At 45.8% G+C, this 72,089-nt stretch overlaps 2 protein-coding genes across 2 annotated transcripts in view; both read left to right on the forward strand.

The window, feature by feature from the left end:
* The first annotated feature begins 619 nt into the window (after positions 1 to 619).
* Positions 620 to 30,581, forward strand: cyp20a1 (cytochrome P450, family 20, subfamily A, polypeptide 1). Its single transcript, XM_078551433.1, has 12 exons — positions 620 to 664; positions 1,776 to 1,942; positions 2,416 to 2,561; positions 11,208 to 11,375; positions 14,321 to 14,399; positions 18,844 to 18,959; positions 19,894 to 19,948; positions 22,620 to 22,740; positions 24,138 to 24,249; positions 24,536 to 24,600; positions 27,774 to 27,863; positions 29,420 to 30,581. Exons 1-12 carry the CDS (start codon positions 645 to 647, stop codon positions 29,568 to 29,570), a joined length of 1,290 nt encoding a protein of 429 aa, XP_078407559.1. The 5' UTR covers positions 620 to 644; the 3' UTR covers positions 29,571 to 30,581.
* A 25,286-nt stretch (positions 30,582 to 55,867) lies between these two features.
* abi2b (abl-interactor 2b) overlaps positions 55,868 to 72,089 on the forward strand; it is a 131,492-nt gene continuing 115,270 nt past the window's right edge. Inside the window, exon 1 of the mRNA XM_078552777.1 lies at positions 55,868 to 56,009. Coding sequence (XP_078408903.1) covers positions 55,893 to 56,009 — 117 coding nt within the window. The 5' untranslated portion in view covers positions 55,868 to 55,892. The remainder of the gene's footprint in view (positions 56,010 to 72,089) is intronic.

Raw genomic sequence — 72,089 nt, forward strand, 5'->3', positions numbered from 1 at the left:
GGTACAGTACTGGTTGGTGCAGGTCTGTCACTATAACACTGGGGTACAGTACTGGTGGAGACAGGTCTGTCACTATTACACTGGGTTACAGTACTGGTGGATACAGATTTGTTCCTGTATTACACTGGGGTACAGGATTACTGGGTACCTGTCACACCCAGATTATTAAAAATTGCTGTACAAATATAAGTACTACCAAATCATAATTGCACCCCGCACTGTTGTCCATTTGTTTCCATTAGCTCCCGAATATGAGTGATGATTTGATGCTTTAGCAGGAACTTTCCCAGAATGGCAACAAAGAACCTGTTGTAAACCTCACCTATTGTCCAGGAAATAGAACCCTGAGCCTGATCGCTACTCAGGGATCGCTGCTGGATCATATGTGGTTGCTGAGTGATGACCAGTTCCAACTGGCCTATGATTCTACTTGGAATCAGATAACCTGGCTGCGGTCAATATACCCTACCTCAGGAAGAACGATGTGGGAATAAATCCTTTCTCTATCCATATCAGGTTTGACATGTGATGGGGGAGTATGAGCATTTGTTGTGTGTAGTTTCTCTTCAGTTGCTTTCTCTTGGATACTCATTCTGTGTTTTTATTTTCCCTAGGCATCCAGGCAAGCATCTGGAATCCCAGGGATGGCGCCCACGGAGGAGAAGTAAGTCAGCCTTTACTCTGTCAGCCTGAAGATTTGCTAATAAGAATAAAGGAAAGACATTTATATAGCATCTTTCATGACCTCAGAGTGCCCCAAAGCTCTTTACAGCCAGTGAAAGTATGTTACAGTGTAGGAAATAGGGCAGCTAATTTGTGCACAGCAAGATTCCACAAACTGCAATGAGATAATGACCAGATAGTCTGTATTGATGTTCATTGAGGGATAAATATTGACTAGACCACCAGGGAGAACTCACTCTCTTTCTGAGAATTGGTACCATGGGATCTTTTACATCTGACTTTTTTTTCCATTCAGGGTGTGGGCTTCACTGTCTGGGCCAGCATTTATTGCTCATCCCTAAAAGCCACCTTGAACTGCTGCATACTGGTGTAGATACACACACAGTGTAGGAAGGGAGTTCTAGGATTTGGACCCAACGACTGCAAAGGAACAAGTGATATAGTTCTACGTCGGGATGGTAGGCGGCTGGGAGGGGAACTTGCAGGCTGTGGTGTTCCCATGTATCTGCTGCCCTTGTCCGTCCAGATGATGGAGGCCATGGGTTTGCGAGATGCTGTCAGAAGCCTTGTCAAGTTGCTGCAGTGCATCTTGTAGCTGGTACGCATTGCAGCCACTCTGTGCCAATGGTGGAGGGACTGAATGTTGAAGGTGGTCAATGGGACGCCAATCAAGCGGGGCTGCTTTGTCCTGGATGGTGTCAAGCTTCTTGAGTGTTGTTGGAGCTGCACTCATCCAGGCAAGTGGGGAGTATTCCATCACACTCCTGACTTGTGAATTGTAGATGATGGACAGGCTTTGGGGAGTCCGAAGGTGGCTCACTTGCTGCATATTTCCCAGCCTCTGACCTGCTTATATAGTCACTATATACGGTTGGTCCAGTTATGTTTCTGGTGAATGGTGCCCACCCCACCTCCACCGCCCCCCCACCGCCCTGGGCCTGTCGCCCCCGAGCCTGTCCCACCCCCCAACCCGGTCCGGTCACACCCCCACCCCCACCACTTCCCCTGCCCCGTCGGCCCTCACTCCCTGCTCTGTCTCCTCATTTTTCCTGCTGCGACTTTAACGGCAACTATCTATCTTTATTCCGCAGGGATGGAAATCTCCCCGATATTGTGAGCACAGGGAGCCTTCATCAGTTCCTAGCCAATCTCCATGAAAAATATGGATCACTTGCATCCTTCTGGTTCGGGCAACGCCTGGTGGTCAGTTTGGGCTCCGTAGACCTCCTGAAGGAGCACATCAATCCAAACCGTACCTGTAAGTGCTGCGAATGTTTTATACACCGTCGGGACAGACCATCAGGAGATAGCCACCTCCTGACTGGATATCAGGGAACCTGTCAACACTTTGAAACCGTTTAGCAATTGAGTGATGGATACCCAGGACCCGGTTACAGGGCGAATCTAATGGAGAGGGTTGGCGGGTTTATATTTTGAATAACAGATATCCAGCAGTGAGTTGTAGGGTTTGAGAGATTGATATAAACATACACGGCCCCCTTACATTTTCCATTAAGAGTCACTGCAGAGCGTATGGGATCATTACCTAACCCAGGGTCACTGAAGTAAATTACAATGGCCCGACTGCTCTCCTGGGAGTTAGCTCTCGTTACAGATCAGGGCTCAAACCAAGTTTTAATCCTATACCGGTCTCTGAACAACCAATGGAAAAGTCAGGTTAACCCAGCTAATATTTTTTTATTTTACAAATTTCTCATCCCTCCTGTCTAGCTGATCCGTTTGAGACAATGCTGAAATCCTTACTGGGATATCAGTCTGGCTTTGGAGGCAATGCTGCTGAGAGTCATGTGAGGAAGAAAGTTTATGAGACCGGAGTGAACAAAGCCATCCGAAGCAACTTCGCTGTCATACAGAAGGTAACCAGATTCGTGCTGTGTTCAAACTGTCCTCCTCACCTTTTTCATGTTCTGCCAATCTCTCTTATCTTGTTTAAATGTCTTTCCAATTTTCTCCTTCCTTGAAGAGGTTGGCCGTCACTGGTTAATGTTCTGTTACAAGAAACTGCATCTCCTCGCCCTTCTTGCTCTGTCTGCAGCCTTTGACACCGTTGACCACACCATGCTTATCCAATGCCTCTCCACTGTCGTCCATCTGGGTGGGACTGCCCTTGCTTGGCTCCATTCTTATATATCGAACTGTAGCCAGAGTATCACTTGCAGTGGCTTCTCTCCCTGCTCCTGCACATAAATCCAGTGTCCCCCAAGGATCCATCATTGGTCCCTCCCTATTTCTCATCCACACGGCCTCTCATCCGCTGCCCCTCAATGACATCATCTGAAAACACGGCTTTAGTTTTCACATGGACACTGACGACATCCAGCTCTACCTCACCACCACCTCTCTTGACATCTCCACTGTTGCTAACTTAGCAGATTGCTTACCCGACGCCCAGTACTAGATGGGCTGAAATTTCTTCCAACTAAACATTGGAAGGACTGAAGCTATTGCCTTCGATCCCTGCTACAAGCTCTGTTCTCTAGCCACTGACTCCATCCCTCTCCCTGGAAACTATCTGAAGCTGAACCAATCTGTTCACAATCTTGGTGCCATATTTGACTCCAGGATGAGTTCCTGACCACATATTTGTGTCATCAGTAAGATCGTCTATTTCCACTTCCATAATGTTTCCCAACTCCATCCCTGCCTCAGCTCATCTGCTGAAACCCTTGCCCATGTCTTGTTACCTCAAGACTTGACTATTCAAATACACTCCTGGCTGGCCCCCCACATTCTAACCTCTGTAAACTTGAGCTGCAGCCACCGTTCTATCTCTTGTACCAAGTCCCCTTCACCCAGCGACCCTGTGCTCGCTGACGTACATCAGCTTCTATTCAAGCAACACCATCATTTTAAAATCCTCATTCTTGTTTTCAAATCTGTCCATGGCTTCCCTATCACTGTAATATCCTGCAACCCAACAATCCTCCAAGATGTCTGCACTTCTCTAATTCCGGCCTTTCATGTATTCCCTATTATAATCGCTCCACCATGGGTAGCCGTGGCTTCAGTTTCCTGGACCCTAAGCTCTGGAATTCCCTCCCTACACCTCTCCGTCTCTCTACCTCACTTTCCTCCTTTGAGGCACTCCTTAAAACCTACCTCTTTGACCAAGCCTTTGGCCATCTTCCCTTATATCACCTTAAGTGGCTCAGTGTCAAATTTTGCTTGAGAACGCTCCTCTGATTGGCTAACCAACAGAAAGCAGAGAGTCGGGATAAATGGGTTTTTTTACTGGATGGCAAGCTGTAACTAGAGTGGGGTGCCACAGAGTTCAGTCCTTGGGCCCCAACTATTTACAATCTTTATTAATGACTTGGATTCAGGGATAGAAGGTACTACAGCTAAATTTGCAGATGACACCAAAAAAGGTGGGAAAGTAAGTTGCAATGAGGAAATAAGAAATTTACAAATGGATATGGACAGGTTAGGTGAATAGGCCAAAATTTGGCAGATGGAGTTTAACGTGGATAAGAGTGAGGTTATCCATTTTGGTCGGAAGAATAAAAAGGCGACATATTATTTAAATGGAGAGAAACTTCAGAATGCTTCAGTGCAGAGGGATCTGGGTGTCCTCATGCATGAATCGCTGAAAGCTAGTATGCAGGTACAGCAGCTAATAAGGAAGGCAGGTGGAATTTTGGCACTTATTGCTAAAGGAATAGAGTACAAAAATAGGGAAGTGTTGTTGCAACTGTATAAGGCATTGGTGAGACCGCACCTGGAGTACTGTGCACAGTTTTGGTCCCCTTACTTGAGGAAGGATGTAGTTGCATTGGAGGCGGTTCAGAGGAGGTTCACTAGATTGATTCCAGAGATGCGGGGCTTGTCTTATGAGGAGAGATTGAGCAGTTTGGGCCTATACTCGCTAGAGTTCAGAAGGATGAGAGGAGATCTAATTGAGGTATATAAGATGCTAAAGGGGATAGACAAAGTAGACGTGGAGTGGATGTTTCCCCTTGTGGGGCATTCTAGAACGAGGGGCCATGGTTTTAGGCTAAGGGGTGGTAGATTTAAATCAGAGATGAGGAGGAATTACTTTTCTCAAAGGGTCGTGAACCTGTGGAATTCACTACCTCAGAGTGCAGTGGATGCTGGGACGCTGTATAGATTTAAGGAGCAGATAGACAGATTTTTAATTAGTAACAGGTTGAAAGGTTATAGGGAGAGGGCGGGAAATTGGAGTTGAGGCCGAAATGAGATCAGCCATGATCGTATTGAATGATGGGACAGGCCCGAGGGGCTGAATTGCCTACTCCTGCTTCTAGTTCTTATGTACTAATGTTCTCTGAAGCACCCTGGGACATTTTATTACGTTAAAGGCACCAAATAAATACAAGTTTTGTTCTTGTATAGCACCTTTAACATAGAAAACATTGTAGGGCTGGAGGACGTTACAGTGATAGGGAAAGGCAAAGCTAAAAAGGGTTTTGACCAAGAGAATTTTTAACCTGAGATGTTGTTGAAACAGGAGACATCAGCAAACATGGGGTGAGGGTGAACAGAACTCTGTGTGAGTTGCAATATGGGCAGCAGAGTGTTGGATGAGCTGAATTTTAGGAAGAGTGAAAGATGGGAGAATGGCCAGGAAGGCATTGGAATACAAAAGCATGGATGAGATTTTCAGCAGTAGATTGGTGAAGCAGGAGTGGAGATTGGCAGTATTACAAAGGTGGGAGTAAGCAGTCTTGGTAATGGAGACGATGTGTGCTCAGAAGCTCACCTCAGGCTCGAGCATGGCACTAAGGATGCAAACAGTCTGGTTCAGCCTCAGACAGTGCTTCGGAAGATGGATGTAGTTGCTCATCGGGGAATAGAATCTGTGACAGGAGCCAATGACAGTGGCTTCAACCTTCCCAATATTTAATTGATGGACATTTCTGCTCATCTGAAACTAGCCCCAGAGTCTCTGAAAGACCCACCCCAAACATCTGAAAACACCTGACCCTCAGAAACCCCTCTGGACCCACCCCAACCTTCAGAAACCTCTCTTGTCCCCCCACCCCGACCCTCTGGAGCTCCCCACCATTTGAAAGTTTGGAAGCTGACCTTTATTTCCTCCTCTATTGAGCGCCAGCTTGGGGGGCCTCATCTGCACCAGAAGGACCTGGGCTTAAATCCCACCATAAGCCATGAGGCCATTATCTAGACTGACTCTTCAATACAGATCTTGAGTGAGTGCTGCACTGTCAGAGATGCCTTTCTTCAGATGAGAAGTTAAACGTTTTTTCTGTGATTGTTGTAATATTTGATCTTTGCCACTCTGGGGCTGTAAGTAGCTGTAGCACTGTGCAGTGTCTAGCAGCAATAATTTCACAGCATGGCTTCTGTTCATACTTTGGTAGAATAAATGATTTCACACTGGACTCTGGAAAGGCACTGCACTGTACTGCCCCTGGTGTACAGCTTAGGGACTGCAGTTAGAGCATGTGGTCGGAAGCCCATCAAACACAACACCAGTGCTATGAACTATCTGGTTCAGCTTTAGACAGCTCCCAAAGAGAGGGATGGAAACAGTGGTTGCGGAATGAAGTTCGTGGTGGGATCCAAAGAAAATGGCAGTCTGGGGTTCCACACGATAGGAAGGGAAGGATGTTGAAGCAATAGAGGGTACAGCATAGATGGACTATGATGTTGGCTGATATAAGGGAAAGATCTGAAAAAAAAAACAGGGATTCTACTGTGAGAACAGGGGGTGATTGCAGAGTAATTTTATAGAGGCCTTCAAAATTATGAAGGGGTGGGACAGCTTAAACCTCCACTTTGCCCAGCACCGATGCATTATGACTAGAATGTGCACTGTCTGCAGGAAGCACTGCAGCAGCTCACCAAGGCCTCTTTGACAGCACCTCTAGCACTTAGATGGACAAGGGCAGCAGGTGCATGGGTTCACCGTCACCTCCAAGTTCCCCGCCAATTGACAGAGTGTGACAGCGTACATCTCCGTCCCTTCATTGTCACTTCATTGAGTAAAGACCCTGAAATTATCAAAGCAACAGCATTCTGCGAGCACCTTCACGAGCAGCAGTTCAAGGAGGTGGCTCACCATCAACACCTTCTCCAGGCAGCAGGGTAATAACAATGCTGGCCTTGCCAGTGACGCCCACATCCCAGGAATCAATTTCTAAAAGCTGAAACATGTATACCGCTTCCGATCACTAAATGATCCAGAACAAGGAGAAATAGATGCAAGATTAAACCTAGGAGATTTAGGACAGAGAGTAGGAAGAAACCCTTTTACACAAAGGGTTATGAGGCTGTGGAATTCACCACTAGAGTAAACAATTAAGAATAACCTGCCCTTGCCTGGAACTGTAATCGGAGAAGCACCCAAAATGGAATAAAACCAGAAAGTGCTGGACAAACTCAGCAGGCCTGGCAGCATCTGTGCAGAAAGAGTTAACGTTTCGAATCCAATATGACTTCTTCAGAACCGAAGAGAGGTAGAAATGTGATGGGTTTTATTACAGAATCGCTGTTGAAAAAGGTGGGGAGGCAGGTGAAGCAATAAGAGGTCAGGGATAGGTTAGAGGGTGGGGGAGATTGAATGTCAAAGATGTCGTAGAACACAAAGCAAAGAGAGTGGTAATAGTAGTATTGAAGACACAAAGGACTGTTCCAGAGTAGGAGAATAAAGGTCAGTAATGTCCGAAAGCAAAATAGCAGAATGTGTTCATAGCAGAATATAGGTCAGCGCTGCTCGAAAGCAAAATATGAAAACAAGATACAGGCTGGCACTTGGCAGAAAAAATTCAAAATGGAGGAGAGAGTTCATGATCTGAAGTTGTTGAGCTCAATGTTGAATGCAGAAGGCTGTAAAATGCCTAATCGGAAGATGAGTTGCTGTTCCTCCAGGTAGCGTTGGGCTTCACTGGAACATTGTAGCAGGTGAAATGCGAGCATGAGAGCAAGATGGTGAATTTAACTGGCAAGCGACAGGAAGGTCGGGGTCATGCTTGCGGACTGAGCGAAGGTGTTTGCAAAGTGGTCATCCAGTGTGTGTTTGGTCTCCATTATGTAGAGGAGATTGCACCTGTAATGGTTCTTTTTCCCACTCCTGTAGCGTTACCTCTAGTGTCCAGGATCTATCCTTGATCCCATTCTGTTTCTCGTTTACATGCTGCCCCTCAGCAACATCATCTAAAAGCCCAACATCAGGTTCCACATGTATGCTGATGACCCTCAGCTCTACTTCATCGTCTGTTCTCTTAAACAGTGCACTGTTTCTGATCTGTTGCCCTGCTTGGCTGACATCCTGTAGTGGCTGAGCAGAAATTTCTTCCAGCGGAATGTTTGGAAGACTGAAGTCATTTTCTTTGGATCCCACCACTGTTCCTATCCCTCCCTTTGGGAGCTGTCTGAAGCTGAACCAGACAGTTCATAGCATTGGTGTTGTGTTTGATGAGCTTCCGACCGCATACCCACTCCATCATCAGGACCGCCTGCTTCCCCTCCCATGACATCACCTGTCTTCATCCCTGCCTCAGCTGTTCTGCCACTCAATCCCTCATCTATGCCTGTGTTGCCTCTAGACATGACTCTTGCAAAGCTCTCCTGGTCGGCCTCCCACCTTCCAACCTATGCTCGTCCAAAATTCTGCTGTCTGTACCTTAACTTGCACCTAGTCTCATTCACCCATCACCCCTGTGTATGCTGACCTATGTTGGCTCCTGGTCTGACAGCACTTCCATTTTTAAATACTCATCTTTGTTTTCAAATCCCTATTGTTCTCACCCACCTCGTAACCTCTTTTGGTATTTATTTTGCAGGTCTCTGGGGGGGCGTCAACAGGCAAATTGACAGTCTTGTAACCTCCAGGCCTTCAAAATCTCTGCACTCCTCCAATTCTGGCATCTTGTGCATCGCTGATTTGAAACGCTCCACTGTTGGCATCTGTGCCTTCAGCCTGTTTATACCCACTCCCCACCAGGTGAATTCCTGCTCTGGAATTCCCTCCCTAAATCCCTACACCTCTCTCTCTCTCTCTCTCTCCCTCTCTGCCCCCCCTAAGATTCTCCTTGAAACCTACCTCTTTAACCAAGCTTTTGAGAACCTGTCTCCTTGTGTGGCTTGGTGTCAATGTTTTCTTTTCATGCTTCAAATTAAGCAGCTTGGGACATTTTGCTACGTTAGAAATACGATATAAATGAGAGTTGTTGTTGTCGGTTAGATAGGTGGCTTAAGGAAAATCAAATATTGGGATATGGGAGCAGGGTGGGCAATGAGACTGTTTGGTTCCAACAGCCATTTTGTAAAAGAGAAGTGTTACTCAAAAAGTTGGCAAAGCTATACACACTCCCCCCCCCACCCCCACCCCCACCAGGTGAAGTACTGGTAGAACCTAATACAGTTCAGACTGTCCATTTTCCTGTGGATCCTCAGAGACCACCTCCTGACTGCATTTTTAGGAGGTGGAATAAATACCAAAAGAGCATCACAGAAACATGTGAACAAAGACCCCCCCCCTTGCGGCAATTCAGCAGTTCTGCACCCTGTACTGGAACTGAAACAGTACCTTCAGCCCCACAGCTTCCGATTAACCAGTTGAAGCACGAAACCAGGAGGAAACCAACTTTCCATCGATGTATTTCCTCTTACACCCCATGCCTGACTTCTTGTAACAAGCCTCCTGTGAGGCGTTTTGTTGAATGCCTTTTGAAAATCCATACACATCCAAAACGACTTCATCCCCTTAATCTATCCAGTTGGTCACTCTTCCAAGAAATGTTTATTAAACCTGTCAAGCACACTTTGCCTTTATTTGATCCGATTTTGCTGCTCTTGTTTAACCCTGCATTTTCTAAATGGGCACCAATTTTATCTTGAGCCAAGGATTGTAAGGATTTGTCCGCAACTGATGTTAGACTCTCTGGTTATCCAGCCTGTAGTTACTAGGTTTATCCTGGTCTCCCTCCTTAATCAAGAGTCTTGCACCAACTACTCCCCAGCCCCACGGCACAATTTGTATATTGAAAGCGAACTGAAAAACTTGTGGCCAAACACTTTTGTTTCCACTTTTGTTTGCTTCAGCAGAACACCACTTAATGGCTCCCCACACTGCACCTGACAGCTGTGCAGTAACCTGCACCGGACTGTTCCTTTTGAAAATAGCAGCATATCCTGTGGGTGTTGGAAGACTGACACCATCGAGGAGCGCTAGTTACACACACAATGCACCCCCACCTGACCTCGTCTCTACAGGCGATTGAAAATCAAGCCCTGTAATCCTAAAGCTTTTGTTGAATGTTACTCATCCAAACTTTATCACACGACCCCCTTTCACGGTTCAATTTGGTATTGATCTTTCATAGAATTCCTTAGACGCATCCCATTCTATACTTAGGTTGTAATTTACCTGGTTCCCCGGTGCTGTTCTCTTGTTCTGCCTGCCAGCAGAGCTGGTATCTGAGAGTAGGACAGGCTGTGTGTGGGTGACGGAGGAGCTGGTGTTGAAGAGTAACCGAGGAACTGTGACTTGTTGGCGTTTGCTGTCTCACCGTGGGGAAATCTGAAACCTCCCCACAACACGTTGAATCAGAAGACAACTGAGAACTTGAGCATGCGACCCTGCACTTTGACAAGTGACAACTTTTCCCCTGCAGGATTGGAATGAATACACTGATGAGCATAATGAATGGAGAGGTTCACTGCTTACGCTGTTCACAATCTGACAGAATTCTATTCTGTGCTGAATAAGGACAGGCTTCATTTGTAATTCCCTGCAGCTTATGGCAGATTTGACACTGAAATTTGGTCGTTCCCCCTGCCATCTCTCCTGAAGCTCCTAGAGAGTCACTCTAAAGCCAGTGTTACCTCTTCCAAGCAGCAGTTGCTGATGATTTAGCCAAGACAGTGAGTGCTGGCTGAGGATTGATTCCAGTGCAGCTACTGTAGATTTCAGTCCCTATAGTTTCCAACCCTTTGCTGTGTTAATTCCAATGAAGCATTGCTAACTGTACAGCCCTGATTGAAGCGTGCCAAGTGAATAGCCAACACGGGAGCCAAATGCATCTCCTCCTAAACTGTGAGAATCAATTACAATACTGTATACATCAACTGTTTTAGTCAAGTTAGTGCTTATTTAACAATATTGTTTCTGGCTTTCAATGTAAGCGTCAACTATGCAAGAGGGTAGATACAGAGTAAAGCTCCCTTTGCACTTGCCCTTCAAACAATCTGACAGCAGCTACAGTGCAGGTTAGATACAAGATACAGCTCCTTCTACATTGACCCATCATACACTCCCAGATCAGGCACAGCACAGGTTTGATAAAGAGTAAGGCTTCCCGGTGCACTATCCCATCAAACACTCCCAGAGCAGTTACAGCACGGGCAGCATAAAATGACCTTTGCACTGCCCTATCAGTGTACCTGCTGAAAATCTGACGTTTTTCCACATTGAGTTAGGTCTTACGAGCCACGATCTCTAAGAGCAGAGTTGTGCTTCCAGTGGTTAAACCACCAATTTGATTCTTCTTGATCTTTTCCTTTCTCCTTTTCCTCAGCTAGCGGATGAGCTGGTCACTAAGTGGCTGTCGTATCCTGAAGCTCAGCACGTCCCCCTGTGCCAGCACATGCTGGGCTTTGCCATGAAGTCTGTCACTCAGGTGGCCATGGGCCAACGCTTTGAAAATGACCAAGAAGTAATCCACTTCCGAAAGAACCATGAATCGGTGAGTGGGTTCAAGTGGAGTACAGGGTTGAGCGATCGCACCCGGTTTTAGGGAGAAAGTAATTTTCAACTTGCTGTTCTCACCCTGCAAATTAACTATGTGCACAGCCTCCTTTGACTGAAATGGAGCTGCTACAGAGGAAGGAGCTCTATCCCTGGGTATCAGTCTGCCTCGAACAGACCTGGAATGTTGCTAGTTTGGGCGCTGCTTTGTATACCATGTGATGCTGTCCCAGGAGCCTTCGCTTAGTTATGGTCTTTTAACCTATGCTAGTTTGAAGCCCTGCTACCCCAGCTTGAATGAATTAGGAGTCTAGTTAGGTCAAGCAGATCAGTGAGATCACTTCAGTGATGCAGGAGGCGGCTGGGATATCTGCGTTTCTAAGCATCCCTAGGGAGGGGTTTCCCTCGCTTTAATGTAAGAGTTTTCATGCTTTTGTGTTTGAGTCCTTTAGTAACTATCACAGGGGTCCTGTTGCACAGTGGGTAGTGTCCCTGCCTCTGAGCCAGAAGCACCAGGTTCAAGTCCCACTCCAGGACCTGATGGTCAAGGAATGTGCATTCATAACGTGGCCAAACTGGTTGCCAGTCAAACTGCAATTCCTTCCAACACACGCCAAAAGCAGGCAGTAAGAGTGGGAGAGATTCCTGGTCAGCCATGTGTCGGAAAGAAATTGGAACCTTTACCACCCCTGTCCATAGCCATAACATGCATGTAAAAGTGTATGTTGCCATAGCAACTCGGCCTCCTTCGGGAGCTGTTAGCTGGATGGCCTGTTGCCAACAGCAATGGGTTCAATCCCCTTTCTGGATGGGGTGGATTCGGGACCTGCCTCCTTTGCCCTATCTTGGTGGAGACCGTGGCGCTGTGACTTGTTCCTTCGGGCAGTGAAATCAAGAAGATGAAGTAACTATCACACGCTGTAAGGAACCCCTCCAAACATCAACACACTCCAGGGAGTTGGTGCAATCTCAGGAACCCCCTGCCAATATCAGTACGCTCTCCAAGACATCCTGAAGATATCAGCACACTTTTAGGGAATGTTGATATTTCCTAGTATTCTGAGAGGTGTGCCATTGACTCTGGTATTCTGAGATCGGACCCTTTGCCCCAGACCCAGCTAAGAGTCCCACGCTCAGGGTTGCAAGCCATGGCCAACAGCGGAACCAGCAAATTTTCATGGTATTGATAGAAGAGCTAGAACCTCAAAGGACAACAGCTGGTATTCTGAGATGTGTACCAGTTCCCCTGGTATTCTGAGATGTGTACCAGTTCCCCTAGTATTCTGAGATGTGTACCAGTTCCCCTGGTATTCTGAAATGTGTACCAGTTCCCCTGGTATTCTGAAATGTGTACCATTATCCCTGGTATTCTGAGATGCGTACCAGTTCCCCTGGTATTCTGAAATGTGTACCATTATCCCTGGTATTCTGAGATGCATACCAGTTCCCCTGGTATTCTGAAATGTATACTATTATCCCTAGTATTCTGAAATGTGTACCAATATCCCTAGTATTCTGAGATGTGCACCAGTTCCCCAGGTATTCTGAGATGTGCACCAGTTCCCCAGGTATTCTGAGATGTGCACCAGTTCCCCTGGTATTCTGAGATGTGCACCAGTTCCCCTGGTATTCTGAGATGCGTACCAGTTCCCCTGGTATTCTGAAATGTGTACCATTATCCCTGGTATTCTGAGATGCATACCAGTTCCCCTGGTATTCTGAAATGTATACTATTATCCCTAGTATTCTGAAATGTGTACCATTATCCCTAGTATTCTGAGATGTGCACCAGTTCCCCAGGTATTCTGAGATGTGCACCAGTTCCCCTGGTATTCTGAGATGTGCACCAGTTCCCCAGGTATTCTGAGATGTGCACCAGTTCCCCTGGTATTCTGAGATGTGCACCAGTTCCCCTGGTATTCTGAGATGTGTACCAGTTCCCCTGGTACTCTGGGATGTGCACCAGTTCCCCTGGTATTCTGAGATGTGCACCAGTTCCCCTGGTGTTCTGAGATGCATACCAGTTCCCCTGGTATTCTGAGATGTGTACCAGTTCCCCTGGTATTCTGAGATGTGTACCAGTTCCCCAGGTATTCTGAGATGTGCACCAGTTCCCCAGGTATTCTGAGATGTGCACCAGTTCCCCAGGTATTCTGAGATGTGCACCAGTTCCCCAGGTATTCTGAGATGTGCACCAGTTCCCCTGGTATTCTGAGATGTGTACCAGTTCCCCAAGTATTCTGAGATGTGTACCAGTTCCCCTGGTATTCTGAAATGTGTACCATTATCCCTGGTATTCTGAGATGTGTACCAGTTCCCCTGGTATTCTGAAATGTGTACCAGTTCCCCAGGTATTCTGAAATGTGTACCATTATCCCTGGTATTCTGAGATGCGTACCAGTTCCCCTGGTATTCTGAAATGTGTACCATTATCCCTGGTATTCTGAGATGTGTACCAGTTCCCCTGGTATTCTGAGATGTGTACCAGTTCCCCTGGTATTCTGAGATGTGTACCAGTTCCCCTGGTATTCTGAGATGAACCAGCAGGGGATCATTCGGCAAGAGGATTTGTGTTTCCTTTAAGCACACATGAGGAAGGCAATGGGAAACTACCTCATCACCCTTTCCCCAGTCATATGGCTCATTGGAATTGAAAATGAAGCTTCTTACAAGGAACTGAAGGGGAAAGCCCTAGACCACGAGGCGTGAGAAATGAGCAGATCACCTGCCCTGTGACAGATCACCATTGCAGTACCAGTTCCCCTGGTACTCTGAGACGCGTACCAGCTCCCCTGGTACTCTGAGATGCGTACCAGTTCCCCTGGTACTCTGAGATGTGTACCATTACCCGAGCTTTTCTGAGCTGTGTACAGTCATCCTGGTATTCTGAGTTGTGCACCAGTTCTGCTCATATTCTGAGACCTGTCTTATGTTTGCTTTCAGATTTGGTCAGAGATTGGAAAAGGATTTTTGGATGGATCTCTTGACAAAAGCTCCCCCAGGAAACAGCATTACGAAGAGGGTAACTTAGTATTGTCACAGGCTTGTGGTGGTGTTTTTTAATGGAAAGCTGTAGAAGTGGTCAGAGCACTTCCAAGAACAGGTCCCAGCTTTGATCGCTGGTGTGCGTGTGGCGGAGTGTGACTGTGCTCGTGTGTGTGTATACGCTCACGTGCATGCTCAGTCGTTAGAGCAGTACAAATTCAGTTAATTAAACAAATCTGGAATAAACCCAGTACCAGTAAAGGTGACAGTGAAACTACCGGATTTCCGTGAAAACCCGTCTGGTTTGCGAGTGTTCCTTAGGACAGGAAATCTCTTTTTTCACCCGGTCTAGTTACACGTGACTCCAGACCATCAGCGATGTGGTTGATTCTTAACTACCCTCTGAAATGGACTAGCAAGCTCCTCAGCTGTTAAGAAGGGGGCTCACACCACCACCACCACCACCACCACCACCCCCACCCCCCCCCCACCCTAAGGCAAGCCTCTCCTTCCTTCCTTAGGTAAGGAGACCAGCACTCTACACCATACTCCAGGTGTGGCCTCACCAAGATCTTATATAATTGCTGTAAGACCTCTTTCCTTTTGGACTCCAATCCCTTTATAATAAAGGCAGACTTGCCTTATTGCTTTCTGCACCTACGTGCCAACTTTCTGTGACTTGTGTGCAAGGATGCCAAGGTCCTTTGTGCTTAAACTCAGTACACAGTGGGAAAGCTTACTGGGTCCAATTTGTGCAAACCTTTCATAACTTTAAATACCTGTCCCCTATCCACTCTCGGTATTCTCTTTTCAAGAGTGAAAGGACCCAGGATAGTTAATCTTACTCAGATGTCATTCCCTCAAATTCTGGGATTAACTGTGTCATCCTTTCTCTGTACCCCGCTTGAATAACTAAATATCAGCCATGGGAGAAACAACTACAGAAGGGCAACATAACCTGGAATTCAGAAATACTAAGGATCAGCAGCATGGTTTGGAATTTTAAAAGGATCAATTGAAAGAACAAATGGAACTTGCATCCTTCATGACCTCAAGACATAACCAAAGTACTTCCCAGCCATTTTAACCACTGTTGCAGGGAAACGAATTAAGGGAATTAATTGGGAGGGGGGGGTTTTGTTCAACGTTTCAATAGAGCACAAATAGATTTTCTTTAATCCGTGGCAATTATTCGGGAACAATGCATTGAGTTGGACAAAATTTATAAGTCGGTAGGACAATGAGTGATGAAATTCAACGCAGGCAAGAACGTAGGGAGGAAAACTGGGCAGCACACGTCTTCCGTAGACGCTATTGAAATAGCCAAGTATGAGGTTGAAAAAGACCTAGGAGTTTTAGCAAACTTGAAGGTCAGCGCGCCCAACCAGTGCAGAACAGCAACTAACAAACCCCAATAGAGTGTTGCACTTCAAGGTCAGAAAGGCATCATCAAACCTTCGTCAGACCTCACCCAGAGCGCACTCTAGTTTTGATTACTAAGGCACAAGAGAGACGTTCAGTCACAGGGAGGCGTAAGGGAGAGAGCCATGAGGCTGCTCCCTGGTACTGTATTCAACTTATGTGGAAAGGCTGGAGAATCCCGGGCTCTTCAACCTGGGTATGAGGCATCTAAGCGGAAGACTTGACAGGAAATGGTGTGGAGAAACGTAAACCTAGAATATTACTTCAGAACATTGCTATAAGTTAAATGGCCTGGATAGGGCAAAGCGACACAAGTTCAAAGGAAAATTTTGAATGGATATCAAAAAATGTTTCTTCGTGCATTGAGTGATCAACACATGAAATGGAATCTGAATGGATAAGTCAGAGATGGAAACCCTTTAATCATTTGAAAACAAGTTGGATCCTACGATAGGACAGGACTGTAGGCTCCAGATGGATGAACCAAGATGGTGTGGTTATGGGGGGAATGTGGGATGGTGGTTGGGGTAGGGCGGGGGGTGGGGGGGTCAGTGTGGAGCGGTGGTTGGTGTGGGGGGGCGAGTGTGGGGTAGTGGTTGGGGTGGGGGGGGAGTGTGGGGCAGTGGGTGGGGGGGGTGGAGTGTGGAGCAGTGTGTGGGGTGGGGGGGTGGAGTGTGGGATGGTGGTTGGGGTGGGGGGGGCGAGCATGGGATGGTGGGTGGGGGGATGTTTGGGGCGGTGGTTGGGGTTGGGGGGGGGAGTGTGGGATGGTGGTTGGGGTGCGGGGGGAGCGTGGGGCGGTGATTGGGGTGGTTGTGGGGGTCGGGGGGAGTGTGGGGCGGTGATTGGGGTGGTTGTGGGGGTCTGGGGGAGTGTGGGGCGGTGATTGGGTTGGTTGTGGGGGTCGGGGGGAGTGTGGGGCGGTGGTTGGGGTGGTTGTGGGGGTCGGGGGGAGTGTGGGGCGGTGGTTGGGGTGGTTGTGGGGGTCGGGGGGAGTGTGGGGCGGTGGTTGGGGTGGTTGTGGGGGTCGGGGGGAGTGTGGGGCGGTGGTTGGGGTGGTTGTGGGGGTCGGGGGGAGTGTGGGGCGGTGGTTGGGGTGGTTGTGGGTGTCGGGGGGAGAGTGTGGGCGGGGGTCAAGGGGAGTGTGGGGCGGTGGTTGGGGTTGGGAGGGGGAGTGTGGGGCGTTGGTCATGAATGGAATGTGGGGTGGTGGTTGTGGGGTGCAGGTTGCTGGTTGCAGAGGGGGTGAAGAGATGGATGGGGGGGTATGGGAGTACGGTGTTGGTTGAGAGGCAGGGGTGGTGTTGAGAAGGGTGGTGAGGCAGGGCGTTTTGATGGAATTGGAATGCATGCCAAAGTAGAATAGCAGAAAAACTGAAACCCCTTTCCGAAAGGCTCAAAACTCAGAAGAGCTGAGAAGGATTTGAGGCCGAAGCTAACGGGTACTTCCTGCTAGCGGTGCCCGGACTGCAATGCGGCATGTTACCAGCAGATGGCACAACTCTGCATCTTCTTGTCTGCTGACCCCATTCCATACAGATTCACGCTTGACCACTGGTGCCTGCATGTCCTATAGATGGGGGCGCAGTGGGTGGGTGGGCGTGGAGCCAGCATTGCTTTCCTGACAGATAACAGTTGCTGAAGGCACCTTATGCTGAACGGCTCTTCAGAAGCACCTCACTAACAGCACGCTACGCTTCACATGGAATAGCTTTAGGGGTAGGCTGGCAAGGTGATCATCAGCCAGCAAAGCCTGATTGACTGTAACCACCACGGTAGCAACAACCAGACTTGGTCCTTGCTGAAAGCAAAAAACTGCGGATGCTGAAAATCCAAAACAAAAACAAAAATACCTGGAAAAACTCAGCAGGTCTGGCAGCATCTGCGGAGAGGAACACAGCTAATGTTTCGAGTCCGTATGACTCTTCAACAGAACTAAGTAAAAATAGAAAAGAGGTGAAATATAAGCTCATCTCTACCTTTTAGCCTTTTTCGATTCCTTCTCCCCACCCCACCCCCACTAGGGCTATCTGTACCTTGCTCGTCCTGCTTTCTACCCTTAATTAGCACATTCCTTAGATAATATCACCACCTTCAACACCTCTTTGTCCATTTGTCTGTGACATCTTTTGGCTATCTCCACCTATCACTGGCCCTCTATCCAGCTCTACCTGTCCCACCCCCCCTTAAACCAGCTTATATTTCACCTCTTTTCTATTTTTCCTTAGTTCTGTTGAAGAGTCATACGGACTCGAAACATTAACCGTGTTCCTCTCCGCAGATGCTGCCGGACCTATTTTTGTTTTTGTTTTGGTCCTTGCTGAAATTAGCGGGGATCAGGCTCCAGGGATTAAAAGGCCTCCTGTTATTCCTGTAATCTCCAGGCAACAGTTCTTGTCCTGCTTTACATGATTTTTCAGTATTACAGTTCACAGGATAATTTTAAATAAGGGAGGTCATCTGGCCCATTTAATTAATTAATTCATTCGGAAAGACAGCTCAAGTTCCCTCAGCTCCATCATTTGTATTTTAAGTGATTCTGAGTACAATGCTTCATTCAGCCTTAACGTTTTAAACATTTTAATTCATTCTCGGGGTACTGGCAAAGTTGGAATTTATTGCACCCCCCGCCCCCCAGCAATGGAGTTGAGCCACATCTGGGTGGTTAAGAGCCAACCATGTTGGTGTTGGACTAGAGACACACATAGGCCAAATCAGGTGAAGATGGCAGATTCTCTTCCCTAAAGGGCATTCCAAAATCCATCTGAGACTTTAAAAAAAAATTTAAATCTCTTTATTAACCGCACTCAAATTCTCTGCCTGCCATGGACTTGAACCTCTGTCAAACACTAACAATATTGGGAGCACATTCCATGTTCTGAGCACTCTTTTTGTGGAAGAGCATCCTACCTTCACTACTTTTACTTCTTTGAACCTTCACAGCTTCACGGTTTAATTTCTGCCGCCTGAAATCAGGAACGGTCCGAGCTCGGGCCGGTGCGCGTTTTGTTTTCTTTGGACTTGCTCAAATTATTTTCCAAACTCGGTTCCCTCCCCAGCCCTCGGAGAAATGGAAGCCACGCTGAAGAGGGTTGCGAAGGAGCGCAAGGAGCAAAGCAACAGCCGGGAAGTGTTCATGGACTCCTTACTGCACGGCGACCTGAGTGAGAAGCAGGTACAGGTGGCTGGGCGGTGAGAGTGTGTGACTGTAGCTAGGCCAACTGGACAGGGGTGCTGGGGGTGGGGGTGTGAAATTAGATGCATAGTTTTCGTCATCCTTGTTTTCGAATCCCTCCATGGCCTCACTCCTCCCTATCTCTGTAACCTCCTCCAGCCCCATAACCCTCCAAGATCTCTGCGTCCCTCCAATTCTGGCCTCTTGCTCATCCCCGATTTTAATCAGCCCAGAGGCAGCCGTGCCTTCAGCTGTTAAGACCCTAAGCTTTGGAATTCCCTCTTTGCTTCTCTTTCCTCCTTTAAGATGCTTTTCAAAATCTGTCTCTCCGATCGTGGTTTTGGCCACCTTCCCTCATTCCTCCTTTTGAGATTGGTGTCAAACTTTGTTTGATAACCACAGAACCATAGAGGGAGGCCATTCAGCCCATCGTGTCTCCGCCAGCCTAAAAGAGAAAAAAGAAACTAGCCGCCCATTTTAATCCCACTTTCCAGCACCTGGTCCATAGCCTGTGTTCCCTGTGCAGCACCTTGGGACGTTTTACTATGTTAAAGGTGCTATGCAAATGTAAGTTGTTGTTATACCGTGATTGAGTGGTTCCACAATAGGATCGTTGCTATTGCTTGCTCGCTGTGTGGAGAATCATGGACTCCTCCCGTCACTGTGTTGGGGAATCACAGGCACAGACCCAGATCCTGTGACCTTGAATGCAGCCTAGATAATAATAAGCTCATCTCCTGAGGTGACTCAGAGGCGATTGTTGTACCAGCTGAGCCCTGGGCTCCTGTGCCTCCAAGGCCGCCTCCTTTGGCCGCCTGTGCCCCTATATTCTGTTAGTTGCACCCTAAATCCGTGAACTGGTAGAGTCAGTCCAGCCAGCTCAAGCCTTGTTTCTGTATGAGGATTCTGGTGTAATCTTTGTTTGTTTTGCCAGGTTCTGGAGGACAGTATGATCTTCTCACTGGCTGGGTGTGTGATTACAGCAAATTGTAAGTACATCTAAACACAACAGCCATAGAAGTCACTTTTACCTGACACCAGTTGTCATTCTGTAAATAAAATAAAATCATGTTTTGCATGAATACAGCACCATTAATGTATTAAACGACCCAGGCTCTTCACAGTTGTGTAACCACTTTTTATATATATATGCAAGCCTGTTCATATTTTACCCTCCGTCAGTTGGTGTGACACTCCCTCCTTTAAAGGAAGCTGGTACTTAACACTGAAGCCAGAGTTTGTAATAAGACTGCACTTTAATTGTCATAGGTTCTGAAATCCTTTTTATTTATCATATAAATTAATAATTATCTTACACAAGTTTAGACAGTCAGTGAAAAATGGTGACTTGGTTATTACAGAACACAGAATTACTAACTATATAGCAATACTCAAGCCCATGACAATCAGCAGGTCTTCGGGTTTTGCTCTGCTCCTCTCTGCATTACACAGGATGCTCCGTTCTCTCCTTTACTTTCTTCCCACTCTCCCTGAGCTCCACACCTCCTCCCCATTCCCCAAGCCCCTATCCCCATCGCCATCCCCCGAGCTCCTCTCCTTCCCTGCTCCCCCCACCTCCTCTCCTTCCCTTCTCCCCCACCTCCTCTCCTTCCCTTCTCCCCCCACCTCCTCTCCTTCCCTTCTCCCCCCACCTCCTCTCCTTCCCTTCTCCCCCCACCTCCTCTCCTTCCCTTCTCTCCCCACCTCCTCTCCTTCCCTTCTCCCCCCACTTCCTCTCCTTCCCTTCTCCCCCCACTTCCTCTCCTTGCCTTCTTCCCCACCTCCTCTCCTTCCCTCCCCCCCCACCTCCTCTCCTTCCCTTCTCCTCCCCACCTCCTCTCCTTCCCTCTCCCCCCACCTCCTCTCCTTCCCCAGTCGCCAGAAACTCCTCTTTGGCCCTTTGCCCCGAGCTCTTCTCTTCACCGCCTCACAATTCTCTCTCTCACCTGGTGTCTGCTGTCCGCTGTTTTGCAGCAAAGCACCTTCGCTTCGGTCGCCCCAGTGCTGTAACCAAGTCAGTTACCACTCATTCTCGTCACACTGACCACATGACGTGGTTGTAACATGACCACCGAGTGCGCACACTGTCGATTGCTACAGTAAATTAGCCAAAAAAGACAACCAAACATGTGGCCAAAAGATGGCCACAGAGGCAGGTTTCAAGGCACTTCTTATAGGTGGAGCGATTTAGGGAGAGAATTGCAGAACTTAGGGCCTGTCCAGATACCCCACACATCCCTCTTAGTGCTTTGTTGTTATTATTCTTGGCTAGCCCTCGCAAGCAAGAATGATTGTCTTCCATGAGCCTGAAGATGGCTGATGAAACCGATGCTGGATCTGCAGACACTCTGACACGGAGGGCACTTGTTATCATGTGGGATCTCTGGTCCGTGTATTATGAACAGCTGCCTCCATGCCAGATCATGACTAGAAACATGATTATCTATTCAGAAGTCACCATTTGGTCACCAGAGGGCTTGAGAGATGTGCTTGGAAAGAAAGACGCCTGTGCGTCTTTTAGCGCGGAGAAACCATTGCACACCAGCTTCCACATGTGTCTTGACAGAACAAAACCTTGACCCAATGGCAAGGAAACCAAGACAACTGGAGGTTTTTTTTCTGCTGCAGCCTTCATTCACCTGAACAGCTGTTGAGATATTCCAGATTGCACATCTTCCTCCACCTGTTCTGCCGTTGAGGACTTGCTTGCCAGAGCACTGTCTGCTGAGTGTTTCTAGGGTTCCTAACATGCCTTCACAGTAACCAAAATGGCCCAAGACATAAGGAGTCCCACTGCACTTCAACCTGTTCTAAATGACCCTTACTCATTTCCCAGGTTCCACAGTGAGGACGAGGAGGTGGACTTTGAAACCCTAGTGCTGTGTAGCTATCCTCACTTAACACTGTGCACATTCATTATCCTCTCTCAGCCCCGTGCACATTCATTATCCTCTCTCAGCCCCGTGCAGCGTAACTGTCCTCTCTCAGCCCCGTGCACATTCGTTATCCTCTCTCAGCCCCGTGCCCTGTCACTATCCTTCTCAGCCCCGTGCAGTGTAACTGTCCTCTCTCAGCCCCGTGCAGTGTAACTGTCCTCTCTCAGCCCTGTGCCCTGTAGCTATCCTATCTCAGCACCCATGCTGTACATGGGTAGTGTCTAGTTATCCCCTCTCGGCGCCCATGCTGTACAGTTATTCTATCTCAGCCCCCATGCTCTACTTTAGACTCCTTACGCAGCACCTTCCAAACCCACGACTTTTACCATCTAGAAGGACAAGGGCAGCAGATACACGAAAACACCACTGCCTGTAAGTTCACCTCCAAGCCACTCACCATCCTGTCTTGGAAATATATCGGCCGTTCCTTCACTGTCGCTGGGTCAAAATCCTGGAACTCCCTCCCTAACAGCACTGTGGGTGTACCTACACCACATCGATTGCAGCAGTTCATGAGAGCAGCTCACCACCACCTTCTCAAGGGGCAATTAGGGATGGGCAATAAATGCTGGCCCAGCCAGCGAAGCCCACATCCTGTAAATGAATAAAAAATAGCAGTTATCTTTTCTCAGCAACTACAATGTCCGGTTTTCTTCAGCCCCCGTGCTGTACAGTTGTCCATTGTCTTAAACTATCATATTTGACTTTGATTTCTCTTTCCCAGTGTGCATTTGGTCCACATACTTCTTGGCCACCTCGAGGTCAGTGCAGGAGAAGCTTTACCAAGAGGTTAACCAGGTTCTGGGAAGGAGCCCACTCACTTTCGACAAGCTGCAGGAACTCAGGTGAGTGGGATTTTTGCACAGGCCCTGGTTAAGGTGGAGTGCAATGCACTGCAGGAAATCTTACTGTAATCCCAGGACACACTCACACTGTTCCTCAACGGGTTCCTAAATCTGGAGCTCAGTTGGCAAAGACACCATCTGGCTTAATAATAGTCCAAACAGACCAAGGAACTCCCAGACCCAGTCTCTGGTCCTTGCTGAGAAAGCTGAGCACAACTGGGGATGTAGTGCAGGCAGTGAGGACCTCTCTATGCGTACACTTCAACAGTGAATGCCAGAAGGCTTTTTGACTACACCATCGCAGCTGACCTTACTCAACATCCACACAGCCGTGATTCCCAACAGGAATTACTAGAAAGTGATTGGAAACAGAATCCCTTGCTGATTCCCCATCTCTCTCTCTCCAACCCAAGGGTCAGTGGACAATGATCAGGAGCAGGAACCCTGGGTGATTTCCTCTCTCTCTCTAACCCAAAAGTCACTGGACAGTGATCAGGACCAGGAATCCCAGGTTATTTTTCCAATCCCTTTCCTAGTCCAGAGATCACATACCAGGCATCAGACCTGGGGGTCTTCCTATGCTGCGCTGGCTTATATTTACACTGGGCTGCCTCCTTACTGTGGAGCTGCTTTTTTATTATTTTATGGTCATTTATTGCACCTTGTACATCATGCTTCCCTGTGTCACTCACCATTCCTTGAGACGAGCAGACCTGTTCCCTGGCACTTACCCCCTGTCAGGGCAGCCTCAAGGTGTCTACCTTGGCTCAGTGGTATCATTCTCAGTTCTAAGTCAGAAGCACATAACGCACGCTGACATCCCCAGTAGAATACTGAGGGACTGCTGCGCTGTCAGAGGTGACATATTTCGGTTAATATGTTCCGACCCCTCCAGATAGTTGTAAATGATGGCGCTATTCCAAGAAGAGCAGGGGACTGATCCCCATTCTCATGGTCGACATTTATTTTTCAACCAAGAAACCCAAATGGATTACCTGGCCATTATCACATTGTTGGTTTGAGAGATCTTGTGTGTGAATTGGCTGCCATGTTGCCTACATCACAGCAGTGGCTGCTCTCCAAAAGCACTTCACTGGCTGTGAAACGTGGTAAAACCAGCTTTATAAATGTAAGTCTTTCTTTTTCGTTTCGTGCTTTGTGGGAATGGCCCGGAGGTCCACAGCAGGTAAGCAGCCATCTGACTGTGGCCCTTACACTGGGCATGAGTCGCTGTGGCCCCTGCACCTGGAGCCCGTGATGTGGCTCCTGACTGCAGGTGGGTTCCTGAGGTCCCACCACGCAATAGGCTGCAGTTGCAGGGTTAATCGTAATACTCGAAGCCAGGAAGTGTGAGGGCCGCGGCTTTAACCAATCCTGTCCTTCCCCCCCCGGCACAGGTACTGCCAGCAGGTTCTGAACGAGACAGTCCGAGCAGCGAAGCTTACCCCAGTCGCAGCGCGACTTCAGGAGCTGGAAGGGAGCGTTGACCAGCACATCATCCCAAAGGAGGTAAGACAGGAAAACTGGAACTGCAGCCGCTCCACTCAGCCTCTCGCTTGTTATTTATTGATTACCTCTCCTCGTTTGTCAAAGGTGTAATCTCTCGCTAGAGGTACATTTCAAACAATGCTCATCCTCCCGTACCTCACCCGCTGGGTCATCCTATTGTGAACTGGGGTCAGCAAATCTGGATATGCATATCCCAGGAAGATCCTGCACCCCAAGTGAAATCGCTTGGGAATTATATGACCCATCAACTGTGTCATTCACATTCCCTTTTCCTTCTCTTCCCCAGACTCTGGTCATTTACGCTCTGGGTGTCGTGCTTCAGGATGACACGTCGTGGGAGTTACCTTACAGGTATCTTTACCTCTCTTTGTTCCTGTTTACCTTCTGTTGTGCGAACTTTGTCCTCAAAAAGTGACAGATGGCAACATCAGAGAATTAAACTTCTTCCATGTCAGCAACAGTAAGTCCCAGGGCAGGTACAGCACGGGGTTAGGTACAGAGTAAAGCTCCCTCAACACTGTCCCCATCAAACACTCCCAGGACAGGTACAGCACGGGGTTAGATACAGAGTAGAGCTTCCTCTACACTGTCCCCATCAAACACTCCCAGGACAGGTACAGCACGGGGTTAGATACAGAGTAAAGCTCCCTCTACACTGTCCCCATCAAACACTCCCAGGACAAGTACAGCACAGGATTAGATACAGAGTAGAGCTTCCTCTACACTGTCCCCATCAAACACTCCCAGGACAGGTACAGCACGGGGTTAGATACAGAGTAAAACTCCCTCTACACTGTCCACATCAAACACTCCCAGGACAGGTACAGCACAAGGTTAGATACAGAATAAAGCTCCCTCTACACTGTCCCCATCAAACACTCCCAGGGAAGGTACAGCATGGGGTTAGATACAGAGTAAAGCTCCCTCCACACTGTCCCCATCAAACACTCCCAGGGCAGGTACAGCACGAGGTTAGATACAGAGTAAAGCTTCCTCTACACTGTCCCCATCAAACACTCCCAGGGAAGGTACAGCACGGGGTTAGATACAGAGTAAAGCTCCCTCTACACTGTCCCCATCAAACACTCCCAGGGAAGGTACAGCACGGGGTTAGATACAGAGTAAAGCTCCCTCTATACTGTCCCCATCAAACACTCCCAGGACAGGTACAGCACGGGATTAGATACAGAGTAAAGCTCCCTCTATACTGTCCCCATCAAACACTCCCAGGACAGGGACAGCACAGGATAGATACAGAGTAAAGCTCCCTCTACACTGTCCCCATCAAACACTCCCAGGACAGGTACAGCATGGGGTTAGATACAGAGTAGAGCTCCCTCTATACTGTCCCCATCAAACACTCCCAAGGCCGGCATAATACAGCTTAAACGCCGAGTAAAGCTTCTTCTAATAGCAATAATGAGAGAGTACAGCATTGGAGCTATTTGACTTGGGTTGGAACTTGTTTCAGAGGCAGGAGACAGAGACTGAGGATAAAGAATATATGTTCACTTTGGCAGGATTTGACAAGTGATGTTCCTCAAGGATCTGCTCTGAGCCCCCCTCTTTTGACCATATTTATTAAAGACTATTAATGAAGGAATAGCACATTGTATACCTAAGTTTGCAGATCACACTAAATGTGAGATTTGAGCAGATTGGAGCTGAAAGTTGCAAAGAGACATAGATTAAGGGACTGGACGAAACCGTTGCAAATGGAATTCAATGTGGGTAGGTATGAGGTCATCCATTTTGGACCCAAGGAATGTAAATCCAATTATTTTCTAATTGATTAGAAACCAGTAGGATCCAAATACATAAATCATTAAAAGCCAGTGGACTACCACAAAAACAAAATCAAAAAGGCTAACGGAATGTTCGTCTTTATCTCAAGGAGGCTGGATTACAAAAGGGTTGCAGTCATGCTTCAGTTGTATGGAGCCTTAGTCTCAAACCATTTGGCTACTGTGTTCAGTTTGGGCAGAAACCTGGAGATGGATATATCGACCTTGGGACAGAGCGCAGCACAGGGTCCACCCGAATGATACCTGGGTTTAAAGGCTTAAATTATTATTGCTGAAAAGAGATACGTCTTGCTGAAGCTTTTCGTCTTGCACTCAGGACAAACGCAAGAATGCCAAAATGTCTACTGTTAGATGTGATTCTGTGATTGGGCAACACTTGTTGAACAATCCTGAGTGCACTAATAGCTACACTAACAACTAAGGTAATCAGTCAAGCTCATAATGTGGCTCATTTACCCTTGCTAGAAGCAACCTACATTCATACACAAAGACCTCTTCTCTGCAAACAAAAGGAATATGTTTAAACCTGGCACCTTTTATGAATTATCCAGGATCTTGGGGAGCCTATAGTTTCCTGTTGCTTTCTCCATGGCACTGCCTTGGCCAATTAGAGTCAACTTGCCAACCAATCAGCACCCTTTTTTCCTGTAGTAAAAATTGTGATCATTTGAAATTGGCATTCTTGCATTTGTCCTGATGAGGGCAAGACAAAAAGCTTTGGCAACTTGTCTTGCTTTTCAACAGTATTCAAGTTCTGTACTACCAAACAACTAGTGAAATCATTAGGTTAATTTTGCATAATTTATTCCCTTGAGTATGAAAGATTGAAGGATGATCTAACCGAGTGTTTAAAATGTTGAAAGGATTTGATAGGGTAGCTGTACAGAATCCATTTCCCGTGCCGGAGGAACAAGGGGACATCGTTTAAAAATTAGAGCTGGGCCATTCAGGAGGGAAACCAAGAGAGGTAGAAACTGGGAATTCCCTCCCCCAAAAGCATAATGGAAACAATCTTTTAAGACTGAGAGTGATAGGTTTTTGTTGGGTAAGGGTATCCAGGGGTGCGGATCAAAGGAGGGTGAGCGGAGTTGAAGTAGAAATCAGGCATGATCCAATTGAATGGCAGAGCAAGTTCAAGAGGTTGAATGACCTCCTGTTGTCTCTGTGTGTGTGCAACGTTAAACTCGTCCACACTAGCTAACCAAAACGCTCTCAGCCTGTGCTGGCTTTGAGCACCACGGTAACCGGTCATTATCTGGTCTGCTGTGGCAATCAGCCACCTGCACACCCACTTTCCAAATAATTGATGTTGTGTCCAGGGCCTTTGGTGGGGGGGCGGTTTTATGTTGAAACTTGTCACTAACCCTCAAATGCATTGTTCTGGCTTTTTAATCACTTTTTCAAACACCCTGCTTCCCACCCCACCTTTATTGGTGAAGATCCAGCTGAACGCATTTGTGACATGTTAAACTGCACAGCTGTCCTCCGCATTCAGTGCAAATTGTGCAAAAGAATGCTAGCTGTGTGTGCGCCCGTAAGAGTATGTCTTTGTCTGTCTCCGTCCTCCAACTTCAGCCACAAAGCTGCCTCTAGAAGCAGTCAAACCCGGACTTTGTGCTGCACCCAGCTTTATGCCGCAGAGTATCCCAATGACAGCAATGTATATTATTCTGATTGGAGACCTGTTTAAACTGAGACACTTGTCCCCTTTTCCTGCAGGTTTGATCCCGAAAGGTTCAACGATGAAGCTGCCAGGAAGCAGTTTACATTGCTAGGATTTTCTGGTAGCCAGGAATGCCCTGAACTGAGGTAAAACATGTAAGCTTCTGAGGGGGCTTGACAGGGTAGACGCAGAGAGGATGTTTCCTCTCGTGAAGGAACTTAGAACTAGGGGGTACAGTTTAAAAATAGGGGGCCATCCCATTTAAGACGGGGATGAAGAGGAGTTTCTTCTCTGAGGTGTGTTAGCCCGTGGAATTCTCTTACCAGAGAGCAGTGGAGGCTGGGCCATTGAATATATTCAAGGCTGAGTTAGACAAAATCTTGATCGACAAGGGAGTTGAGGGTAATGGGGGAACAGGCAGGAAAATAGAGTTCAAGCCACAATCAGATCAGCCATAATCGTATGGAATGGCGGAGCAGGCTTGATGGGCCGAATGGCCACTCCTGCTGCTATTTCTTATGATCCTAGGTGAAGTAATAAGGTGCTTCACATAAGAAAGTTTTACGTTGTAACCTTTCTCCCCCTTCAGTATTCTGCGCTGGGCTCAGAGCAGAAATGAATCCAATCAGTCCAAGTTCCTTATGAAAGAGGAATTGATTTGAACCCTCCTGAGGCTTCGTGTCACGCTCTGTCTGTGTCTGAGAACAGTCTGTTTTTAAGATTTATTTTAGTAGGAACCTCTTTTAATGTTGTTTTGAGAGAGAAAGTGTGCATGCAGACGCTTTGGTCCTAAAGATTTAAAGCCCCGCTCATCCACTTTAGAGTTTGTGAATTGGAACAATCAAGCGGTTGCCACCAAGTGTCAGCCAGGGACCAGTTCGAGTTTGACTGTGCTGCCCTCCCAGTCAAATAGCCTTCCACTGTTCACTGGCTGGGATCCCTGTGGAGTCTGTGCCCTCTGGTGAGATGTTAAAGGGTAGACTAGTGCCTGGGAAACCCATTTCCAGGTGCAAAATTGCAGTGAATCACTGCCTGTTTTCGCTGCTCTTCTCTGGAGTTCTGTAAAACCCTCTTTAACCCTCCCCCCAGTGCTAATACCGTGTGGTTTTCTGAGTGTAAAGTACCCAGCAAAATACAAAATTGGCAAAAGAGTCAAAAACCATCGACATTTGCATCGACACAAATTAGTTGAATCATTCCTAAAGCAACTAATCACCACATGGGGCAGTTGAGGTGAATGGCATAGATGCATTTAAGGGGAAGCTGTATAAACATCTGGAATAAGTAGGATATGTTGAGATGGAGGGGGCGGGTGGGTGGAGTCTCATGTGGAGCATAAACACCAGCATGGACCAGTTGGGCAGAATGTCCTGTTTCTGTGCTTTAAAATGCTATTTCACTATTTATGTCATTCACACCCCAGTTCAGGTGCTGCTGAGCTGGTATGACACAATTCATTGAGCTACCCATGGAGTGTGTCTGCCTCATGTTGTCTGCGTGATCGGTCTGGTTCTGTCCCTTGCTGTTCTCCCCCCAATTGCCAGCGATGTGACAATAGGGGGGGAAACAGCAAAGGCACGTGTCCCATTTGAGAAGGGTTTTGGTCAGTAAAATGGACAACCCGTGGGCTCAATGGTTTTTAATAAGTTTGTTGTACCCCGCCCTCCCGGTCTCAGGCTGTCCGTGTCTCCCTTCCCAATAGGTTCGCTTACACTGTGGCTGCGATCATGTTGAGCACATTGATCAGGAAACTGAGCCTGCATCCAGTGGCAGACCAGGTGGTGGAGATGAAGTATGACCTGGTAACCACCCCGAAAGAGGAGGCTTGGATCACCGTCAGCAAGAGAAGTTAGGCTGAGCCCAGCCAGCCAGCCAGCCCGGGCCAAGTGGGGGCTGGAGTCGGCGGAGCCCTGTCGGTAGGACGTGACGATGATTATTCAGGTCCGCATCAGGCTTGTATCCTTATGTCCTCTACAACAGGGATTCGTGCGGGCTTCAGCCAATCAGCTCCTCCCCCACCTGTTAAAACATGAAGCTAACCTCAAAATGGTAACCTCTCATCACCAGAAGCCTTCACAGCGGAAGCTTTATCAGAACTGAAGCTTCCCCCTCATTGCAGTGACCAACACTACAGCGACATGGAAATTGGGATGGCCATTCTCGATTTCACCAGGAACTCGAGGCACACCTTGTGTCCGTTTTGCACGCGATATACACAATGAGCAACAACCGCAACTTAGATAAAGTGGGAAAATGTTCAGCGAGTGAGGGAGGAGAGGAAGTGACGATAAAGTGGGATTAGAGATCACGGCGGCCACGATAGCATTGGACAATGTCGGACTAATGTGCACACCTTTTGGGACCATTGGTTTTGTGGCCAAGGCCTTTGGTGGGGTTTTATGTTGAGATTTGGGAACAAGTCTTGTCACCAGTCCGCTTACCTTCAGTTTGAATTTCCCTCCCCCCACCCACCCACCCTCACTGCTTCTAGTGGTAAACCTGAATCAGGGGAGTGCAAGCTGATTCCGGCCAGAGTGTCAGGCGAGGGTGCCTCAGCTGCCCTCAGTATTACTGGCCTCCTTCCTGGGGTTAGCTCGTGGAATAACCAAGCTGGGTTCCCACTCCCGATCCAGCATCTCCTGTGGACTCTGGCTGAAGGCAGAATCCGAAATATCTCACTGGACACTCTGCGTCTGCGAGAACTGGGTCAGAACCATCTGGATCAGCACCATCTGGATAGGAGAGGGGAATAGATCTTGTCTGTTAAACATTGTGTATGGAGGTTTGGTGCAGTTATCATGTGTGAGAGCAAGACCAGTAGCTATCAAGGCTCTGTAATCATTCATCAATAAAATTGCTGAAAGGACATGGCAAAGGAGTATGTATCCACCTGTAGCTGCTGCCTAGACGTCAAGATGGCCTGCAGAGTGTTAACCATTTCATCTCCTCTGCTGAGTCAGCTGTGGTACTCCCTTGGGGCGCAGTGCCCTGATCTAACCTCGGCAATGGATGACTCAGTCAGCATTCCCTCCAAGGATCACAAATCACTTACCCCTCCTGAAAATTGTAATGTGTGGACAATGGACCAGGAAAAAGTTGAGCTTGGCTGTGATATCTCCTCATAGTCCAGACCTAAACACAAAGATAGGGCTCTTGGGAAAGATCCTAGAGGGAGAAACAATCCCAGAGGGTTGGGAGGATGGTCTCGGAGGGTGGGTTGGGGGGGAATAGACTCGGGGCAGGGGATACTTTTAAAAAGGTACATCCAAACTCGCACTGAGTTCAGCGAGCACTTGTAGGACGGACAGATCCAACAGGGTTCAACTGGAGTTTGCTCATGCCTTGCCTGGTGTGACTCACCATCGTGACCCCTCGATTCAGTTGCAGCCTTGTACTGGCCAATGAATTGCACAATGTGACTCATTAACACATTTCACTGGGAGGTGGAATTGTATCATGTTCATCATTGTATCATGTTCATCATTGAGTGTGGAGGGCACAAAGCAGAATATTCAAGAGAAGAGGCCAAACAACCCCTCTGCTCTCATAGAATACTGCCACATTCCACCTTCTTTCCCTGTGTAGACACAAACACACGTCCCTAAATGCAAACAAACCCCTCCGCCAACAAATACACACTGATATGCGCGCGCGCACACACACACACACACACACACACCCCCCCCAACCCCCAGTGGACCATTGCACATCTGCACGCTCTAAAAAATTACTCCACTGAGAGGGCTGCATTAAAGTTTCAGGCTAGATTTTGTGCTCATTTTTTTTCTCTCTCCAGATAATTATCCAATTCCCTTTGGAAAGTCAGGATTGAATCTGCCTCCACCACACTCTCCGGCAGTGCCTTCCAGATCCTAACCACTCGCTGTGTATAAAGGTTTTTCCTTATGTCGCCGTTGGTTATTTTGTCATTCACCTTAACTCGGTGCCCTCTGGTCCTGTCCTTCCACCAATGGGAACAGTTTCTCTCTATCTACTCTGTCCTTTTGAACCTCGATCAAACCTCTCAATCTTCTCTAAGGAGAACAGCCTCAGATTCTCCATTCTATCCACGTAACTGAAGTTCCTCAAGCCTGAAACCACTCTCATTTATCTTTTCTGCACCCTCTCTAAAGCCTTCACATCTTCCCTAAGTCATGGTGCCCAGAATTGGGCGCAATACTCCAGCTGAGACCGAACCAGTAATTTATAAAGGTTCACCATAATTTCCTTGCTTTTGTATTCTATCTTTTGTCACTATTTATAAAGCCCAGAACCCTGTATGCCTTATTAATCACTTTCTCAACTTGCACTGCCGCCTTCAATGATTTATGCACATATACCCGCCATTAAAATAGAAGGCTGTTTTTTAAACCCTTGGCCTGACGGGAATGGTGTAGTCAGGGGTTTAAGATGGAAGGAGCCGCAGGAGGCCCAGGCGAGTTTAGTTTATTTTTGCTTGAGTTTCCTTGTGGTCCATTAAACCCAGAGTAGGACTCACCAAGTAAGCCTTGAAACAGCACAGGGGAGGCTGGAATGGCTGATCCCACTGCAGCTTTGCACATAGCCTCGTGTGTGGAAGGAGGCTCATAGGGACCCTACTGCAAACCACAGCGGGGAGGGACAGACAGACAGTATGGGACTGAAAGCCAACAGCCCTGTTTCCACTTACTCAGAATCACCTTGTGTAGTCGAAAAGGCAGACAGGGTGTTCCTGTCACACACCTGGAGGACGTGAGGAAGGGATTTGGTACAGCAAGGCCCAAATCACATATTGCCAATCCCTTCAGGAGATAGTGGTGAGCGATTGAATGTCTTCTTAAGAGTCAACCGCATTGGTGTGGGTCTGGAGTCATATGTAGGTCAGAACAGGTAAGGATGGCAGATTTTTTTTCCCTTTAAGGACCGTCGTAAACCAGATGGGTTTTTACAACAATTTGGCAGTTTCTTGGTCACCATTACTGACGAAGGTTTTTTATTCCAGATAGTTATCTAATTTACTGAATCTAAATTCCCAGCTACCAGGTAAGATTTGAATTTGTCCCTGGATGATTAGCCTGGGCCTCTGGATTGCTAGTCGTGTAACATAATGGAAACAAAGTCCTGTCTTCATATTGAGAAGACCCTCCATCGTGTTATGTAGCACTGGATACTGCAAAGTCTAAGGGCCCTGACAAGATTCCAGGAATAGTACTGAAGACTTGCGCCCCAGAACTTGCTGAGCCCCTAGCCAAGCTGTTCCAGTACAGCTACAACACTGGCATCTTCCCAGCAATGTGGAAAATTGCTCAGCTATGTCCGGTACACAAAAAGCAGGACAAATCCAACCAGCCAATTATCACCCCATCAGTCTACTCTCAATCATCAGCAAAGTGACGGAAGAGGCCATCAACAGTGCTATCAAGTGGCACTTGCTTAGCAATAACCTGCTCTCTGATGCCCAGTTTGGGTTCCGCCAGGGTCACTAAGCTCCTGATCTCATTACAGCCTTGGTTCAAATGTGAACAAAAGAGCTGAACTCCAGAGGTGAGGTGATAGTGATTGCCCTTGACATTAAGGCAGCATTTGACCAAGTGTGGCATCAAGGAGCCCGAGCAAAACTAGAGTCAATGGGAATCAGGGGGAAAACACTCCACTGGCTGGAGTCATAACTAGCACAAAGGAAGATGGTTGTGGTTGTTGGAGGTCAATCATCTCAGTTCCAGGACATGACTGCAGGAGTTCATCAGGGTAGTGTCCTCGGCCCAACCATCTTCAGCTGCTTCATCAATGACCTTCCTTCCATCATAAGGTCAGAAGTGGGGATGTTCGCTGATTGCACAATGTTTAGTACCATTTTGACTCCTCAGATACGGAAGCAGTCCATGTCCAAATGCAGCAAGACCTGGACAATATTCAGGCTTGGCTGACAAATGGCAAGTAACATTCGTGCCACGCAAGAGCCAGGCAATGACCATCTTTAACCAGAGAGAATCTAACCATCATCCCTTGACATTCAATGGCATTACCATCACTGAGTCCCCCACTATCAACATCCTGGGGGTTACCATTGACCAGAAACTGAAGTGGAGTAGCCATATAAATACTGTGGCTACAAGAGCAGGTCAGAGGCTAGGAATCCTGTGGTGAGTAACTCACCTCCTAACTCCCCAAAGCCTGTCCATCGTCTACAAGACACAAGTCAGGAGTGTGATGAAATACTCCCACTTGCCTGGATGAGTGCAGCTCCAACATCACTCAAGAAATTTGACACCATCCAGTTCAAAGCAGCCCACTTGATTTGCACCCCTTCCACAAACATTCACGCCCTCCACCACCGACGCACAGTAGCAGCAGTGTGTACCATCTACAAGATGCACTGCAGAAACTCACCAAGGCTCCTTCTGCAGCACCTTCCAAACCCATGGCTACTACCGTCTAGAAGGGCAAGGGCAGTAGACACATGGGAACACCACCACCTGGAAGCTCCCCTCCAAGCCACACACCATTCCTTCATTGTCGCTGGTTAAAAATCCTGGGACTCCCTCCCTGACACCACTGTGGGTGTACCTACAGTACAGGGACAGCAATGGTTCAAGAAGGCAGCTCACCTTCAAGGGTAATTAGGGATGGGCAATAAATGCCGGCCTAGCCAGCAATGTCTACATCCCGTCAATGAATAAAAAATAATCACTATACTACCTTTCCAACTGCCACAATGGCCCTCTTTATTAATAGTTTAATTTTTTCATATTTTAGGTTGGTAAACATTAAGAGAAGCTTAGCCAGTGACTGTACAATGAATGAGGACTCTTGGGATGCGCCAGTACTTACAGTTACTAACCTGTGTGCTCAGGTGTGTGACGATTCTCAATGCGGCTTCATGCAAAAATAATGCATTTCTTGCAATTCATGATCTGCCAATGTTTTTTTATTCATGCTGAACACAAGGACTAGATTCCAAAGGCCAGCAGATAATTCCTGATCCTCTCATGCCCACCCCAACCAAGTCTACATCCGCTTCTTTCTCCTCAACAAGATCAACGTTAGTCTCTCTGCCTCAACATGATCCAAGCCTCACCAGGTCTACATGCAGACTGATGCAGAAGAGAATTGAGAATAGCTTTTGGATGCCGTCATGAATCATGAATGCCTGTACCATTGAGGCTACTCTTTCTTTGCTGGCTTCCTAATTGTGTCTTTGTTTCTCCTATTCTGCTTCTCCTGCGTGTAAGTCATGCATCGGTGTTCTGAGAAGTTCTTGATGCTGAGGGACTGAGGTGATCCTTCTTCTCAGCCTGCTTTGGGCTATCTGGCCCTCCCTTCCTACGTCCTGTTTGTGTAGACCCCTGAGGGAAAGGCTGGGTGCTTGCCATGTGCAGCCTTCCTGGGGAAACAGCAGCGTCATGTAGGCCATCTCCAGTCATAGCCGTTCTGCTGGGCCTTGGGCCTGGGTGTCCATTGGATCAGGTTTAACGGTTAGAGACAGATGCTGAGAGACACTGGCTGCTTGAGATTAAGAAATATAAGGGGCACCACTTAATGCAAACTAATTACTGATATGGTTATGAGAGTTCTATTTTCAGATTATTTCTGTAGTTTAAAAAAAACTAAAAATTGAAAGGATGCGCAGAAGTTGAGAATGGAGTTGTGTGCAGCCTGCTTCCAGTGCTGATCACCCATTGTTTGCATTTAGATTGGCTTTATCATCCCCAGCTGGAGATTCAGTTCCCTTTTTATGCCTTGCTAACCACAGCATCGATGCTTTATGTATAGCAGGCCTCGGGGACACCTTGCTGGGAGTTGGAACTGAAAGTGGGCAAAAGGTTAACAGAGGCAAAGGCCATGTAACAGCCCAGATTAGGAAAAGCGAGGTTGAAAGAGGAGGAAGGGAGCTAGAAGGTTGAGCTGTAACAGGGTGTTCATATGTAACTTCAGCGTTGGTTGTGAGTGCATGTAACACTTCATTAAACTTGCAAGTGGCTTTGACAAAATGTTGGAATTCATTATTAGTACAGACACAGGACTGCAGCTTTTGACTTTATAAGCTATATGACTATCTGCAGCTTTTGGCTATATATATTAAAGCAAAATACGTTCCTAACAATGTCCCAGATGGGTCACAAGTTCAATCTAAAGCATTGCAAGTTTATTAATGTTCCTCACATTACAGTTTTAGTTTTATTTTGAATTAAGGGAGTTTAAAATGGAAAATGCTATCAATTGAGAAATATTGAAAGGGAAGTATTTCTTTCTTTGTTCATGAGGCAGGTCTGGGAAACATTACTTTTCGCTTTAAAATGAGCTGAAGAAGCTAAAATCCTGTCTTCCCCAACAGGTTGTGTTACACATTGAAAGGTAACAGCAGTGATAATGTAATCTAATCTAATTTCATCAGATTTTCAATTCCTAAGGATGCAAGCTGTTTAATTTTTGGGACTTTTTCAATTCTTTAGTCATACAGTGTGCCTGTGGTGCCGTAATTTAAAGTAGCAAGGTTAGAAAGTGAGGGAAAACTGTGTGTTTTCGCTGGTGATGTTTGAAAATTGGCCCTTTATTTTATATTAAAAAAGAATTAAATGACCATCTTAGACTCACCTGTTTGACAGAATTCATAGTCACATGATTGGAAAAATCATACCTATGACTTTATTATATATCATCTCTGCAAGTTTTGTAATACATGATGTGTTATCGCACCATTAAATACACAAAGAGTGTTTAAAAAAAGGTAAAAGGAAGTTTGTAGAGTTACAAAGTTACAGTCACAGGATAATATCTTGTTTAAAATCAATTTGAGATTTTCAAATCACTGCTGTAAATTCATTTGCATATGACCAGTCTGAAACTACAGTCATGGCGACTGACTTCACCTCACAATGGTTTATGTCAAAGCTTAAGCACCCAAAACCGCCCACTTTTATTCTATCAAAGCCGAAAAGAATTTAAGATCAAACCTTCAGTCCTCCTTGAATATTTACTCATATAAGTCTGCTAAACAATAGTGCCGAATGTAAAGACATTGTATTGGAGTTTTTTTTTAAGTTTCAGGACACAAGTATGTAAATTGTTGTTTTAGGCTGAAAATTTGTTTGTTTCCACAGACATTTGAATGAAATAATCAAATGTCCAACAGGGACAAGGTGTAAAACTTAGCCATGCAAATGCCCGGTTTTAACTCTTTCAGCCTCCTTTATCAGTTCTGACATGGCGACCCGCCCAAGCTCCAAAGGCAACTTGCCAGCATTTCTACCCTGCTGTCAGTCAACTCAGTGTGAACATTGTTTGTTTGGAAAATAAAATACCAACCCAGGGACATACAGTAATACAAGTACACCAAGAATACGATGACCTTCCAGAATCGACAATATGACCTGCACAATACATTCAGAGCGGAGGCTTGATTACAACGTGCATGATATTTTAATGTGGTCCAGGAAGGGTTTAATAAGCAAAATAAATTGCATTGATAGTTCCCTTACAGTTTGATCCGAGCTTTTAATCTCATTTTTAAGAGGTAATGATTTTTGGTTTATTGCACGCTAAGTTTCCTGCAGGGCTCAGGATCAAGATTAAATGGTAATCTTATGCGGACGTGTAATTTAGTTGGACACAAAGAAGCTATTGAGTACATGAGCTGTGAACAGAAAAGTTACATCGCCTATTGGGGTCTAAAATTAGCATCCTAGGTGGTCATGGACAAAAATTGTGAAATTTATGATAACAGGAAGGAAGGGTTGGGACAAACAGAAACATGAGTGCACTTACGACGAACATAAATCACTTGGGAACAACTCAGCAGGAATCAATGCACAATCTAGTGAAAGTCAGGAAAGAGTAGTTATACAAGGACAGACTTGCATTTATATAGCGCATTTCATGACCACTGGATGCCTCAAAGCACTTTAAAGCCGCTGAAGTAATTTTTGAAGTTGATGAATTTTAATGAAGTTTATTTGTGGATAGTTAATTAATGAAAGCTATTAACTAACTATCCAAAAATAAACTTCATTAAAATTCATCAACTTCAAAAATTACTCGTAGAGAGGGTTTTAAACTAAATAGATTGGTGGGGGTTGGTGGTTCTGGAGAGGGGATACATAGGCTTACAAAGCAAAAGGATATGGCAGCATTGCAGGGCAGCTGTTTAGGTAATGATACCCAGAGTGTGACAGGAAGGGACAGAGTGTACAAACATTTTTTAAAAAGCAGCAAATAGGGTCAAAGGGGGAAAAAATGGTAAAAAGGCAAAATTAATGGCTCTTTACTTAAATGCACATAGTATTCAGAACAAAATAAATGAATTAACAGCACAAATAGAGGTTAATGGGTATGATCTTATAGTCATTACGGAGACATGGCTACAAGGAGATCAAAGCTGGGAACTAAATATTCAGGGGTATGAGACTTTTCGAAAGGACAGGCAGGAAGGAAAGGGTGGTGGGGTAACTTTGTTAGTACGAGATGGAATAAGTACGATAGCAAGAAATGATCTTGGATCGGAAGATGTAGAATCCATATGGGTGGAGGTAAGAAATAACAAGGGCAAGAAGACACTGGTGGGAGTAGTCTATAGCCCCCCTAACAGTAGCTAAACTGTAGGTCAGAGAATAAATCAGGAGATAATGAGGGCATGTAAAAAGGACAGTATATTAATCATGAGTGACTTTAATCTTCATGTTGATTTGGAAAATCAAATTGGCAGGTAGACATGAGCAAGAATTCATAAAGTGTATTCAGGACAGTTTCCTAAAACAATATGTTGTGGATCCAACCAGGGATCAGGCTATTTTCGATCTGATAATGTGTAATGAAGCAGGTTTAATAAAAGATCTGAGTAAAAAAAAACCCTAGGAAACAGTGATCATAACATTGAATTTAGCATTCTGTTTGAGTGTGAGAAACGTGGATCGGAAACAACTGTGCTATACTTAAATAAGGGTAATTACAAAGGAATGAGGGCAGAGTTAGCTGGAGTGGACTGGGAAAGGAGTTTAGCAGAAAAGACAGTTGATGAACAATGGCAGACGTTTTAAGAAAATAGTTCATGACTCTCAACAAAGATATATCCCAGTGAGGAAGAAGGACCCTAGGAAGGGGATAAACCAACCATGGTTAACCAAGGAAATTAAGGATAGTATCAAATTGAAAGAAAAACATACAATGTGGCAAAGATTAGTGGTAAACCAGAGGATTGGGAAAGCTTTAAAAACCAACAAAAATAATAAAGAGGGAGAAAATAAACTTTGAGGGTAAACTAGCAAGTAATATAAAAATGGACAGTAAGAGCTTCTTTAAATATATAAAAAGGAAGAGAGAGGCAAAGTGAACACAGACCCCTTAGAGAATGAAGCTGGGGAAATAATGGGGAACCAGGAAATGGCAGAGGAGTTGAATAAATACTTTGCATCAGTCTGCATGATAGAAGACACTAATATCATTCCAAAAATACTAAATAATCTAGGGGCAAAAGTGGGGAAGGAAATAAATGCAATAACTATCAATAGAGAAAAAGTACTAGGGAAACTAATGGGGCTAAAGACCAATAAGTCCCCTGGACCTGATGGGTTGCATCCTAGGATATTAAAGGAAGTAGCTACAGAGATAATGGATGCACTGGTAGTAATCTTCCAAGAACCCTTAGATTCTGGAAAAGTCCCAGAGGCTTGGAAAACTGCCAATATAACACCCTTATTCAAAAAGGGAGGGAGACAAAAAAAAACAGGCCACTATACGCCAGTTAGCTTAACATCTGTCATCGGGAAAATGTTAGAGTCTATTGTAAAAGATGTAATAGCAGAGCATTTAGAAATGCATAATCTAATCAAGCAGAGTCAGCATGGCTTCATGAAAGGGAAATCATGCCTGACAAATTTATTAGAATTCTTTGAGGAGGGAGCAAGCAGGATCAATAAAGGGGAACCAGTAAATGTAATATATTTGAATTTCCAAAAGGTGTTTGATAAGGTACTGCACATAAGGCTACTTAATCAGATAAGAACCCATGGTGTTCGGGGTAGTATATTGGCATGGATAGAGGATTGGCTAACTAATAGAAGACAGAGAGTTGGGTTAAGGGGGGCATTTTCAGGAAGGCAACCTTTAACTAGTGGAGTGTCACAGAGATCAGTGCTGGGGCCACAGTTATTTACAATATACATTAATGACTTGGATGAGGAAAGTGAATGTACTATCGCCAAGCTTGTGGATGACACAAAAATAGGTGAGAAAGCAAGCAGTGAGGATGACACAAAGAGTCTACAGAGGGATGTAGACAGGGTAAGTGAGTGGGCAAAAACTTGGCAGATGGTATATAATGTGGGAAAATGTGAGGTTATGCACTTTGGCAGGAAGAAGAGAGGAGCTGAATATTATTTAAATGGAGAAAGACTGCAGAAAGCTGCAGCACAGAGGGATTTGGGGGTCCTTGTGCATGAATCCCAAAAAGCTAGCATACAAGGTCAACAGGTAATAGGGAATGCAAGTGGAATGTTGGCCTTTATTTCAAAGGGAATGGAGTATAAAAATAGGGAAGTCTTGCTAAAACTATACAATGCACTAGTTAGACCACACCTAGAATACTGTGAACAGTTTTGGTCCCCTTATCTAAGGAAAGATGTACTGGCATTGGAGGCAGTCCAGGGAAGGTTCACTAGGTTGATCCCGGAATGGAGGGATTTTCTTATGAGGAGAGGTTGAGTAGGTTGGGCCTGTACCCATTGGAGTTCAGAAAAATGAGGGGCGACCTTATTGAAACATATAAGATTCTTAGGGGGCTTGACAGGGTAGATGCTGAGAGGTTGTTTCCCCTTGTGGGAGAGTCTAGGACCAGAGGCCATAATCTCAGAGTAAAGGGACGCACATTTGAAACAGATAAGGAGGAATTTCTTCTCTCAGAGGGTAGTGAATCTGTTGAATTCTTTACCACAGAGTGCTGTAGAGACTGGGTTGTTAAGAATATTTAAGGCTGAGATAGACAGATTTTTATAATCAGTAAGGGAATCAAGGCTTATGGGGCAAAGGCAGGAAAGTGGTGTTGAGGATTATCAGATCTGCCATGATCTCACTGGCGGAACAAACTCGATGGGCCGAATGGCTACTTCTGCGCCTAATTCTTATGGTCTTATAGTTCTGCTATTTGCGACTTTGCACTTCATGAATTTGCTTATCCCACGCAAAAGTCTTTGTACACCATGCTGCCTGTTACAGACCCAAATGCTCATGTGGTAACCGGGGGTATAGTCCTTCCCTTCTGTCAATCGAGGCTCACGTGGTGCACTGCAGGGGCTCCGACCAGTGAACTTGTGGTGCGGGCAATCTGGGGGCAGAGCTTTCCGATGAGAGTCCTGGTCGAGCGTGAAAGCATCCGTGAATCTCCCTGTAATAAAGTTAACTGTTTCTTATTGAAACCTGTCTGGTGTGTCGAGTCATCACATTATCGGCGATTTTAAATGTAAAAAATAGAAACCAACTTTAGAAAATGCCAAAAAAGCGCCTAAATGAAGTTTAAAAAACTGAAGGTGTTCATGAGGCATTTCCTGCAGCAGAAAATGCTCACTGCGCGTGTGCCCTCTGTCATTGTTTGTACGTGGGTGCTCCTTGTTGTTGCAACTTAATTCCTGATCGCAGTCCACCTCCACTCTCAAGTAAAACACCGTAGGTGTGACAAATTTTGCATTTTTCTTGTTTTCATTGTTTTGTTAAACAATTTCTCCAGTAAATTTTTCTTTAAATTTATTAAGAGCGTAGTTTTTATTGCCTTTGATCCTTTATTCAAATTTTAGGATGGCAGGAACCTAGCTAACTGATCCCCATTGTAAAGTGCATTCACTGTTTGCAATTTCGCTGTTTGCGAGGCTTTGTGAGAATGCAACCCATAAGACCATAAGACATCGGAGCAGAAATTAGGCCATTCAGCCCATCAAGTCTGCTCCACCATTCAATCATGGCTCTAAGTTTCTCAACCCCATTCTCCCGCCTTCTCCCCGTAACCTTGGATCCCCATACCAATCAAGAACCTATCTATCTCGGTCTTAAATACACTCAATGACCTGGCCTCAACAGCCTTCTGTGGCAATGAATTCCATAGATTCACCATTCCCTGGCTAAAGAAGTTTCTCCTCATCTCTGTTCTAAAAGGTCTTCCCTTTACTCTGAGGCTGTGCCCTCAGGTCCTAGTCTCTCCTGTGAACGGCAAGACTTTGCTGTATTTTATAACTTGGCCACCGTCTGCAACACTGGGACCACGCAGGAGAGATTCAAATCGAAGATGCTTAAACGTATCCCCCCCGCCCCGCTCCACCATTCTCCCCCTCCCAGCCTATCTTTCAATGGTTTGTATCTGAGGTCACATGTGACATGATCTCAGGACACTGGTGTGTGCATGCATGGATGTGGTGCATTGCACGTGAGCCCTATAACTTGCAGAATACATAATGAAGAGGGGGCCCCAGACAAGCTGTTACATTGCCAACACCACGATATGAAATGCATCATGTGACTCGGGAGATGGCGGGTGTACATTTGGTGTCAACTGATTTATACTTTCTATTCACAGAACTGACAAATGTTGTAAATGAATAAATTGACTTTTTAATGTACAGATTAATGAAACAATTGAGATAGAGTAAAGTACACTGGTGTTGATCAGACAGATTGAAATGAAAATAGGGGAAGACATAGAATTTGAAATGCAAATGTTTGATCGTTAGGCTCCCTTGAGTTAGCACTGAAATTGGAGCAACTGAAGGTTGAAGAGAAAGAATACTTATTCAGAATTAACCACAAGAGTAAAAGGAGTGCTGGAGGATCTTTTAAGTGCAGAGGATGGTTTCTTGATATCACAGTTCAAAGGGAGGGAAGCTTTGTTTTCATTGCTTTCTGTATAATGTATTATGATTTTCTTTTGGCTGTATCACACTATGTTACATTAATTAAGTGAAACTTTAGAAGAGCAAATGGCTTTAAATAGGATTGTGATGCTAAGAAGGTGAAATCTGGATCTTGGGACATTAATTCCCAAAATCTCACAAAGGGGAAACTTTTCGAGATTAAGATTGAGAAATAGCTGACAAATCTATTTCACATGAAATAGTCATTTATGTGGCTTTCAATTTATTAGCTCTGTCATTGAAATCTTAGAACTAAAAAGCTAAATATAGCTGACAGGTGATACTATAGAATGACAACAAATCATAGACCAGTACAGCACAGAAAGAGACCATCCAGTCCTTCGAGTCTGTTCCAACTCTTGGGTAACCCGGTTAGTCCCCAATGTTTCCCCATATCCCTGGAATTTTTCTTCTTCAAGTATTTAATTAAAGGCAAAAAACTGCGGATGCTGGAAACCTGAAACAAAAACAAAAACAGCTGGAAAATCTCAGCAGGTCTGACAGCATCTTCGGAGAGGAAGACAGTTAACGTTTCGAGTCCGTATAACTCTTCATCAGAGATAAAAACAAAAAACTGCGGATGCTGGAAATCCAAAACAAAAACAGAAACAGAAATACCTGGAAAAACTCAGCAGGTCTGGCAGCATCGGCGGAGAGGAGCACAGTTGACGTTTCGAGTCCTCATGACCCTTCAACAGAACTAAGTAAAAATAGGAAAGGGGTGAAATAGAAGCTTATAATTCACCCCCTTCCTGTTTTTACTTAGTTCTGTTGAAGGGTCATGAGGACTCGAAAGCTTATATTTCACCCCTTTCCTATTTTTACTTAGTTCTGTTGAAGGGTCATGAGGACTCGAAACGTCAACTGTGCTCTTCTCCGCCGATGCTGCCAGACCTGCTGAGTTTTTCCAGGTATTTCTGTTTCTGTTTTTGTTTTGACTCTTCATCAGATTTAATTACCTTTAAAGGTGAATATTGAATCTGTATCCACCAGCCTATCAGACAGTGCATTCCAAATCCTAGCCACACGTTGCGTGGGAATGTTTTCCCTCATGTCGCCCCTGGTGTTTTTTGCCAGCCGCCTTAAGTCTGCGCCCTCTGGTTATTCAACCTTTAGCCATTGAAAAGTTTCCCTTTATTTACTCAACCTAAGCCCTTCATGATTTTGAACATCAAATTTCCTCTCAGCTGCCTGTTTTCTAAGGAGAACAATACCAGCCTCCCCAGTCTATCCCCATAATTAATCCCTCACACCTGGAGCCATTTTAGTCATTTTTTTTTGTACCCGCTCCAAATCCTTCATGTCCTTTTTAAAGTTGTGGTGCAAAGAATTAGACTGCAGCTGCCATCCAACTATTCTTTTATTTAGGCTTTTTAAAATCTGCCGGAGCTCTTGTTGGGCAGTGGGTAGCGAGTCCCGCTCCAGGACTTGATGGCCAAGGGAAGGTGTGTTCGTGATGCAGCAAACAGGTTGAGTATCAACCTGTAAATCCTTCCAACACATGCTAATGGCAGGTGGTAAGAGCGGGAGAGATTTCTGATCAGCCATGTGATGGGAAGAAAATTGGAGCCTCTACTATCGCTATCCATAGTTCCAAACTGTAATCTACATGTGCAAGTGCATTTTGCCACAGCAACTCAGACTCCCTGAGTGAGCTGTAACACAACACCAGCGTATAAAGTTGTTAAGACCGAATCATCCTATAAAATAGCCTTGGATAGTTCTGATATTCTCAGAGTTACATCTAAATCCTGTATGTATAAGTAGACTGTTTATGTTTTGTCCTGAGATTATGTTGTGAAGCTGTTTTGAGTCTTTGGTATATTAAGCTAATAACACTGAATGTGAAACCGAGAGTGAAGATCATGGAGGGGGTAACATAATGGCCTTTTCGTCACAGATTTGGTCCATTGTGTCTGCACCGGTCTCCGAATGAGCAATTCACCTAGTGCCATTCCCCTACCTTCTCTCCGTAACCCTGCGCGTTCCTCCTTTTCAGATAATAGTTTGAATGCTTCGATGGATCCTGCCTCCACCACAATCTCAGGCAGTGCATTCCAGATCTTAACCACTTACTGCGTGAATTTTTTTTCTCATGTCTCTTTTGGTTCTTTGGAAGCAAGGCCGTTGTAATGCGAGGTTGGGAGATGAAGAAGGCAGACATCTAGAACATTGAGCTCACCAAACTGTAATTTGATTATTTTCAATGGCAAAGCATCCTTTGTAATGTTGGTGTTGGTTGTGCGTATGCAACATTTAGGTTTTCATAAACAGCAAACATTTGACTCTGTGTCCAATAATTCATCCTTGGCACAGGGGCAAGGTTCATGTGCCTAGATCTTTGAAGGTGATAGGACATGAGAACTTCGGCTTTATAAATAGAGGAACTGAGTACAAAAGCAGGGAAGTTATGCTGAACCTTTATAAAATTCTGGTTAGGCCTCAACTGTGTCCAGTTCTAGTCACCACACTTTAGAAAGGGTGTGAGGGTCCTTGAGAGGGTGCAGAGGAGATTTACTAGGCTGGTTCTAGGGATGAGAGATGTGCGCTACAAGTTTAGGTTGTAGAAGTTGGGGTTGTTCCCCTTGGAGCAAAGGAGGTTGAGAGGAGATTTGATAGAAATGGACAAGATTCATGTTTAAATAAGGTAGACAAAGGAAAGCTGATCTCATTAGCTGATGGCATAAGGGCAAGGGGGCCTTGCCCTGAAGAAGAGTCATATTCAACTTGAAACGTTAGCTCTGTTTTTCTCTCCACAGCTGGTACCAGATCTGCTGAGTATTTCCAGCAATTTCTGTTTTATTACAGATTTATAGCTTTGAGCAAGAGATGTGGGACAGAGGGGTGAGTGAATGTGAGGAAAAACTTTTTTTTGATGATGACCTAAAATTCGCTGCCTGCAAGGGTGGTGGATGTGGAGATGATCAATGATTTGAAAAGGAAATTAGATGGGCACTTGAGGGAAATAAACGTGCAGGGCAATGGGATAGTGTGGGGGAATGGGGCTAACTCGGTTGTTCTACAGAGAGCCAACATGGACACGATGGGCTGAATGGGCTCCTTCAGCATCACAATGACTACAAAATTCACATTCGTAGGAACATAGAAATTAAGAAAGACCAAGGTCCATCTAGTTTGCTTTTGGTGGTCGCATGTTACAATGATCTAATGGATTTGTTGATAATCATCACAATTAATCTCTGTTGGTTAGTCTACAACAGACCCATTGGTGGACAGCTTCAAGAACCATTGGTCCAAAGTCACTTTCCCCCACAAACATGCTACACTTACTGCAGGTCATGTCTCAAATTACTCACAAACCGCATCTCAAAATGTTATTTTCCAAAATAAACCTTACCTATTTTGCATTTGAATGAATCAGTACTAACTGCTTCCACCAGCTACCAAGGGAGCCCATTCCACAAGTTGACCATTCGCTCACTGAACTATTATTTTTGCAGTTTAGTTTTGAATTCAATCCCCTTCAAGCACAGGCTGTTTCCTCTGTCTCTACTGTTTTGAACAAGTTGAAACTGCTCACAATATCCAGCCCCTTCAGAATCCGTTATTAAGACAGTTATATCTTCTCTAAACCTTCTCTTTTTCTACTGAGAACATGTCCCATCCTAAAATCACCTCTTCCCACATGATACTCAGTTCCATGGCTACCCATCTCCTGCCCTGTGAGCCAACGGGCGATCCCTTCAGTCCAATCTCATCAAGGAGAATCTTGAAGATGTGCTTCCAGGAATTCCTGGACTCTTCTCCTCCCACTGTTTCTTCAGACCTTCCTTATCACCTGTCGGAGCGACAAGTGGTAGACACAAAGATGGCTTGAGGAAAACGCAAACCTCTGGTAAGAGACCACTCCAGCTGAAAGCAGTAGTAGGAACACCACGCCCCTTACAAGCTGTGTCTCTGAACCCACTGCTACCTACAGATTCTGCTGGTGTTGTAAGTTGCACAGCAGTTCTCTACTCCCTGCATCCCCTTAATAACTTACTGCCCTGTTACACTGGTGTTACACACCTGACACCCCATGAATTTCAGCAGAATTCCTGTCCTGGTGATACGTCCCCGTAGATTTACACAGTTATTACTTGCATCAGCTTCTGGACAGGATATGCTTTAACTGGCGGGCAAGGGAGCTCATCTTACGTTTGTGCTGGTTGCAAGGGTAGATTGCCAAGGTATGTGTCTGTTAGAATCTTCCGCGTCTCAGTCTTATCACGCAACTTGTCTGCTATATGGTTTTAGATGAGCCAAAATTTCCTCCAATTAGATACCGGAAAGATAGAAGCCATTGTCTTCAGTCACCCCATCCACCGACTCCATCTTTCTCCTTGGCCACTGTCTGACTGTTGCAATCTTGGCATCCTGTTTGATCCTGAGCTGTGCTTCTGACCCGTTACCCTTTCCTTTGCCAAGGATGTTTGATGATGCAGTTTAGATGGGGTCTTTAACTCATCCTGTACTTTCATCTCCATAACATCGCCCATTTCTGCTCCTGCTTCAGCTCATCTGCTGCTGAAACTCTCTTCCTTTGTTTTGTTGCTCCTAGATTTGATTGTTTCAGCCCTCTCTTGATTGATTTTCTGATTTTGCACCTTGCATCCTCCATAGACTTGAGCTCGTCCAAAACTCTGCTACCTGTATCCTAACCCCCACTCACCTGTCACCCCTGTATTTGCTGACCTACGTTGGCTCCTGGTCTGGCAATGACTCTCTTTTAAAATTCTCACACTTGTCTTTCAAATCCCACCATGGCCTTCCCCTTCTTCATCTCTGTAACTTTCTACTACCTTCTGAAGGCTCTGCAGTCTCCCAATTCTGGCCTCTTGCGAATCTCCTGTTTTCTTTCCTCCATCATTGATGGCTGTAGCTTCAGCTGCCACGTCCCTAAATTCTGGAATTCTGCCCTTAAGCCCCTCCACTATCCCTACCCCTCTGTCCACCTTTAAGAAACTCCTCAAGATATTTGAGATGTGATAATTGCTCCAGTAAAGTGCCTTGGGGCATTGTGGAATGTGAAAGGCACTTTATAAATGTATGTTATTATTGTTTCAGGGTGATATACCTGTTGTGGCAGTGCTTTAGTTTGTGTGTTCGTTGTTGGAATTTCTGAATGTTCCTCACAAGCTGATGCACCAGATTCTCCAATGTAGTGAGCATCCTGACTTTGTATAACAGTCACTGAATGTCAGTGATCTATTGGTGTTGTCTGTATGATAGTCAATTGCAGCTGATTGTGCTTATGGTTTCAAGGTGAGACCTCATCTGTTCCTTTGCGGCCTGAAAGTATTTTCTAGGGTCATTCTTTAACTCAGGGGTCAGTATTATTTACCCAGAGAGCATTGCTGAAAAAAGAGACATTTTTTGTCAAAGCTTTTCATCTTGCACCCTTGAGGCAATTGGCAAGAATACCAAATGTAAAGGGAATAACAATTTATATTATATGGAAAGAGAGTACTGATTGGTTGGCAAGTGACACTGATTGGTAGAGGCATTGTGATGGAGAATGCACCTGTTGATGGTAACTGCCAGTTAACTGCCAAGCATTGTTTGCAATTTAAACCCTGCAGCTTAACTCTGGTCAAGGCATTGCACTGAGGAGTGAACCAGTGAATGGCTGTCACTTATTTTGTTTAAGCTGAAATAGGCACAATGTTCTTTCTGTCTGCAAAGAACAGGGCCCTGTGTATTAATAAATGTAGCTTCCAGTGCACACAAATGCACCACATTGCGAGCCTGGCTGACAATCTTAAATTAACAACATCAACAAAATGCATGCCGTTCTTAATGACCGGGCCAAATTTGTATCCATTGGACCTGCCACTCAACATGACCGGACAGCCTTGCTTGAAAGTAAGCTAAAAAACCGCTTGCTGAACTTGTGTAAGAGTGATGAGCTGCTGTGTGATATATATGACAGTGTTCGTCCTTACGACTCACTGCGTTTGCATATGTATGAGTTGCCCAAGACACACACAAGTGATGTCCTTTTATGCCATATCTTATCTATGACCGGTTCTGCACAACATGAATTGGACAAATTGTTACAACCGGTTTTGAGCAAGTTTTCCACATACACGGTGAAGGATTCCTTCACATTTGTGAAGAGCATACAGAACTTGCATTTCGAAAGCAATGCCCTGTCCATGTGCTCATTTGACATTGCTAGCCTATTCACCAATGTTTCACTTAAGGAAACCATAGATATTTGCGCTGCAGCACTATATCATAGCAATCTAAGCTTGCCATCATTGCGTGAATCAGTATTCATCGAACTTATGAACTTAGCAACTCGTGCAGTTGAGTTCAGTTTTAATGACACCATGTATGCCTAAATAGATGGTGTTGCCTCGGGATCCGCTCTAGGCCCAGCTCTCACAAACACCTTTGTTGAGTTCCAAGAGAAACGTACCTTTGATGGAATGACACCAAACCTCCTACTCTTTGCATATTTATGAAACCTAGATGATGTGTTTGCTATATTTAAATCTGTAGCTGCATGTAATAATTTCCTTGCATGTCTTAATGGGCTCCATCCTGTGCTCAAATCCACCTTTGAAATGGGGCAGTCAAGTGAACTCCCCTTCCTTGATGTACTAGTTGAGAAATCTGCCAGGGGGTTCTCGACCACGGTCTACCGCAAGCCTATCTTCACTGCTCAATATACGCATTGGGGTTCTTACAGTTCCACGCGCTATAAGATTGGGCTTATTGGCAACTTCGTAAATTGGGCCCGATCCATTTGCTCACTATGCAAGCTTGATACCAAAATATGGTGCATCAAAGGCATCTTGGGAGATAATTGCTACCCTGATTAGATCATTTTGCGCTGTAGATCATGCAAACTCATGGATGGGCCTACAGCTATCACTTTCAGCCCTGAAGTGTCCTGTCCACCTCAGATTACGCTGGAAGGGAAAAAAATCTCAAAAATTTCAGCCACGGGTGAAGCTAGCTGTTTCATGCTGCAACTATGCAGTAGCAACATGAGTGGTATTTGCCACTAACAGGATGCTGCCGTCAAGTCAAAATAACGCTCTGCCTATCACAGAAATGAGTAATGTGGTATATGAATTTCAGAGCCAATGTGTTGCTAGGTATGTAGGCCGTATGTCCCAAAGGATCGTATCAAACAGCACGTCCCTTCTGTTGTTCGCAACAGGCAAGGTACAGACTATACCCAACCAGCCTGTCCCAACAAAACTCAAAGCACGGTGTCCAACATTAGATATGATTCCATAATTGGACAACATTTGCCAACTAACCCTCAGTGCACTAAGAATTATGCTGACAACCAATTTAAGGTTGTCAGCTGGGCTCATAGTGTGGTGCATTTGCATGTGCTGGAAGTTACATATATTAAAACACAGGGCCCTGTTTTTTGCAGACAGAAAGAACATGTACTCACATTGGGCCTGTTTCAGCTAAACAAAATAAGTGAGAGCCATTTGCTGGTTCATTTCTCAGGGCTTTGAGTTAAGCTGCCGGGTTTAAATTTCAAACAATGCTCGGCAGTTAACTATCAGTCACCATCAACTGGTGCATTCTCCATGGCAATGCCTCTACCAATCAAAGCCCACATGCCAACCAATCAGCGCTCTCTTCTAATATAGCATAAATTGTTGTTCCCTTTACATTTGGCGTTCTTGCGAATTGTACTGATGAGTGCACGACGAAAAGCTTTGACAAAAAACGTCCCTTTTTTTCAGCAATACTCAAGTTCTGTACTATCAAATGACCAACTGGAGAGCCTTTTAGAAAACTTGCCTAAAATAAATCTATTTATATAACATTTCTAAACCAAATACTTGGTAAATTTCCAAGTGTATCTGGTACAGGTTGCCATCTGTAATCAAATATATTCCCGGAGATTTCCTCACATGACTTGCCCCCCCCCCCCACTGCTATTCCAGCCATTAGTCGGCCAACATGTCCATCCTTGTGACGCATGGCCTTCTTACGCCAATTGGAAAGCAAAAAGACTCATTACCCAATTGGAAGATGCTTGACTGTCAGCCAAACAGCCTTTTCTTCCCCGTTTTCAATATTTTTATATCTGGTAAAGAAAAACGTTCAAAGAAAATGACAAGAAACAATTTTTTAAATGTTAGGAAGATTTTTCTTCAGGTTTGCGCACAGCAGTGTCCTAATTCCTGGAGATTGGTCATAATTCCTGGAGATTCCGGGCAATCCTGGAGGCTTGACAACCCTAATCTGGTAGAATGCATATATAATACAAGAATTCAATATTTGTATTTTATTTATCAATAAAAAATTAAATAAAATACATTTACCTTTGAATAGTCATGTTTTTTTCAGTACAGTAGTGAGATGTTCAAAAGAGCAAGATGTCAAATCAGTTTGGGTAGAGATAAGAAATTGGAAAGGGAAGAGGTCACTCTGGGGGTAGTTTATGGGCCCTCTAACAGTAGTCATACTGTTGGATGGAGTATACAGGAAGAAATAAATGGGGCGTGTAAGAAACGTACTGCAATAGTCATGGGTGATTGCAATCTTCATGTAGATTGGACAAATCAGATTGACAAAAGAAGCCTGGAAAATGAGATCATAGTGTGTATTTGGAACAATTTCTTAGAGTGGTATGTTCTAGAGCTAACAAGGGAGCAGGCTATTATTGACTTGGTAATATGCAAAGAGGCAGGATTAATCAATACCCTCATAGTAAAGGAGCCTCCAGGTGACAGCGATCATAATATGATAGAATTTCATGTTCCATTTAAAGCTGAGAAGTGTGGGTCAAAGACTAGTGTTTCAAACCAGAATAAAGGTAATAATAAGGATATGAAGGCAGAGTTGGCTAAAGTGAACTGGGAAACCAGTTTAAAAGATATGATAGCAGAGATGGAGTGGCAGACTTTTAAGGAGATATTTAATCACTCTCAGCAAAGATTTATCCAGTGAGAAAGAAAGATTCTTTGAGAAGGATGCATCATCCATGGCTAGATATGGAAGTTAAGGATAGTATCAAATTGAAAGATAAACTGTACAATTCTGCCAAGGTTAGTGGCAGGTCAGAAGATTGGACAGAATTTAGTAATCAGCAAAGAAAGGCTTAAAAAAATAGAGGCAAAAATTAGAGAATGAGAGAAAGCTGGCTAGAAATATAAAAATGGATAATAAGCGTTTCTACGGGTATTTAAAAAGAAACAGAGTAGCTAAAGTAAGTGCTGGTTCTCTATAAAGTGAGTTTGGACAATTAATAATGGACAATAAGGAAATAGCGGAAGCGTTGAACAGGTTTTTTTTGTGTCTGTCTTCACTGTAGAAGACTCAGAAAACTTCCCAAAGATACTTGAAAATCAAGAGATGAAAAGGAGAGAGGAATTTAAAGCAATCACCATCACCAGGGAAAAGGTACTGGGGTCTAATAGTTAGGCCTAAAGGCTGACAAGTCTCCAGAACCTGATGGCCTGCATCCTAGGGTCTGAAAAGAAGTGGCTGTAGAGAGAGTAGAGGCATTGGTTATAATCTTCCGAAATTACTTAGATCCTGGAAGGGACCCAGCAGATTGAAAAATAACAAACATAACACATTTATCCAAGAAAGGAGGGAGGCAGAAAGCAGGAAGTTATGGGCCAGTTAGCCTAACATCTGTCTTAGGGAAATTGCTGGAAACCATTATTAAGGAGATTATAGCAGGATATTTAGAAAATCATAATGGGATCAGGCAGAGCCAATGTGGGTTTGTGAAAGGGAAATCATGTTTAACTAATTTATTAGAGTTCTTTGAGGAAGTAACAAATAGCATGGATAAAGGGGATCCTGTAGATGTGGTGCACTTGGATATCCAAAAGGCATTTCAGGGTGCCATATCAAAGGTTGTCACACAAAATAAGAACTCATGATACAGGGGGTAACATATTAGCGTGGATAAAGGATTGGTTAGCTAACAGGAAGCAGACAGTAGGGATAAATGGGTCACTTTCAGGTTGGCGAGCTGTAACTAATGGGGTGCCACAGAGATCAGTGCTGGGGCCTAAGTTATTTACAACCTATATCGATGACTTGGATGAGGGGACCGAATGTATGATAGCTAAATTTGCCAATGATGCCAAGATAGATAGGAAAATAAGTTGTGAAGAGGGCATAAGGAATCTGCAATGGTTAAATGAGTGGGCAAAAATTTGGCAGATGGAGTATAATGTGGGAAAATGTGACCTTGTCTAGTTTGGTAGGAAGCATTTAAAAAACAGTATATTATTTAAATGGAAAGAGATTACAGAACTCGATGGTACAGCAGGACCTAGGTGTCCTGGTACATGACTCATAAAAAGTTAGTATGCAAGTACAACAAGTGATTAGGAAGGCAAATGGAATGTTGACATTTATTGCAAGGGGAATGGAATATAAAAGTAGGGAAGTTTTACTACAGCTGTACAGGGCCTTGGTGAGACCACGTTTTGAATACAGTGTACAGTTTTGGTCTCCTTATTTGAAAAAGGATATAATTGCATTAGAAGCCATTCAGAGAAGGTTCAACTTATTCCTGAGATGAAGGGGTTATTTTATGAAGAAAGGTTGAAGAGGCTGGAGGAAGAATGTGCAGGGTTATACGGAGAAGGTGGGGGAATGGAACTAGGTTAAATTTCTCATTTGGAGAGTTGGTGCAGACACAAGGGCTGAATGGCCTTCTGAGCTGTAACAATTCTGTGATTCTGATTCTATTGGACCGACACCCTTTGTAATTTAGAAGAATGAGAGGTGATCTTATTGAAAGAGATAAGATCCTGAGGAGACTTGATAGGGTGGACACTGGGAGGATTTTTCCTCTTATGGGAGAGACTAGAACTAGGGAACATAGTTGAAAAAAGAGGTCTCCCTTTTAAGGTGGAAATGAGAAGAATTCCTTTCTCTCAGAGGGTCGTGAGTCTGTGGAATTCTCTTCCCCAGAAAGCAATGGAGGCTGGGTCATTGAATTTATTCAAGGCTGAGTTGGATAGATTTTTGATAGACAAGGGAGTCAAGGGTTATCGACAGTGGGGGGTTGGCAGGCAGGAAAGTGGAGTTGAGACCACAAACAGATCAGCCATTATCTTATTGAATGGCTGAGCAGGCTCGAAGGGCCAAATTGCCGCCTACTGCTCCTAAGTTCTATGTTCCTATGTTGACTTTTTTAAAAGTATAATTTTGTCAGTAAAGTCATCTTTAAAACAAACCTCAACTTAGGATATGTAGAATTAAGGCAACTGTTTTCAGCTCTTGATTCCCATGACAAAAAAGCTGGCATATTCAGAATAAACAATAAAGTTCACAACCATCAAACTTATTCCTCAAACCAAGGCATTATCTATAAACATAATATAGGTATACTGCTCAAACAAGTTAATTTAGAGCCCAATGATGTTTGTGGTTAAAATAATCATTTGAAACCTTAAAGTGCAGCATAATGATTAGCCTTTTAGTCCTGCAATAAAAACATGGCTCTTACTTTTCTTGACTTAGTTTTTTTAAGCTTTATTTATGTTAATGCAATCCATTTGAAAAAGTTTGGGAGCTGTTTAAGAGGCGTATGTGGCTTCAGAGCTGAAGATTCCAGACCTCTGACCTGACAAGTACAGTCAGCCTGTTACAAATGGCATATACTGTTGCTGTGGCTTGTGGTTTGGGTGCTATGGATGCAGACTTTCCCTTTATGCAAATTGGTCAGTTAAATTGCTGAATAATGATATGCTCCTTCCTTCCTTTGGATTAGTTTGTGGTTATTTTAGCTGAAATCTCCCTTGACTTGCAGTTATTAGTAATTTGTCAGCTCCTGGGTGTACCTGTTACCTCACTATTATTATAGTCAGTTCCTGGGGTGTGTGACTGTTGTCAGGGTATATGCTGGCTCCAAGGGATGATACAGGCTGCTATGGTGAGTACTGGTTACTGGGGGAATGATGGTTGTTTAGGTGTGTGTTGGTTGCTAGGGGGTGAGTGCTGGTTGCTAGGGTGATTATTGGTTGCTTGGGGGAATGATAATTGCTATGGTGAGTTCAAGTTGCTGGGGGGGTGGGATGATGGTTGCTATGGTGTGTTGAGGTTGGTAAGGAGGCTGATGGTTGCTCAGGTAAGTGCTGGTTGTTAAGGTGGATGTTGGTTGCTAGGGTGAGTGCTGGTTCCTGGAATATGATAGTTGCTAGGTTGAGTGCTTGTCGTTGGGAGTTATGTTTGTTGGGGTAAATTCTGGTTGCTAGGGTTTAGGGTGAGTGTTGAGTACTGGGGTATACTGACTCCTAGGGGAGATGATGGTTGCTAGGTTGAGTGTTGGTTGCTAGGGGGATGCTGGTTGCTAAGGGGGGTGATGGTTCTCAGGGTGAGTGATGATTGGTATGGTGAGAGCTGGGAACAGGGGGATGATGGTTGCTAAGCTGAGTGCTGGTTGCTCGGGTGGATGATTGTTGCTGGGGTGAATGTGGTTGCTGGAGGATGATGGTTCCTAGTGTGAGTGGGGTGGATAATAGTTGCTAGGGTGTGCTGGTTGCTAGGGGAGCTGCAGATTGCTAGGCAGACACTGGTTGCTAGATAAATGATTGTTGGGGTGAATGATGGTTGTTAGGGTGAGTGCTGGGCGATGGTTGCTAAGATGATTGTTGGTTGCTAGGTAGATGATGGTTGCTAGGGCGAGGGCTGGTTGCTGGGGGGATGATGGTTGCTAGGTTAAGTATTGGTTTCTAGGGATGATGGCTGTTAGGGTGGGTGCTGGGTGCTAAGGAGTGGTGCTGGTTGCTGAGGAGGGATGCTGGTTGCTAGGGTAAGTGCTGTTGCTAAGGAGGGATGCTGGTTGCTAGGGTAAGTGCTGGTTGCTAAGGTAAGTGCTGGTTGCTAAGGATGCTGGTTGCTAGGGTAAGTGCTGTTCTAAGGAGGGATGATGGTTGCTAAGGAGGGATGCTGGTTGCTAAGGAGGGATGCTGGTTGCTAGGGTGGGTGCTGGTTGCTAAGGTAAGTGCTGGTTGCTGGGGGATACTGACGGCTAGGATGAGTGCTGGTTACTAGGGCATGTTGGTTGCTCGGGTAAGTGCTGGTTGCTAGGGAGGGATGCTGGTTGCCAGGGTGTGCTGGTTGCTAAGGAGGGGTGCTGGTGGCTGAGGAGGGGTGCTGGTTGCTAGGGTAAGTGCCGGTTGCTAAGGAGGGCTGCTGGTTGCTAGGGTAAGTGCCGCTTGCCAAGGAGGGATGCTGCTTGCGATGGGGGCTCTCCGGGCTGCCCGGAAGTGGCCCTGACCCCGCCCCTCCCCTCCCCGGGTTTCCGGTTCCGGTCCCGGTCCCGCATCCCCAGAGTCGGAAGATGTGGGCAAGATGGCGGAGCTGCAGATGCTGCTGGAGGAGGAGATCCCCGCGGGCCGCCGAGCGCTGCTGGACAGTTACCACAACCTGGACCGGGTGGCCGAGTACTGCGAGAACAACTACATCCAGGTGAGAGGGGGGAAGGGGTGATAGCGGCGGGGGGGGAGGGGAGAGGCTCCGACCGGGGAGTGGGGGGGTGGTGTGGGGGTCCCGGGCGGCTCGGCTCCCCCTCCCCGGACAGGCCGAGCCGGGCCTGGCCGGAGCTCCAGGCCGACCCCCCCCCCCCCCCGCTCTGACCTCTCCCCCCCCCAGGCGGGGGCCGGCTCTCCCACTGCCCTCGCCTTCCTGCTCCTTGCTCTGTGCCTGAGCCCGGGGTCCCCTTCCCCACTGGCCGGGGGGGTGTGGGGGGCTCTCAGCCTCCCTCAGCTTGGACCTGTTGTACCTTCCCCAACCTGTGTGTCTGCCTCTGATGTTATCAACATTTCAATCACTGCCTCTGACTGACTCTGTGCCTTTTCTCCAGAAATCAATATCTGCTTCACATTCTCTTGCATTTATTTTGTCTGATGTTTATAATTTTAAAAAATTTTATATATATATCTCTCTCTCTGACCGTGGTTCAATTCCCAATTCCGTGCTTTTAACTTTTATGGTTCTGTGCTTGGCGAAGGATCTGGCAGGGATTCTTGGTGGCTTTTAGGTTTTTATTTGTAAAATGCTGCTGCTGCTGTGGTGATGAGGGTGAATGTTCTGCTTGGCTGGGCTCAGCCACTGATCCTGGTGGATGAAATCCTACCTCCCGCGTTCGCATCTCCTGGAATAATTTGAGATCAGATCTTTTACCTCTCGCCCACCCTCTGAGCACCGCCCCCCCCCACCGCCCCCCTTCTCCCCACCCCGTCGCCCCCTTCTCCCCCCCCGCCGCCCCCTTCTCCCCCCCGCCGCCCCCTTCTCCCCCCCCGCCGCCCCCTTCTCCCCCCCCGCCGCCCCCTTCTCCCCCCCCCCGCCGCCCCCTTCTCCCCCCCGCCGCCCCCTTCTCCCCCCCCGCCGCCCCCTTCTCCCCCCCCGCCACCCCCTCCCCCCCCCCGCCGCCCCCTTCCCTCCCCCCGCCGCCCCCTTCTCCCCCCCCCCGCCACCCCCTCCCCCCCCCGCCGCCCCCTTCTCCCCCCCCGCCGCCCCCTTCTCTCCCCCCCGCCGCCCCCTTCTCCCCCACACCGCCCCCATTTCACCCCCCCACGGCCCTCCTCCCATGGCCCGCACAGCCCCCGCCCCCCCTCCCCCACCAGCGCCCACTTGCCCCTCCCCCGCCAGTGCCCACTTGCCCCGCCAGCGCCCCCTCGCCCCTCCCCCGCCAGCGCCCCCTCGCCCCTCCCCCGCCAGCGCCCCCTCGCCCCTCCCCTGCCAGCACCCCCTTGCCCCTCCAGCCAGCGCCCCCTTGCCCCTCCAGCCAGCGCCCCCTTGCCCCTCCAGCCAGCGCCCCCTTGCCCCTCCAGCCAGCGCCCCCTTGCCCCTCCAGCCAGCGCCCCCTTGCCCCTCCAGCCAGCGCCCCCTTGCCCCTCCAGCCAGCGCCCCCTTGCCCCTCCAGCCAGCGCCCCCTTGCCCCTCCAGCCAGCGCCCCCTTGCCCCTCCAGCCAGCGCCCCCTTGCCCCTCCAGCCAGCGCCCCCTTGCCCCTCCAGCCAGCGCCCCCTTGCCCCTCCAGCCAGCGCCCCCTTGCCCCTCCAGCCAGCGCCCCCTTGCCCCTCCAGCCAGCGCCCCCTTGCCCCTCCAGCCAGCGCCCCCTTGCCCCTCCAGCCAGCGCCCCCTTGCCCCTCCAGCCAGCGCCCCCTTGCCCCTCCAGCCAGCGCCCCCTTGCCCCTCCAGCCAGCGCCCCCTTGCCCCTCCAGCCAGCGCCCCCTTGCCCCTCCAGCCAGCGCCCCCTTGCCCCTCCAGCCAGCGCCCCCTTGCCCCTCCAGCCAGCGCCCCCTTCCTCCTGCCAGCGCCCCTTGCCCCCACCAGCACCCCCCTCTTCCCCCCCCGCCAGTGCCCCTCCCCCTCTTCGTCCCCACCAGTGCCCCTCCCCCTCTTCCCCCCGCCAGTGCCCCCTCACCTCTCCTCCCCCCACAGCGCCCCCTCCCACCTCTTCCCCCCCCCTGCTAATGCCCCCTCCCCCACATGCCCGTGCAAACTCCCCAATAAAGAATTTTGCAAAACAATGATGGACGTGAACTGAAATATGCAGCGAGAGAGTGCTTGGGAGGCTGCATGCCATCAACGTCCAAAGACAGTGACTGAGTCAATGTGATTATCGTTTGGGTGAAGTTGGTGGGCCACTGTGGGTGAAAGCAAATGCTCTGGCTTGTTGTGCACAATGCCACTGAAACAGGAGAATGGAATCAAACACTGAACAGGAAACACCAAGCTTGTGCTGCAAAAAGAAAGCAGGAGAGCATGAATGAGGGAGCTGAATGGTGGTTTTGAACTTGGGGAGAGGAGGAATGTGTGTAGGATGGCTTCATTACAGCTGAGGGAGAGGGCAGTTCAGCGGAGTGCTGATTACAGTATTGAAGTGCGAGAGAAGAAACTTAATATTAGAGATGAATTAGGATGTTTTAACGGGAATTATGATCAACAAAGCACAATGATTGTGTCTCCCTGTTAAATGTTTTCAGGAATTTATTAAATTAATGCAGACATATAGAAACTTTAGGGAAAAATATTGCATTTCCCCATCACAATACATGTCTGTATTGTGGCTGTTGCAGGAATTGAATTTGTCTAAAAATCATACCTGTTGAATAATTTTGGTTTTTTTTCGCGTGTGCGTATCTTGTGAAACAGAGTTGCATACATTTCTTTCCCACCCCCTGAAGCTGCTGTCTCTTTACTGGGTTAAAGTTCATTCGAATTATGGGTCAAAGGCAGGTAAATAGGATTCAAGTGCAGATCAGCCATGATCTAATTGAATGGGGCTGAATGGCCACTTCGTGTTCTGATGATACTAGGTGAAAGGGGGTCAACAACAACAACAGTAACTTGTATTTATACAGCACCGATTGCATCATTAAAACCCGCAAGGTGTTTCCCAGGAGTGTTATGAGTCAAAATTGGACACTGAGCCACATAAGATAAAGTTAGAGCAGATGGCCAAAAGCTTGGTCAAAGAGGTAGCTTTTAAGGAGTGACTTCGAGGAGAGATTTAAGGGAATTCCAGAGTTTAGGGTCCAAGCAGCTGAAGGCACAGCCCCCCCCACCCCCCAATTCTGGAGCCATTAAAATGGGGATGCTTGAAGCCAGAATTAGATGAGGGTTGTGGAGCTCGAGATTACAGAGATGGTGAGGGGTGAGGCCTTGGAGGAATTTGAAAACAATGAAGAGAATTTTAAAATCGAGATGTTGCTTACCGGGTGCCAATGTAGGCCAATGAGCAGAGGGGTAATGGAATTTGGTGTGAGTAAGGGCATGGGCAGCAGAGTTTTTGGATGATCTCAAGTTTATGAAGGTGGAAGGTGAAAGACCAGCAAGGAGTGCATTGGAATAGTCAAGGCATGAATGAGGGTTTCAGCAGCTGAAGGATGGGTGAAATCAAGTGGTTAGGGAGGTGGAAATAGGTAATGTTCGCGATGGTGCAAGTATGCGATGGGAAGCCCATCTTGAGTTCAAATATGACGCCAAGGTTGCGAGCTGTCTGGTTTAGCCTTCGACAGTTGCCAGGGAAAGAGAGAAAGTTTATAGCAGGACTGGATACAATGGCCTCGGTCTTCCCAGTGTTGGAGGAAATTTCTGCTCACCCAGCACTGTATGACGGACAAGCTGTCTGATAATTTAGCAACAGTGAAGGTGTCAAAGAGGTGTAGGGGTGAGGTAGAGCTGAGTGTTGTCAGCATACTCGTGAAAACTGATGCTGTTTTCGGATGATTTCACAGAGGGACAGCGTATAGATGAGAAATAGGAAGGAGCCAAGGATAGATCCTTGGAGTTAATGGTGCAAGAGCGGGAAGAAAAACCATTGCATCTGATTCTCTGGCTATGGTTAGACAGATAAGAATGGAACCAGATGAGATCCCACCCAGCTGGACGACAGTGGACAGATGTTGTCGGCGGATGGTGTGATCAACCGTGTCAAAGGCTGCAGACAGGCCAAGAAGGATAAGGAGAGAAAGTTAACCTTTGTCACAGTCACACAGGATGTCATTCAGAGCCAAGGCTGAACTTATCTTCTCTGCATGTCCATGCGGATCACTGGATAGTGATGAGTGGGAATTCCATGATTTTATTTATACTTCACATCCCTAATCCAGGGTTGCTGATCCTAACTGCACTCCTACTGTTCCTAGCCAGCTAAGAGAGAGAGGGGATCAGATCTGGTGTGCATCAGTTGCACGTCTTTTTTACTCTCTGACCCACCTGACGAATAAACATTTCAGTCCATCTTTAGAACCTTCATTTCATTTGCTAAGATTTGGAGTTATTCTGAAATTTGCATGAAAATTTTTCCAACTCTGTTCAGTGTAACAATGTGATTGCGGTTGTACTGGGGGCTGGAACACACATTCCCAATTGCGAAAAAGATCCTGAAAGTCATAATCTGAACTTGTAACTCAATAAAACTTCAATGGTAGATTACACCTTTTTTCTGTGTCGTGTTGATTATTTTACAGTGTCGTTTTTGGGAGATGGAGGGATGCAATGCTTTGTTTGCAATTTGGTTTTGAATTGATTTAAAGTTGCAAGAGGAATGTATTAAACTATAAAGGATGTGTGTGTATGTATTGTGCAACCACAGGCTCAGTATGATAGTCCAGTCTACCCCTCTTGCCAGCTTAGCCAGATAGGGTAGAGTGCATCATTCACTATTTAATTAAAACCTGCTCTCAATCATAAATCAATTCCAACCTAATCCAGATTGGAAAATGCTAAATCTCATTCCACCCATTTTAAAGCTTCTCTCTTCCTCACTATCAGTGTTATGCAGTATGAGCCACAACTCAAGACATTCAGTCCAGCAGCCTTGAGAAATGCAGCATGTAACTTTTCTGTTCAATCACATCTTGAAAGATTGTAATATTTTATTTTGTATTCTAGTATATCTTTGAACTTTGTGAGCTGTTAGTGCTGAATCAGGGCCAATTCTTTTTGGAGAGACTTTTTAAAGTTAATTTTGTACTCGTGAAAGTAAAGGATGTCTGCAATGGGGAATGTAGCTGTCCCATCAGACACTCCCAGGACAGGTACAGCACGGGGTTAGATACAGAGTAAAGCTCCCTCTACACTGTCTCCATCAAACACTCCCAGGACAGGTACAGCACGGGGTTAGACACAGAGTAAAGCTCCCTCTACACTGTCCCCATCAAACACTCCCAGGACAGGTACAGCACGGGGTTAGATACAGAGTAAAGCTCCCTCTACACTGTCTCCATCAAACACTCCCAGGGCAGGTACAGCCCGGGTAGATACAGAGTAAAGCTCCCTCTACACTGTCCCCATCAAACACTCCCAGGGCAGGTACAGCATGGGGTTAGATACAGAGTAAAGCTCCCTCTACACTGTCCCCATCAAACACTCCCAGGACAGGGTACAGAGACTCTTAATATTCTAAGAGAAACCTCATTTTAACCAATAGAGCTATACCACAAGATTTCATGTTTTTTAACAAAAAAAGCTTTATTGTATATAAAAGACTTAAACAAAACAAGCACTTAATTTAACAATATGGTTTATTGTATGTCATGCACTCTTACTACTTACTTCCCAAGAATTATCTTATACTTTGATATCTTAGAGTTATTTACTTCTGTTGGGACCACCCAAAAGTATGCCACGGTCCTCTGAAACTACTTCAGTTCTTCTCAGTTCCAGCTATTCTTAGAGGTAAAACTTTCATCTGCTGCCTCTTGAGTTTGTGGATGCCTCAGTCCCTTGTTCTGGCTGCCTTCTCAATACTTCCAAGCTAATCTGCTGGTTGCTTTATTTTGCCACAAGACTGAGAACCACTGTAGATTTTTCCATGAGCTTCAAACTAGGCAATCTTCCAACTTCCCCCTCATGAAACCCAAGCTGAGATTAGCGCCTACATGCATTCTGCCCAGTTATTGATGAAGTTAGCTTTTTCTCTTACAGTGCAGGCCTAATTGTCATTTATTTTGCCTATCTTAAGCTGCACCACACAAAATCCAACCTGCAACTTAAATATAACTCAAACACCCAGATAAATTGAAACCAGAGAATCTCGCTAAGCTGTATCTCCATGACAACATGGCATGCTCTGGAATGTCCTCAAACAATCCTTCAGGTTAAATACCCCTCTTTTACAATTTTTTCTTTGAGGAAAAATAAATGGTTTTTACAACCCTTCAGGGTTTACCAATTGCATTTAAAATAATTTAACTCCCCAAAACAGAAACATCTCTGTGGACTGCCCTCGCTGCAAGGATTGCAGACATCATGTCTCCACTAAAAAGCCCACAGATCGGACATCCGTGGTTGAAGTTTCTCCATCTGTTGTTTTATGATCTTACCTTTCCAGCTGTTAACCTCAAGTCATCATGGCTCCAACGTTTTAAGTGTAAGAGACTCCAAGTTGGTTTGAATTGCATTTACTTCAGGATTATTACCAGTTTCTCAACCAGGTACTCCCATTTTCTACAGTTACAATTTTAATTCCTGAAACCATAAGTTATATTCTAAGACATTATGAACTAAGTATACCAACTACAAAGCACAAGTCAGGAGTGTGATGGCATGCCCTCCACTTGCCTGGATGAGTGCAGCTCCAGCAACATCCAAGAAGCTTGACACCATCCAGGACAAAACAGCCCGTTCGATTGGCACCCTTTCCACCACCTTAAATAGTCACACTCTCCACCACTGACGCACAGTGGTAGCAGTGTGTATCATCTATACAATGCACTGCAGTAACTCCTCAAAGCTCCTTCAACAGCACCTTTCAAACCTGTGAGCTCTACCACCTAGAAAGACAAAGACAGCAGATGCATGGGAACACCACTTGCAATTTCACCTCCAAGCCACACACCATCCTAGCTTGGAACTATATCACCGTTCTTTCACTGTGGCTGGGTCAAAATCCTGCAACTCCCTCCTTAACAGCACTATGGGTGTACCTACACCACATGGACTGCAGCAGTTTAAGAAGGCGACTCAACACCACCTTCAAGAGCAATTAGGGATGAGCAATAAATGCTGGTCTAGCCAGTGACACCCACATGCCATGAACGAATTTTATAAAAAACCTATTCTTGACATTACCGAGTGAAGCTTCCTCTGCACTGCCCTAACATTGAGTGAACAGTTGAGATTGATGGGATGAAAGTTTTTGTTTTGTTGTATGGACTCTACAAAAATTAATTTTGGCAACTTTAATGGGGTGGGGAACCAGGATGATTTATCGGGGAGAAGAAACAAGATGCATAAAGGAATGGGAGTGACATTAGAATAGGGAATATTCCAGAAAAAGGGGGATTCAGATGGGAATGCAGGGTTGGAGTGTCATTCGTGTAAATGTATGAGTTGTGATAAACAGACCAAGGATTTATCCCCTTGAGCAAAGAAGATTAAGAGGTGATATAATTGAGGTATTTAAGATGATTAATTGGCTTGATCAGGTAACTAGAGGGAAACTATATCTTATGCTGATGGTAATCAAGAACAAGAGGGGACAGTCTTAATGTTGAAGCTCGGCTCTTCCGAGTTGATGTAGGAAGCATTTCCTCACAAAATGGCAGTGAAAATCTGGAACTGTGTCGTCCTGTCCCCCCACCCAAAGGAGAAGAGGAACTGGTATGTACTGTGGACCACTAAACAGTGTAAAGGACATGGAGGACCAAACCTGCAATCAAATTTCTGAAATATGTAAAAGCAGTAGTGACGGTATTGGGGCCTTCAATTATTCTTATATAGAAAAACGGTGTAAAGAAGAGAGAATTCCTAAAGTGCACGCAGGAAAACTTTTCTTGATCAGTATGTTTCCAACTCAGTGAAGGAGGAAACTGTGAAGGAACTGGTTCTGGGGAATGAAGTGGGCAAGTAGAAGATACTTCAGTAGAAGAACACCTGGGTAACAGCGATCATTAGTTTGAAAGTAATTTCAGAAAGGGATCAGGAGCAGTCCATGGTGAAGGTACTCGAGGTCTAATTTCAGTAGCTGAGAAGAAAATCTGTCCCAGGTGGATTGGAATCTAATATTGGCAGGTAAAACAGTAAATGAGCAATGGGAGACCTCCAAGGAGGAGATAGCTCGGTTACAAACTAAACACATTCCCACAAAGGGAAAACATAAAGCATCCAAAGGCCCCTGGATCACAAAGACATTGGGATTGAAATGAAACGGAAAAGGAGGCTTTTGATAAATATCGGATTCGTAATACAATAGAGAATCAAGCTGATTACAGAGAACTGAGAAAGGAAATGGAGGAGAGTGTATGAGAATAGCTTAGCAAAAGGAACTCGAGCCTTTTATAAACACGTGCAGAGGAAAAGAGTAGTCAAAGGAAGGGTAGGTCTGATTAGGGGCTGAAAATGATCTCTTGTGGAGACAGCACCTTCCAAACCCACAACCTCTATCACCTCGACGGACAAGGGCAGCAGATACATAGGAACACCACCACCTGCAAGTTCCCCTCCAAGACACTCACCACGCTGACTTGGAACTATATCACCACTCTTTCACTGTCACAGGCAAAATCTTGGAACTCCCTCCCTAATAGCACTGTGGGTGTATCTACACCACAGGGACTGCAGCAGTTCAAGAAGGCAGCTCACCACCACCTCAAGGGCAATTAGAGATGGGCGCTAAATGCTGGCCACACCCCATGAAAAAGTAAAAAAAAGAAGCTGTGACAGGTATTGAATGAGAACCTTGCATCTGTCTTCACAACAGAAGAGGATAATGTGCCAATGAAACGGAGGAGGTAGTCGGATATAAATAGATAAAGAACAGCTGCTTGTAAGGTCGGCAATTTTCAAGATATAAAAGTCAGCCAGTCCTGATGGTTGTTTATGGAAGTATGGGTGCAAATAGCAGTCTCTCACTGCAATTTTCTAGTTTTCCATCGATATGGAAGTGGTGCCAGAGGAATGGGCGATTGCAAATGTTACACAGCTCAAAAGAAAAGTGGTGTACATGAATTAGACTAAACATACGGGTGCAGCAAGCAATTAGTAAAGTTAATAGTATATGAGATTTTATTACAAAAAGATTGGAATATAAGAGTAAATAGATTTTAGTGCAATTGTACAGGGTCTTGGTGAGACCACAGCTGGACGACTGTGTGACATTTACCTAAGGGAGGAAATACTTACTTAGAGGGAGTACAACAACCAGAGAGGTGGTGGTGTAGTGGTATTGTCACCATCCCTGGGTATGTCCTGTCTCACCCACAAGACAGACCCAGCAGAGGTGGCGGCACAGTGGTATACGGGAGGGAGGGAGTTGCCCTCGGAGTCCTTAATATTGACTGCAGATCCCATGAAGTCTCATGACATCAGGTCAAACATGGGCAAGAAAACCTCCTGCTGATTACCACGTACCCCCCCCCCCCCCCCCCCCCCCAAACAGCTGATGGATCGGTACTCCTCCATGTTGAATATCACTTGGAGGAAGCACTGAGGGTGGCAAGGGCACAGATTGTACTCTGGGTGAGGGACTTAATGTCCATCACCAAGAGTGGCTTGGTAGCACAACTGGCAGAGCTGATTCAGCCCTAAAGGACATAGCTGCTAGACTGGGTCTGTGGCGGGTGGTGAGAGAACCAAGAGGAAAAAACATACTTGATCTCATCCTCACTAACCTGCCTGCCGCAGATGCATCTGTCCATGACAGTATCAGTAGGAGTGACCACTGTACAGCGCTTGTGGAGAGGAAGCCCCGTCTTCACGTTGAAAATGCCCTCCATCGTGTTGTGTGGCATTACCACCGTGCTAAATGGGATAGATTCCGAACTGATCTAGCAACTCAAGACTGGGCAATCACGAGGTGCTGTGGGCCATCAGCAGCAGAATTGTACTCATCCACAATCTGTAACCTCATGGTCTGGCATATCCCCCACTCTACCATTACCACCAAGCCACGGGATCAATCCTGGTTCAATGAACGGTGCAGGAGGGCATGCCTGGAGCAGCACCAGGCATACTTTAAAATGAGGTGTCAACCTGGTGAAGCTACAACACAGGACTACTTGCATGCCAAACAGCATAAGCAGCAAGTGATAGACAGCTAAGCGATCCCACAACCAACTGATCAGATCTAAGCTCTACAGCCCTGCCACATCCAGCCATGAATCGTTGTGGACAATTAAACAGCTCACTGGAGGAGGAGGCTTCATAAATATCCCCATCCTCAATGATAGAGGAGCCCAGCGCGTCAGTATTAAAGATAAGGCTGAAGCATTTGCTACCATCTTCAGCCAGAAATGTCGAGTGGATGATCCATCTCGGCCTCCTCCAGAGGTCCCCAGCATCACAGATGCCAATTCGATTCACTCCACGTGATATCAAGAAATGGCTAAAGGCACTGGATACTGCAAAGGCTATGGGCCCTGACAATATTCTGGCAATAGTACTAAAGACTTATGCTCCAGAACTTGCCGCGCCCCTAGTCAAGCTGTTCCGGTATAGCTACAACACTGGCATCTTCCCAGCAATGTGGAAAATTGCCCAGGTATGCCCTGTATACAAAAAGCAGGACAAATCCAACCCAGCCAATTACCGCCCCATCAGTCCACTCTCGATCATCAGTAAAGTGATGGAAGGGGTCATGGTGGTCTACAGCACAGAAAAAGGCCCTTCAACCCACCGAGCCTGCGCCGGTCAAACAATTAAACCTAACTTTCTAATCCCATTTTCCAGCACTAGGCTCATAGCCTTGTATGCCATGGCATGGCAAGTGCGTGATCATCAACAGTGCTATCAAGCGGCACTTGCTTAGCAATAACCTGCTCACTGACGCTCAGTTTGGGTTCCGCCAGAGCCACTCAGCTCCTGACCTCATTACAGCCGTGGTTCAAACATGGAGAAAAGAGCTGAACTCCCAAGGTGAGGTGAGAGTGACTGCCCTTGACATCAAGGCTGCATTTGACTGCGTGTGACATCAACGAACCCTAGCAAAACTGGAGTCAGTGGAATCGGGGGTAAACTCTCCGTTGGCTGGAGTCAGACCTAGCTAAAAGGAATGTGGTTGTGGTTGATGGAGGTCAATCATCTCAGCTCCAGGACATCACTGCAGGAGTTCCTCAGGGTAGTGTTCTGGGCCCAAGCATTTTCAGCTGCTTCATCAATGACCTTCCTTCCATCATAAGGTCAGAAGTGGGGATGTTCACTGATGATTGCACAATGTTCAGCACCATTCACGACTCCTCAGATACTGAAGCAGTCCATGTCCAAATGTAACAATACCTGGACAATATCCAGGCTTGGGCTGACAAGTGGCAAGTAACATTCACACCACACAAGTGCCAGGCAATGAACATCTCCAACAAGGGAGAATCTAACCATTGCCCCATAACATTCAATGGTGTTACCCTTGCTGAATCCACCACCATGAACATCCTGGGGGGTTACTGTTAGCCAGAAACTGAACTGGACTAGCCATATAAATACTGTGGCTACAAGAACAGGTCATAGGCCAGGAATCCTGTGGCAAGCAACTCACCTCCTGACTCCCCAAAGCCTGTCCACCATCTACAAGGCACAAGTCTGGAGTGTAGTGAAACACTCTCCCCTTGCCTGGATGAGTGCAGCTCCCACACACTCAAGAAGGTTGACACCATCCAGGTCAAAGCAGCCCGTTTGATTGGCACCCCATCCACAAACATTCACTCCCTCCACCACCGACGCACAGTAGCAGCAGTGTGTACTATCTACAAGATGTACTGCAGACACTCACCAAAGCTCCTTAGCACCTTCCAAATCCATGACCAGTACCCTACATGGGAACACCAACACCACCTGGAAGTTTCCCTCCAAGCCACTCACCATCCTGACTTGGAAATATATCGCCGTCCCTTCACTGTCGCTGGGTCAAAATCCTGGAACTCCCTCCCTAACAGCACTGTGGGTGTACCTACACCACATTGAGTGCAGCAGTTCAAGAAGGCAGCTCACCACCACCTTCTCAAGGGCAATTAGGGATGGGCAATAAATGCTGTTCTAGCCAATGAAGCCCACATCCCTTGAATAAAAAAAAATCAAAGATCCACTAGACTGGTTTCTGGGATGAGGGGATTGTCCTGTGAAGAGAGATTGAGGAGACTAGGCCGAGAATCACTAGAGTATAGAAGAAGGTGATCAAATTGAAACATATAAAATTTTTAAGGGACTTTACAGGGTGGATACTGAAAGGATATTTCCCCTGGCTAGGGAATCTAGAACACAAGGTCACAGTCTCAGAATAGGGGGTCAGCCATTTAGGACTGAGATGAGGAATTTCTTCACTCAGAGTTTCAAATCTTTGGAATTCTCTACCACAGGGAGCTATGGATGCTCAGTCCTTGAATATATTCAAGTCAAAGATTGACAGAATTTTGGATACTTAACCAAGGGATATGGGGATAGTCCCAAGAAAGTGTGGCTCAGATGGAAGATCTAACCCGATCTTATTGAATGGTGGAGCAGGCCTGAGGGGCAAAGTGGCCTTTTCCTGTCCCTATTTCTTACGTTGCTTATGGATAAACCCAATAACTACAGGCCAGTCAGATTAATGTCATTGGTGGGGTAACAACATGGACAAAATTAATTGTTACTTAGAAAAACATGGGTTAGTAAATGACAGCCAGCATGGATTTGTTAAAGACAAATCATGTCCGACAAGCTTGATTGATTGAGTTCTTTGAAGTAACAGAGAAGTTTGAAGAGGATAGTGCAGTTGATGTGTATGTGGACTTTCAATGGGTGATTAATAAAGGACCATTTAATAAATTTGTTGGCAAAATTAAAACCCTTGGAATTAAAGTGGCAATGGCAGCATGAATGTGAACTTGGGTAAGGGGTAGAAAGCAGAGGGTAATGGTTGATCGGATGTGTCTTCAGACTGATGTGCATTGATGTTCCTCAGGGGTTGGCATTAGGACCTCTGCCCCTGATTTATTAATAATGTGGACCTGGGTGTACAGGGCATCATTTCAAAGTTTACAGATGACACAAAATTCAGAAATGTTGCAAACAGGGAGGAGGATAGCATCAGACTTCAGGAGGGCATAGACAGACCAGTGAAATGAAACATGTGGCAGGTGAAAATTAACGCAGAGTTTAAATAATATGTAAATGAGTTCCAAATGCTAGCAAAGAAATTGTTAGAATAATTTGTTTAGTCCTTTGTGAAGTTGCTGTGTGTGTGAAGAGGATGGTGCAAACTTGGGTAGTTTTGTCAAAGGCACTCTTTTTTTAGCTCTTTGCTGCTGCACTTGGTAAGTGTGACTGGCATGGAAGAAGGAGAGTATAAGTGTAAATGATAATGTGTAGGCATGCTGTGAGCTCTTCATTCTGCAGGGCTGTACTAGAGAATGAATTGTACCTCACATTGGCAGGTTCAGCTATTGTAGTTGGCCCCGCCTGTACTGGAGTTCAGTTTTTGTTTACACAAAATTATTGTCTATATCTCATCAGTTGTTCACCTTAGGGCTATTGCCCTCACTTACATCCACTGTTACCTACCTGTAGTCGCAGAATCTCCAGCAACTGCTTTTCAAAGTGTATGGAGTCAGCTTCCACCTGTACACTCATGTCATTCAGCTCTACCTCTCGAATATTCACTGCCTCTGTGCTTTCCCGCATCAAATCTTGGATGAGCTATAACTTCCTGCAGTTAAACATTGAAGCCATTGTCTTTACCCCTCGCTGAAAACGCTACCTTCTCCACTAATTTTATCCCATTCCCTGAACACTGCCCCAAGTTGAACCAGACTGTTGGTAACTTCCACGTCTCCACTCTCCGATTCCTCCTGTCACAATGACCACCTACTTCCATCTGCATATCTCCCTCCACTCCTACTTCAGTCCATCTGTTGCCAAAACTCTCCTCCACTCTTCCGTTCTCCGCCTAGCTAGCAAACAAAAAATCAATTAATGGCATGTTAACTGCTGACTTTTCCAATGTGACATTCGGGGCTATGCTTAGTGGAAGGGGAGATTTGAGAAGCTGGGCTGCTTCGCTAAAGGGGTACAGAAAGCAAAAATATTGCAGATGCTGGAAATCTGAAATAAGAATAAAATCCTGGAAATACTCAGGTCAGCATCTGTGCAAAGAGAAAAACAGAGCTTACGTTTCAGGTCTGTGGCCTTTGGAAAACGGTTAAGGGATGATCTAATTGGGGTGTTCAAGACTGAAAGGTTATGATAGAGTAAATAGTGATGGATCATTTCTACTGGTCAGTGATAAATTAGAAAGCCATTCTTTTCTCTGAGGGCTATTAGAATGTGGAATTCTCTGCCACAATTCTTTGAAAAGAGAATTAGATACTTGCTTGAATAAGAAAAATATTGGTTGGTATGTGGAGTATGCAGGAGGGTGGGAATAGAATAGGTGGAATATATGGTTCAAACCTTACTTCAGAATCTTAAATCCATAGTATAGGCTGACACTCCAGTGTAATACTGAGGGAATGTTGCACTTTCAGAGGGACAGCCTTTCAGACAACATGTTAAACAGTGCTCTTGGGTGGATATAAAAGATCCCATTGCACTATTGAAAGAAGAGCAGGGAGTTCTGTTGGTGTCTTGGCATACATTTATCTCTCAACTAATGTCCTGAGAACAGTTTTGATAGTTTATCTCTTTAAAAAAAAGAGACTACCTTCGTAAGTACTACTTGGGATGTGAATGGAGCTGCATACATGCAAACTATTTCCTACAAAAGTGTCACTATACTAACTGCAAGTTTGTTTTTTAATTGGATAAAAGCTTTGAAGAGGGTGTTACTTTACCAGAATGATGGGCTTCACTAGGAGGGTCAATGTACCAGAGGGATGGTCTCTGATGGGAGAGTTAATGTACCAGAGAGACGAACTTCAGCAAGCTGTTTATCATATGACTTCTAATCTTGTATTTTGAATTAGAAGGTGGCTGTATTTCTGCTGACGTTTCACAGAGCAGTGCAGATATTGAATTGACAAAGGGCGCCTGATGCTGACAGTTGATTCACTGCTGTTCGGACTGGGCCCTTCCACTGCTGATTAGTGACTTCTCTTTTCATTATAGGATTACAGAATTAAGGGAGGATAAATAGCACAGATTTAATGTGAGCATTTTGATATCAATGTTCACAAAGGGCAGACTGAGTGACAGGGTGGTCGCAGGGGTGATCCCTGTTCTGTGCTGAGCTAGCTGGGATAACAGGCTGGATGCTGCAATTGACCGCTTGCACAAGGGAGTGCAAAAAATTGAGGCATGTTGTGTCCCCTGATCTCATGCTAGCTTTAACTAATCCCTTGCTTAAAAGTCTACTACAAGTCTACACCTGTTGCCAAATAAGAGTTCAGGCATAGGTCACGCCTGAAAGGTTAAAAGAAAAAAAACAGAGGAAAAGGAGGATGTCACTGAAATTTAGGTATTTTGCCAGGAAGCCTGAACTTTTTAGTTATCAGCAAGCTTTGAAAAGGCAGCAAATTAAAGAAGTAATTGAGTGGTGTAGGCCAATTGGTGGTTTCTCGTAGTTGAGGTGTGTTTTTTGCAGGAGTGTAATGATGAGCTACATTTTAACAGAGCTATTAGAGGTAGAATTGAAGGCTTACTTTAGACTAGATGTGGAGCAGGAAGTGGATTAGACTTTAATTATAGACAGGCAGAGCTTGGAGGATGGTCAGGAAGGACAGCAGACCAAGAAACAGAAAATCCGGATAACATTAACAAGAAGGCATAAACTTGAAAGAAGCATTAACTACAATTAAGTGTTGTGGCCAAATGCAAGATGCTTAAGAGAGGTGTTTGGATTTACCAGATGTTGCCCCTCTGCCTCTTGCTCGTGCTCTTCTACCTTAAGCCGCTTCTTACCACCTATCACTGTTGTTAATCAGATCCACGCTGTTTGGTGAAATTAAACTAAGACACAGCTGCTTTCTTTGCTGGGGAGTTTATTGACTTAGTTCACAATGAATATGATTCCAACCCCCCAGCGGTCCCCATTTATAGGTACACAAATACCCATCACCTGTTTAACAACGTAATTGCTATTAAACCGTAACCATGTAATTGCCATTAAACCGTAACAGTGTAATTAATAAAAT

Source organism: Cetorhinus maximus, chromosome 11 (assembly GCF_964194155.1).
Source record: "Cetorhinus maximus chromosome 11, sCetMax3.hap1.1, whole genome shotgun sequence".
Classification (NCBI taxonomy): Eukaryota; Metazoa; Chordata; class Chondrichthyes; order Lamniformes; family Cetorhinidae; genus Cetorhinus; species Cetorhinus maximus.

Coding starts and splice junctions, on each gene's coding strand:
- cyp20a1 (XM_078551433.1), top strand. CDS start 645: ATGGCGCCCACGGAGGAGAA. Junction 665..1,775: donor ATGGCGCCCACGGAGGAGAA/GTAAGTCAGCCT, acceptor TTTATTCCGCAG/GGATGGAAATCTCCCCGATA. Junction 24,601..27,773: donor TCGTGGGAGTTACCTTACAG/GTATCTTTACCT, acceptor CTTTTCCTGCAG/GTTTGATCCCGAAAGGTTCA.